This window comes from Macrotis lagotis, chromosome 1 (assembly GCF_037893015.1).
Source record: "Macrotis lagotis isolate mMagLag1 chromosome 1, bilby.v1.9.chrom.fasta, whole genome shotgun sequence".
Taxonomy (NCBI): domain Eukaryota; kingdom Metazoa; phylum Chordata; class Mammalia; order Peramelemorphia; family Peramelidae; genus Macrotis; species Macrotis lagotis.
In genome coordinates, this window is record NC_133658.1 from 843057646 (window position 1) to 843129734 (window position 72089).

The 72089-nt window shown below is 34.5% G+C and overlaps 3 protein-coding genes and 2 pseudogenes across 3 annotated transcripts; 2 read left to right on the forward strand and 3 right to left on the reverse strand.

The window, feature by feature from the left end:
- Nucleotides 1-5584: 5584 nt before the first annotated feature.
- LOC141490552 (olfactory receptor 52E8-like) lies at nucleotides 5585-21992 on the reverse strand. The gene is made up of 3 exons (XM_074190577.1): nucleotides 21815-21992; nucleotides 13903-14019; nucleotides 5585-6829 (listed from the first exon to the last, which is right to left on the reverse strand). Exon 3 carries the CDS (start codon nucleotides 6736-6738, stop codon nucleotides 5797-5799), a length of 942 nt encoding a protein of 313 aa, XP_074046678.1. The 5' UTR covers nucleotides 6739-6829; nucleotides 13903-14019; nucleotides 21815-21992; the 3' UTR covers nucleotides 5585-5796.
- LOC141490559 (E3 ubiquitin-protein ligase RNF170-like) lies at nucleotides 20689-21821 on the reverse strand (annotated as a pseudogene).
- A 7809-nt stretch (nucleotides 21993-29801) lies between the features above and the next one.
- Nucleotides 29802-30743, reverse strand: LOC141507976 (olfactory receptor 52E8-like). The gene has a single exon (XM_074216198.1). The coding sequence runs from the start codon at nucleotides 30741-30743 to the stop codon at nucleotides 29802-29804; it is 942 nt and encodes a 313-aa protein (XP_074072299.1).
- Nucleotides 30744-41343: 10600 nt separating this feature from the next.
- On the forward strand, nucleotides 41344-42264 carry LOC141507980 (olfactory receptor 52E8-like; annotated as a pseudogene).
- Nucleotides 42265-49772: 7508 nt separating this feature from the next.
- Nucleotides 49773-50711, forward strand: LOC141490565 (olfactory receptor 52E4). Its single transcript, XM_074190600.1, has one exon. The coding sequence runs from the start codon at nucleotides 49773-49775 to the stop codon at nucleotides 50709-50711; it is 939 nt and encodes a 312-aa protein (XP_074046701.1).
- The last annotated feature ends 21378 nt before the right edge of the window (nucleotides 50712-72089 follow it).

Below are 72089 nucleotides of genomic sequence, written 5' to 3' on the forward strand. Positions count from 1 at the left end.
AGTTAGACAATTCCAATGTATTCCCAGTAAGTTTGTGGACTGATGTGGTATTCATGGAAAGAAAGCCTAAAAATTAGAAGCACCAATGAAGCAACCAAAATAAAACATTTTATTGCTGCTATCCCTGTAATGATGCCAATATTTTTGTTGGTAAGAATGGTGCTTCATCAGAGAGGGTTACAAATAGTAACATAACATCAAAAGCCATGGTCTCAATATATAGGTCTCCGTTCCTCTGAATGTGTGGATAAAGAATATCTGAGTAACACAGCCCTTAAAGCTTATGTCCCCTAAGTGGAGCCATTTTGGGTAGACGACATAATCAGTAAGTACAACATAGCCTGTTGCTGACTCCGCTCGATCTTCTTAACAAATAGAATACTGAGGCTACCCAGTACTGCAACCAGATACATAGCAAAGAAAAGGAAGCTTATCCGATGTTCATGGCTTCTAGCCCAGGAATGCCCAGCAGAAAGAGGCAGGAAGAATGTGATAGAGTGTCCTTGAGGAAGAACATTCTGCCAGGGTCTTCCAGTGGTTACCCTCTTTGAAATGAAGCTTTAGCTCCCAGGAAGGTGTTCTAAGTGAACACATGTGTCTTCCTAATAATAGAAATGAGCAGAAATGAAGAATACATTATGAACTCCAATCTCTCATAGGAGCCTAGAGCATAAAAGACTTAATTTTTCAACTCCCTGTCCTCTACTGTCCCTTCCAACAAGCTTAAGAGCAAATGAAAGAGAATATCAACTGAGTGACTACAAGGTCAGCTGAGAAGAATATTTTCACCAAATTAATAGAACAATATGTTTGGAATAAGGAGAGTTGAGTTCTAATCATGTTCTACCACTAACTAATTATATAACCTTTAGCAAATTCTGTGTTCTCTATGTGCCTGTTTCATAATTCTCAGACAAATAACTAGATAAATGAATGAAAGGATGGATAATTCAACCAGCTTTACTGGCACATTTCCTTTCTCTTTTCCTGGCTCCTCTTCTAATTCTCTGAACTTCATCACCTGCCCATATCCATGCATCTTCTTTGCTAATACCCTGGGTCATCTTCCTTTCAACTCCCTTCTATATGTTGCCTTCCTTCTTTGCAAACTTGTAAACTCCCTAAAACCTCTTAGTCAATAAGCACTTATTTATGTGCCAGACACTAGCTTTTTAAAAAAATGTATTTGTTTTCCAATTATAAAAATGGTAGTTTCTACCTATCATTAATTTTTTTTTAAATTTAAGGCAATGGGTTTAGGTGAGTTGCCCAAGGTCACATAGCTAGGCAATTATTAAGTGTCTGAGATTGGATTTGAACTCAGATCCTACTGACTCCAGGGCTGGTGCTCTATCCACTGTGCCACCTATCTAACCCTCTACCTATCATTTTTTGTAGGGTTTTGAATTTTATCCTTTTTCCTCCATCCTCTCTTTCCTCCTCCCACCCCCCACAGAAGGAAGTCTGATAATTTTTACATTGTTTCCCTGCTATACATTGATCAAATTTGAATGTGTTGAGAGATAAATCCTATCCCTGAGGAGATAATAAAATATTAGAGATAGCAAAATTATGTACTACATAAAACACTTTTTAAAAAAAATTGAAGGTAATAGACTTTGGTCTTTGTTTAAGCTCCACAATTATTTCTCTGGAGCAGATGGTATTCTCTGATGCAGGTACTCTAAAATTCTCTCTGACTATTGCATTGATTAAATGTTCTAGTCCATTAAGGTTGATCATCAACCTTAATAAATGCTGTTAGGGTATACAATGTTCTTCCAACACTACTCCTCTCACCCAACATCAATTCATTCAAGTCTTTCCAGGCTTCTCTGAAATCCCATCCCTCCTGGTTTCTAATAGAGCAATAGTGTTCCATAACGTACATATACCACAATTTGTTCAGCCATTCCCCAATTGATGGACATTCATTCAATTTCTAATTCTTTGCTACCACAAACGGGGCTGCTATGAATATTTTGTACAAGTAATGGTTTTACCCTTTTTCATGATCTCTTCAGGATATAGACCCAGTAGTGATATTCAGACACTATATTAAGGATGGAGGATATAAAAAAAGACAGTGGGATGGGGGAGACAGCATTAAAAAATACTATGTGCAACAAGCAATAGACAAGACCAATTAGAGGTAATCGACATATGGAAGGTACTAGAATTAAGAGCGATCAGGGCAGTTATTATGGGAAAAGTAATTTATCTGCCACTTAAAGGAAGATTAGTAAGTCAGACAGTAGAGATGAAGAAGAAAGCACCTCAGTCATGAAGAACAATTGGTGAAAATACCTGGTTGTCACAAGAGGAAATATCTTGTTCAAGGAACAACAGAGGCTAGTGCTACTGGATCACAGAATACATGCGGTGATATGAGGTATGGGAAAATTAAAAAGGTATGAAGGAGTGGTTATTATATAAATGCTAACAGAAGATTTTTTTATTTGCTCCTAAAAGTTAGAGGGAACCATTATAGTTTATCAAGTGGTTTCTCACCTGACAGGAGAAGATACCAGACACTAAGGTCTTTTCTCAAGCTAAACTGCCAAGCATTCCAACATTACTAGAGAGAGTTGCAATTATGATGGGCTTACCAAAAAGACTATTTTATGGAGAACTCACACAGGGTATGGAGACTTACACGGGGGTCAGAAGAAATGAAACAGGGACACCCTGAAGGTATCTCTTAAGAACTTTAGTATTGTTTGAACAGCATGGGAGAGAGTGACACAGGACCTCCAAGTATGGCATGCCCTCATCAGAGAGGGTGCTGAGCTCTATGAGGAAGGAAAAATTGTTCAAAGAAAACATGAGATATAAAAGTTTAGAGTAAACACTGCAGGCATTCCCATGGACTATTTGTGCCCAACCTGTAATTAGAGCATCCCGAGCTCATATTGATCTGATCAGCCACAACTGGACACACTGTAGTTTTTCTCAAATATAGTGATGTCAGTTTGATCTTCATTATTGAAGAACCAGTCATTTGTGTTCCCTACCAATTGTCCTCTGTTTTGTTTCTCTGGGGAGAAAATTAACTGGATTTAAGTTGTTCTATTTTGTCAACTATTTATTCTGTGTTTTAACTGTTTTCTACCTGTTGAATTTATTGGTAATTTTATTCTAATTTCACTGTATTTCTATATTACTCACTTTCTAACTCCTATCTGTTTATGTATTCCCTTGTAGGGTGAACTTCAAAGCTCTCTTAACTTTTTCCATACTTCTTACTTGCCTCAGTCCCTATCTCAAGTAATTTCTGCTTAGGAGAGGGGAAATGAGGAGGGGAGAAAGGTAGAAGAGCCAACCATATGGTCAATTATGCTTATAAGTTTCCCAATATTGAAACAGTCCTGCATTCCTGATATGAATTCAACATGTTCATGATATGTAATCTTTGTGACATATTTCTGTAATCTCCATGCTAGTATTTTATTTAATTTTTATATCAATATCTAAAAACAATTTTACATGAAATCGAGCAGAAAATAGTGGTCTTGCAACTTCATTCACTTCACTGTCTTTAAACTAATTCTCTCTTTTCTATTCTTGTCCTATTATAGTCTGAAATCACATTTTAATGGCACAAAATAGCATTTATTTCGCATGTGGATTTTGTCACCAGGAAGTATTTTTCTGCCTCTTTCACAATGAAATGTTTTAGATATGAAAGTCAATACCTACTACTACCATTGTAATGTAATTTAATTTTCTTTTTTTGCACAATAGTTAATTTTCTTTTCTTACATTTCATTTTCTGTTTCTTTCAACAACTGTATTTCAATCTTATTAGAGGTGATACTATATATAAGAAAAGAATTAATAAGAATTAAAAGCAATCAAAGGTGGAAAGTGATCCATCAGGACATAGTGAATTTCCTGTCACTCCAGGAATCCAACAGAGTTGTTATCCTTTTCAATATTATTTTAAAATATGTTCTTGTACAGTAAAAAAAATTGTTCAATTTGAACATTTTTCATATGCTTCAACATTATGGTACCAGGATTTTGATTTTTTCTTTATTATTTACAGTAATGATTATAACTTATTTTAATTTGAAAATTCATTTTTTTGACTAAATGATGCAATCAAATTAAATAAATGTTTATGAATCACCTACTAAGTACAAACTACTGAAATATATATTTTGGATATTAAGATGATAATGAAATGATTCTTCCATAAAAAAGAGACTAAATATTTCACTGTGGGGACTGAATATGAACATGATTCAAAACTGAAGACTCTCGTAGTTGGACTTTCAAAGGAGAGGACATTGACAGATTGAGATAAGATGTAATGAGTTCAGTTGAAGTGTGAACAAAGGCAAATGAGAGGAATCAGTGGATTTAAAATGTGGAACATTTAATAGGCCAACTAAGTTGCACAATGTTAAACAAATATGTAAAAATGCATGTTGAACACCAATTGAATTTTGTCTTTTCTATCCAGAAGTTAATAAAGACCCACTGAAGATTTTTGAATAGAGTAGGAGCATAAGTACAGCAGTATTTTAAAAAGATTACTTGGGAAGTAGAATTATATTTAGGTTGAAGAAAAGTAAGCCAAAAGCAGGAAGTGTATATGACGATTGTAGTAATCTATTAAAGAAGGAATATTTGCAACCTCCTGAAGAAGATAGCTGTTGTAAATGAAATTTACAGTTCTGAAAACTATTTAAGGGATAGATTCATAGAATATAATTAATTAGATGAGAAGAAGATGATGGAGAAAGAACATAGAGAGAATTACAGATGTCCCTATGAGTCTGTTCATGAAACAGAAATAGAAAATTTAGGAGAAAGAATATGGTGATAATTAGTTATTGGATATTAACAGGTAACAATAATAAATACATGTTTACACTGTTGATGAAACTGTGAATTAGTCTACTCATTCTGGAAAAGAAATTGTAAATATGTTTAAAAGTTACTAAGTGGTAGATATCCTTTTTTAAAACAATTCCATTACTAAACCTATGTTCTAAAGATATCAAAACAAACAGGAAAGACCTATACATACAAAAATATTTATATCCACTATTTTATAAAGAAAAAAATTAGAAACTCAGGTGAGGCCTATATATGGAAGATAACTACAAAATTTGAAGTAAATGAAAATAATGAAAATGTATTGTGTTGTAAGAAATTGAAAATTCTAATTTCATATACCCCGGGAAGATTTATGAACTGAGGTAGAGTGAAGTGAAAGGAATTAGAAAATCAATTTATACATCAAAAAAAATTATTGGAAAGAAAAATAACTTTGAAAGACTTAATAATAGTGATTTTAAAATGATCAATCATGATATAAGAAAACAGATGATGAAACATGATTCCAATCCCCGGAGAGAGAGAAAATTGATTCAGTGTAGAGAATAAGGCATTTTTTTTGGATATGAATAATTTAACAATTTGTTTTACGTATATTTTTGTAAAGAATTTATTTCATATTTTTTGTTTTCTTTTGTTTTCCCTCTGATGAGGGCCAAGAGAGAAGTTAAAAATATTTTTGCTAGTTACAAAAAAATTGAAAATCATTTTATTCCCTTTTATTATACAGTCCATAGAGTAGACTTCATTATATGTGTATCTATTGTATTTATCAGTAAGTGGGCTGATATGAAAGGCTGTGAAAGCATGGTGAATGATAGACTTCATGAAATAGAGTGCTACTGAAAATTTTTTTTGTGTCAGGCCTATGAGTTTAGCAGTGATATGTAAGTTAAGTCCCAGATGGAAGGGCTTTAAATAGGAAACCCCTTTCCCCTTGGTCTCTATTCACAGTGAAACTTTCTGGAAAATTCTAAATACACGCTCACGTATCTGTTTGGTTCTGACCCCATAGATTATAGGGTTGAGGCTAGGTGGTATGACAACATACAAATTGGCCAATAGTATATGGATATATTGAGGAACATTCTTGCCAAAGCGATGAGTAAGGAAGGAAAAAAGTGCTGGGGAATAGAAAGCTAAGATGACACAGATATGAGAACCACAGGTATTTAGGGCTTTGAATCGAGCATCCCAGGAAGGGAGTCTAAACACAGCCCGGAGGATCAAGATATAAGATATAGCAATAAAAATCACATCCAGGAATATGATGGAAATATTTCCTAGCCCATATAGGATGTTGACTCTGATACTAGCACAGGCCAGCCGGGCAATGCCCATGTGTTCACAGTAGGTATGAGGAATGATGTGGTGTCCACAGAAAGGCAGCCGCAAGAGGAGAAACACCAGTGGAGCTATCATTAACAAACTCCTCAAAATAGCTAACACTGTTATAATGCTAATAATCTTATTTGTGAGTATCATGCTGTACTGAAGTGGGTGGCAGATGGCCACATAGCGATCAAAGGCCATGGCCACAAGCACAATGGTCTCCATGACTGTGAACATATGGATACAGAACATCTGGGTCAGACAGCTTTCAAAGTGGATCTCTCTTAGACTGAACCAGAATATACCCAACATCTTTGGGATGGTAGCTGTAGATAAACCCAAGTCAATAGTGGCCAACATAGCCAGGAAATAGAACATAGGCTGGTGAAGGCTATGTTCATTCTTGATCACTAACAGAATAGTGATATTGCCCATGATTGCAACCAGATAAGCAAAACAAAAAGGAAATCCAATCCAGATGTGGAAATGTTCCAGTCCTGGGATCCCCAGTAGTAAGAAATAGAGGGGGTGGAATTCAGTTTCATTGAAAAGTGACATTTTAGTGGAGGCCACAAATATTGCTCATCAAAGGTAGACTATTCATGCTTATGAAGAAACCTGGTCCTGGTTCTCCTTTGCAATTAATATCCTATAGAAATAAAAAGAAAATAAAGTTACTTCATAAATGAAAAATCTAATTATCGATGTTCATAGATTATAAGCAAACATGTACAAGTAGAGAGGCAATACTACAGTATAATTGATAAATGTCTTGTCTAAGTTGGGAAGTTCAGAGTTAAAGTTCTTTCTGTGACACATACTTAACACTATGACCATGGTAAAATCTCTTAATCCATCAAAGCTTGCCAAACTAAGAATATAAATGAAAAGCAAGCTGTCAAGTTGCATTAGTGGAAGGAATTTTTACACTAGGAATTCTAAAGATTGATGAATTCACGGGTTCAGACAAATATTACTGTCAAAAAATTTTCTCACAGAAGGGAAGCAAGCAATGAAATTAGATATATTTGCTATGCATCCATAAAGTTCAAGCTGTATCACAACGAATAGCTATGTTAGCTCACCAACTATATACTTTGTATACTCCAATTCTCAATAAGAATTTATCATATGAAATTATTATATATATTTAGTATATACCAGCTACTTTTGCCAATCACTTGGATAAAAAGGAAAAAATAATTCTTTACCCAATTATTGCATTCTTTAAAGGAAGAAAACACTTATACATACAGTGCCTATAACAATTAAAAGATAATTTGTGTGATATGAAAAGACAAATTGGATATTTTGTGCAGATTATATTTCTGCCACTTCAGCTTGAATAGTTTCTCCCACAAAGCCTCCCACAGGGATTAATAGATGTCATTAGTATTTCTTTCAGAGGAAATGAAATCTCAGACTGTAACATTTTATCTCTTGTTCTATATGGAGTCTGTGCATAAATAAGAGTTTAATCATACTTAGGATGTGAAGGTTCACTGGGTCTGCTGAAGACCCAACAGAAAAAAAAAAAAAAAAGACTGGGGCAGCTAGGTGGCGCAGTGAAGAGAGCACTGGCCTTGGAGTCAGGAGTACCTGGGTTCAACTCCGACCTCAGACACTTAATAATTACCTAGACATGTGGCCTTGGGCAAGCCACTTAACCCCAGTGCCTTGAAAAAAAAAAAGCAAGGAAAAAATGACTAAGAGAACTTATATACTAAGTGTATCCAGCCCCATCTTGAAAAATAACATCAAAAGAGTCCTTGAAACCAAATTTTAATTGATATCCTGAGAGAACAAAAAGGTGGGAATGTGTTTCCAGAATTAAGAAGTTATTTGCTGTAGTAATGATTAAAGGGGGCTCTGACTTTAATCTTTCTTATATCTAACTTATAAATTTTTAATTATGTCTTTATTGTTGATTATATTGTGAATAAATCATATCTAACACTGGTTGTGTTTATGATAAGCTTGGAGATGAGTGGGTGGCATAGCGATAGAGTGTTGAGTAAAAACTTATAGCAAACAAGTTTCTCTGGTCTATTACAATAAATGACATTTAATAAGTTGATGAAGGGGTTCAGTGATAATGATTAATTAACATGAGATATATTACAAGCTCAGCAAATAATAATACAATTTATATAGCTTTTTGTTTTGCAAAGTGCTTAATTAACATTAATTCATTTTAGTCTCACAATAACCATGGAAAGATGAGGAAACTAAGACCAACAGAGATATCAGAGTCATAACCACAGACATATGTACAAATAAATATCTGAGTCTTCAAGCACTTTTAAAGTTGTGCCATTTCCCCAAATCCGTCTCCTATGAAATTCTCAACATAGTACCTTTGGTAGGTACGCATACTAGTGGTCTAACTTAATTGACTGTTACATGCCCAAATATTTTCAAAATTAATTGTTCATCTACTTGTTTGTTTTTTTCTTGATATAGTTAGCTATGAGATACATGTTTGTGTTTTTAAACATTTTAAATAAAACTGTACAATAAAAATCAGGGCTTATGGGAAAAATTGGATTAGGGTAAAAAAATTCAGAAATTTTGTCAGAGAAAAATAAAAAAAGTAATGAACTTAATAAACTTAATAAAATTTCATCACACTTTTATATATGTTAAAATAATAAGAAAAACACATGTAGAATGATGATTGGTAGATTTTGACTGGTTAAGAGGAAAGAATTATTATCTCTTCCTCCTTTAAGCTAAGCCAAATAGATTTTGATTCCTGCCAAGAAGGAAAAGGAGTTTTATTCAAATGACCTTTAGAGTCATGAGAAATTCATAAATAGTGGCAACCTCTGTTCAAAACCTCAGGCTGCTGCTTGAACTGTACCCACATTGCCTGGCTAGCAAAATTGACTATTTTGGGTGAAATGGCAACCTTAGCATGCCAAGGACCATGACCATGGAAAAGGATTGTGAGAGAAGCTTGAGTTTGTTGATACAGACCCACCCTCTGTCACCCACAGTTCCTATTGCTTCAAAATTTATATAATAAGTATTTCATTTTGCCTGGAAAAATAATGGAAAGTATTGCAATTTATGAGTTATTATGGCACACTGTGGGGGGGAGGCTATCTGAAATATGGTAGATATTGATATACTACATATAAACAAGTATTCCTCATTGTACTCTTCTTATCTCTATGGAAATGAACTCATATAGGCAAACATAAAATTCACATTTTGCTCAAAATTTTCCCTCATATCAGAAGCAGCTGGCTGTGCAGTGGATAGAATGATGAGCCTTGAACCAGAAAAAGCCAAGTTCAAATCTTTTGATCTCTTTCAAGTTTTGTGGTCCTTGGCAAGTCATTTAGCTTAAGTTTCTTCAGTGGTAAAATGGGGATAATAGCACCTATCTCACATATCAAATGAGGTATTAATAAAAAGTCCTTATCATAGTGCTAAGTGCATATTAGACACTATATAAATTATTATTTTTGAACCAAACATTATAGCATAACTGAATAGATAGATCAGTTCCCTTAGTATAAAAAACAAAATAAAGTACTCCTCAGTCTTTGTTGGATAATCCAGAACATATCTTTACTTTACAGATTCTGATAGGGCATTCTCTCATTGGTATCATACTGGGGTCTATGGCTAAAATAATGTACAGTTTTGAGAGGGCAATGGCTCTAGGCTTTGAACTGGAGCAAGGACAATTGCTTCTCTCCCTCACCTCTTCCTACATCATTGTGCTTTCCATTGCAAAACATGGGGGCCACATGCTGAGTTCATCCTTGCTAGCAGATGGTCTCCTACTGCTTGTGACTAGCAATAAAGGCTTTTCAAGAAATCTTTGTGTGGTCCTTTGATTTTCATTTGAACTACAAATAATAAACATTTGATAACAGTGCTTTCTTCTACAGTTATGGAACATCCTATAAAATACTAACTTCCTTTTGAAGAGAATTTTGTGTGAGGGAAAGGATTATGGTGACTGTATAATTAGGGGAGGTCTGAAATGTTAGGAAGTCATTTGTTTATCCATCAAAACATATGAACAAAAAAAAAAAGCATAATAAATGAATTTGCAAGGCCTTTGGTTTAATAAAAGATAAAACCCAATTCTGACCATCTGATTCCTCATCTGGAGAAAAGTTAACTTCTTATTGTCTTTCTAATACAAATTCCTTTTAAATATTTTAAAAATTATTCTACAATGATAAGTAAAGATAATTTCTAAGATTCATTTTTGTAGTCTTCTCCCACCCTTCTCTCCCCCTGGCCTAAATTAGCAAATATATGGTATATAAGCACAATTGTGATACCCATATTTCTATATTAGTCAGACCAAAAGGGGAGAACATGAGAAAGAAAAAACAAAAAATCAGTTTAAAAAGTGAAAATAATTTGCTTGGTCTGCATTCAGAATATAGTTCTTTTCTCTGGATATGGATGGGATTTTCCATCATAAGTCTTTTAGAAATCTTTGATTAATGTATTGCTGAGAAGAACAAAGTCTATCATAATTGATCATCACAAAATTTTGCAATGTCCTCCTAATTCTGCTCACTTCATCCAACATCAGTACATAGAAATCTTTCTAAGTTTTTCTGAAATCCATCTGCTCATCTTTTCTTATATAACACAATTTGTTTACCCATTCCCCCTATTAATGGATGTCTCTTTTTATTTGAGAAATATGGACAGATACTTCTCAGATATTCTGGAAAGTGAATTCTTATTTGAGTATGATAAACAATATGGCCCATTGGATCTCCTTCTTTTTGGGTTTTTTTTTTTTTTTGGTAAGGCAATGGGGTTAAGTGACTTGCCCAAGGTTACACAGCTAGTTAATTATTATTGTCTGAGCTCGGATTTGAACTCAGGTCCTCCTGACTGCAGGGTGAGTGCTCTATCCACTGTGCCACCTAGCTGCCCCCCCCCATTGGATCTCTTTCAATTCAGAGGTATTGTTCTGTTATCTTGTTTGATCCTAGGCAACTCATATCACTTCTCTAGACTTCTCTAGAGTTCCTTGTTTTTAAGGAACAGTGTTGGATTTTATGATCAAGATCCTTTCTACTTCTAAATCCTATAATCTCTGATCTTATGAGACAACATTAAGTATTGATAACCACAATTTTTTTTTGAGATGGGGGGTTTAAAAAAAGGATGGACATGTTAAGTGTCTATACTTGTTTCAGAAATCCAAGGATAAATGGGTTACAGCTTGACCAGTAAAAATACCAGGCACGTTCATCTTCATTTCAGGTGGGATACTAGTAGATCTTAAGGAGATGAACTACATATTGGATAGGAGTGAGCAGAGTAGATTACCCTCCAAGCATTTCCTTTGCCCAAGAATAGAATGACAACCTTTTAATATTTGTCTAAGTGCTTTGTGTCACTGTGTAAGAGAATATAAATATCTTATTCATAGCTATACCCATTTATTTATACTGGTTTTCTTCCCTAGCCTCTTTACCCTTATCTAGCCAAGTCTAAACTCATCTACTCACTTCTCTCCACCTTGATCCCTCAATATGATTAAGATGTGGGCTTCAGTTGCATCCCAACTCTTACTTACTAACTGCAGTTCTGGGATCCTTTTTTCTCAGGCCAGAAATCTGAGATGCTCAGCAGTTATTTTTCTGAGTTTTATATATAATGAGTATAGAGAAGTGGGGATTTATAAAACAATCTGTGATCCCACAAGGAAAGGGTTATAATTTAGATCTCCCTGGAGCTAAAGTGGGTGAACAGGAATTATAGATTACCCAGGGGAAGGGTTCATTCTTCTCATGTAGCAAATAAATTATGCTCACATACTTTGCCTCAGGGTCTTCTACTGAATATGACACTTTTGTACTCCTGTTTCAGACTATATTCTTAAGGGTCCTGTCATCTGACTTCTTAAGGAGAGGTTACTTCCTTTCCAACTTCCATAGAAGTAATGACTGGATTCTGGAGTGATAGACCTCTCAGTGCTCAAATAGACCAGCTTCCCAGTATATATGTGTCAATTGACACTACCAGTGCACTCACTACCCCCAAACAATGCAAGGAGAAAAGTTTCCTAATTATAGTTCTGTTAAATCAGATGAGATGGCATTTCATAGTTTCATAAAAGCAATTCTAAAAGAGAAAATAGAAGAATGTTTTAAAATGTTCTTGTGAAGAAAACATAGTTTTAATGAATTGTAAATGAGTAAAAAGATGACATGGAAGCAAAAATTCTTATGTAATCCTGTCTAAATTAAAAAGAAAAAGAATGTCTATAATAATGAAGAAAATGTTCCTACTACACTTAGTTCTGTCCAGTTCATATTTGGAAAACAGATTTCAATTCTAGGCTTTTTAGGAAAGGCACTAAGGATAAAGTGTATATAGATTGCTAATTAATAGTATTGAAAAATTACCACAGGAGGTTAAATTGAAGTAACTAAAAAGATAAGGATTCTTACTCTCCTAAGATATCTGAAAACTTTTGAATAGTAGAGAAATTACATGGTTTCTGAGGAAGGAAAAATTAATGAGTAAAAATTGTAATCAGATATTAGTTGGATAGGAATAAAATCTTTCTAAGAAATAAAACTCTTCAAAGAGGACTCATTTCCTTGGGTTGATATAATGTTTCTATTATTAGAAGTTTTGAAGTGGGGGCAGCTAGGCAGCATAGTGGATAGAACATTGGTCCTAGAGTCAGTAGGACCTGAATTCAAATGTGACCTCAGATACTTAATAATTGCCTAGCTGGGTGACCTTGGGCAAGTCACTTAACTTCCTCATTGCCTTAAATAAATAATTTTTTTTTAAAAAAGGAATTCTTGAAGTGGTATCTGTATTATCATTTTCCAGGATTTTTTCCTATAAAAAAGAATAAGTAACTTTGGAGTCTATATATTAATTGTGTGATTCAGGGTATTTAATCTACTTTTTGCATAAGCTATAAAATTGAATTGATAACATTTATACTACATGATTGTTGTGAGAAAAGTATTTTTAAAATATTTTAAAGCAACTTTAACATTCAGAGAGAACAATTTGGTTTTATGTTTTATAGTTTCTCAAGACAGAAAATGAATACTTTAAAAGTGGAAGAAATGATTTCTCACAAACCATTAATTCCTCTTATCTATCTTATCTCTATTGTGTTGAGAAATATTCAACATAATTATAGTAATAACTGACATTTATGTATCATTGCAATCATTTGCAACGATTGCAAAACATTTCAATATTTTATATATGGCTTGGCACCTGGAATCTCACAAACTCTGTAGTGATATTGTTGAAATCTGAGCTTAGGAACTGATAAAAAAATTAAATTCTTATTGAATCATCTGGATTCTTTCCAGAATTTATTCCATAAAATTTCCAAACACAACTTGAATCTGTTTCCAAAGACACAGATAAAAGCTATATTTGAAAGTAAAAAAATACATATAAGATATTTAAAAATACATGATAGATCATAAAAAGGTACAAAATATACAAAAAATTCGCAATAACCAATAAGTTCCCCACAGAAGAAAAACAAACCTTTGGATTGCAGGGAAGAAACTCCCTTATTAATGAACCTACAGTGTGAAGACTAGGGCCTGGCAAGATCCTGATCTCTTGTTCCTCCATTGCAATACATTACTCTCACTGATACCATAGTTGTACAATAAAGACCTATATGTAACCTTCTTATGTCTCTTAAGTAAACATATTATTTAGTAACTCCTTTTCTCTTACACATAAGATGACTCTTCTTCATTTCCTCCTCCTTTTCAATTGCTTTGCCCCAATACAGGTATCTTCCCATCTTCTTATTCTCCTTTATATATTGTCTTTCTTCATTAGAATATGTTTCTTGCAGAAAAAGACAAATTTTTATAATTGTAATTGTATCCCAACTAAGTTAGCAGAGTGCATGTCAAATAATAAATACTTTCTCTCTCTCTCTCTCTCTCTCTCTCTCTCTCTCTCTCTCTCTCTCTCTCTCATCCATGTATCTGATCTATATTTAGAGACTAAAATTCCAAATTCTTTAACTTAAAGACTTAATCATGTGTTAACAACCTCAAGTCTGGTGCTACCCAAGAAATTTCTCATTTTTTTAAACTACAAAAACTATACAATAGGATTGTGCAAGCTAGGAATTCAAAATGCCCTCTTCTTTATACAGGCGGTGGAAATCAAGAATTATGTCCATGAACTCCCCTCTCAGGATATGGAAAAAATAGGAGTTCCTGTTATGTGCTTCAGTAAGAATTATTGCCATTCCACCACTATCCAAATAGTGCTATAATTACTTGGGCTAAGAAAGCATAGTCTTTGCTTTCCAGTTTCTGACCTATATTCAAAAATGGAAAAAGAAAGGAAAAGTTAAGACCATGGAGCTCTCTCACACTTTACCTAGACAAAATCATAAAATTTGCCATGTGGTTCTTTTCTAAAGCAGTACTGTTCCAAAGGTTCTGTTCCAAGACAGAAAGGGTTGAAACTCATCAACCTGATTTCAAGGCATATAAAAAAATGTTATTCTTTAAAAAAAAGACAAAAAAAAAAAAAAAAAAAACAATATGAACAAATAAAAAAAGAAGAAACCAAAGGTATAATTTGGGGAAGAATTGCTTGAAATCTCCCATTTGATACTCAGTAGTTTTATTTGACTGTGATAGTAACACACTGGATGTTTCTATCTTCCACTATATTCAAAGTATATAAGTATTTTGGAGGTGTCAAAGAAGTGGAAATTAAGGAGATAACTATCAATTGTATTACAATAAATTATCTCATTTGATCCTCAATAAATAAACCCTAGGAGATAAGTACTATTATTGTTTTATAGATTAAATAATCTGAAATTCAGAGATGTTTCATTATTTACCTAACAAAATAATGTATTTATAATAGGATTTGGAGCCAGGCCTTGCTAATTCTAGTCAATTTTTCTATCTACTATGGCAGATAGTTTATTGAAATCCCTTCATGAATGAATCCAAAAGCATTTATCTTTCTTTCCCCTCTATCAGCACCATTCTTTTTTTCAGGAAAATATTCATCACTCTATCATGAACCTGTTTAGTCCTAACCCCATAAATGCCAGGGTTGAGAGCAGGTGGGACAACTAATTAGATTTATCAGAAGGATATGAATATAATGAGGGATGTTGGGACCAAAATAGTAGGTGAGGAAGAAAAAAAGGAAGGGGTGAAAAGGACAAGATGTCACAGACCTAAGAACTACAAGTACTGAGGTCTTTCAGATGGGCATCATGGGAAGGGAGGGCAGAAGACAATATGGAGGAGTCTCATATAAGTGACTGATTCAGAGTCATATCCAATAATAAGACAGAAATATTCCCCAGTCCAAATATAATGTTGATCCTTATGTTGGCACAAGCTAGTCAAGCAATAAACATGCTCACAATAGATATGAGGAATGATATATTTTTCACAGAATGGAAACCTCAGTAGGAGAAATACTAATGGAGCCACCATGCGCAGACTTCTCAGTACAGTCACCTCTGAAATGATGCCTGTGATTTCACTGATAAGGGTTGAAGATGGCAACATATCAATTATCACCTGCAATAGCTCTGGTGTGGGTCTGGGCATTTACTTAGAGCCGGGTTGAATAGAGATGCCAACATGTAAGCTCGTGAAACAAGCTCTATTGCTTTATTCTTGGATACTCAGACTTTTATAACAAAACCTATCTCAGACATGACAGGTTAGACAAAAACACACTTCATAGCTTCCTGGGTTAAATTTACAGTATTTATCCTTTGAAGTCTGTAAACTTCCTTATCAGAAAGCTTCCCAAACACCTCTGGTGCCATGGATATCTTAGGTCAGAGTTCATGGTGAGCCAACAAATCCATTTAATGAGCAAGAATACATGCATATCTCTGGTGGCAAAAATCACCAAAAATATGGGTAAATCACTGTAGGAGCTGGCCCTCGACAATCTATTATAGGACATAGCCACTAGCCCAAAGCTCTTCATGATGGTGGAGAAGTGAATGAAGAACATCTGAGTCCTCCAAAAGCAATCTCCTTTAGACTGAACCAGAAGATGTGCATCATCTTGGGAATGGTAATTGTGTACAGACCTAGGTCAATGGTGACCAAAATGGCCAGGAAATGAAACATGGAGGCTTGGATCCTTCTGAATAAAAAAAAAGAGAACCATAATGTATGTCAGGTGTGCAATTATATACATACATATATATATATATATATATATATATATATATATATATATATATATATATATATATATACCAAAAGGGAGAGCCATGCAGAGATATCCAACTTCCAATCCTGGGATCCAAACAAGAAAAAAGCAGGGTGAAATGCTATGTTATTCAGGAACAACCTGCTATGGATTATAGTCAGCTCTCAACAATACAAATAGATACCTCTTCCCAGTAAAAGACTAGTGCACTGCTCTACCCACTGAGATGCAAACCTGAAAAAATATAAATATTTAAACCCAATTCTTTCCAACACAGAGGAATAAAATCCACTATCCTTTGCTGATCTCCTATCAACATTTCCTTGTTTCTGGGATCTGCAAAGTATTAAGTATCTCTTTGTAGCTATGTATTACAATGTTCAGAGAATCTATTGAATGCAACTTCTGGAAAAACTGTAGTGGCTAACAACTCTTATAAGTATTTTAAGGGTATTGGACACCAGTTATAGAAAATGCATTTGAGGAGAATAGGTCAAACATTGTCTCAGGGTCCATACAACTGTATGCATATATACATACATATATGTGTATATATATGCATGTATGTATGCATGTATGGATAGATGAATGCATGTGTGTACATGTATGGATATATGAATGCAGGGTTATAGATAGATATAGATATAGATATAGATATAGATATAGAGATAGAGATAGAGATAGAGATATAGATATAGATATAGATATAGATATAGATATAGATATAGATATAGATATAGATATAGATATAGATGATATATGGGGTATCTTAAAAATCTCTGAGTTTAAGAGTTGGAAGGGACTTTAGAAATCAGTTTATAAAGTTATATTTCTAAACACATATCTGATCAGGTCATGCTTCTGCTCAATGAAACCTACTAGCTCCTTATCACCTTTAGGTTTAAATATAATCTCCTTTGTTTGGTACTGAAAGTACTTCAAGCTCTGACTGCAGGTTACTTTTCCAGCATTGTTGTATCTATGGTTTATCTTCAAGTACTCTACAATCTAGTCAAACCAGCTTTCTGGTATTTCTTGGAAATGAACCTTCCTCCAATTCCATTTTTGCACAGATTATGTCCATATCTACAATGCTTTCTCCTTAACTACTCTTAGAATTCTTTGTTATTTACTGTTTAGTCAAAACACCATTCATTTCCTACTTTTTTTTTTTAGGTTTTTGCAAGACACCCGGGGGTTAAGTGGCTTGCCCAAGGCCACACAGCTAGGTAATTATTAAATGTCTGAGACCGGATTTGAACTCTGGTACTCCTGACTCCAGGTACTGTGCTTTATCACTGCGCCACCTAGCCTCCCCCCATTTCCTACTTTCAAATTTTCTTTATTCCTAGGGGTAAGAGATACAGTACAAATCACCTTCTATGTCTTTTGCACATACTATTATTAAAAATATATTTTCTCTTTCTGGACTCCCAAAAGTCAAGAAGCTCTGTGATATTTGTGCCTTTTATCTCTAATACCTGTTCTGATCTGGTCCACCTAGCTGCACCGGTTTTGAAAGCTACCTACTTATGTCCTTTGATTGCTTATTACCAGGGGAATGGCTCATTGTTTCTTTATAAATTTGACTCAGTTCCTTATATATTTGAAAAATAAAGCCTTTGTTAGAGAAATTTGTTGTAAACTTTTTCCAGTTTATTAATTTTCTTCTAATCTTATTTGCATTAATTTCATTTTTGCAAAAACCGTGTAATTTAGTGTATCAAAATTATCCATTTTGTTTCTTGAGATCCTCTTTTGAGGTTTGTCATTACAAGTAGACTCACAAATATTTTATAATGTCTGCAGTAATTTAAAATTGAGTTTCTTTTTCTCTGCTTGCTGTTAACTGCTGATTTATGTGAATTTATTTCATGCAACTCCTCCAAAGTTGTTGAATTGTTTCAACTAGCTTTTCTAGTTAAATCTCTAGGATTTTTCAAGAACTCCATCTTCTGCAAAAGAGTGATAGTTGGGGGCAGCTTAATCCGGCCTCAGACACTTAATAATTACCTAGCTGTGTGGGCTTGGGCAAGCCACTTAACCCCATTTGCCTTGCAAAAACTAAAAAAAAAGTGATAGTTTTGGTTCCCCATTTTGCATTCTTAATTCCTTTTATTCTTCCATTTCTCTTATAACTCTTTTTTTTTAGTTTATACTTCATTTTTTGAGATAAATTTTGCTTTTATTTAAAAGAGAAAACTACTTGCCCATGTAAATTCAAAGTTTAAATTCAAGCATTATTTCTCCATTACAATGCTGTGAGATAGAAATACTTATAGTAATAAGTGATTTAAATCACTTTTTGTTTTCTTGGTACAGTAATGAAGATTCACCACTGAAAAGCCAGAAATTGTGGTGGTTGTGATATCTGACCAATAAGCATGATTTTAGGCCACTGACTGTATTCAAGAGCCCCCTAGATAATTTATTGATTTATTATGTTCTCCTGGGGACACTTTGTGTCTTCACCTTGATATGAGATTGTTATCTTGAATCATGGGAGTTATGATTGTTTTCAAACACTGATTAAAAAGTGAAGTACTTAACTTGGCTGGAGGTTTAACAATACTAAGTTCAAAATGTTTTTATATTCATCACCAGAATTGAATCAATGAGCGTAAGATGGTTCATACATTTTAAACTGTCCTTTTAAAACTTGATATGGTTTCAAATATTTCAATACTTAAAATGTCTCAAAATTGTAATAAAAATACTTTTTACCCAAAATTTTAAAATAAAATCAATGTTTATCAGAATTGAAATAGAGAGCAATGTAGGCAGAGCACAGTGTTGAAATTTTCCTCTTTTTTGCAGCATAATACAATTTTATGTCCTAAATCAGATTTATTCTTGCCTTGAAGAATTCCAGAATCCCTCAGTTTAGTAAATATAGGTGTAGCTAAAATTTTCATAGCTGCCATTCTTCTCTTTTCTGATGAATTAAAATAGGAATTAAAATTTTATAAACAATAATGAGAAAATATCTAGTCCATTTTTCTCTTGAGACTCTCACCTAAATTATCACATAGAAATGAAAACTGTATTAAAACATTTCAGAGCTAAATTGATATTTTGTTCCAAATGATAAATCCCCAAATACTTCCTACCTAACAAAATATGGTAAAGTATGTCACCTTTCATGTCTGTTTTGTTCTCCCTTAGATTACAACACTCAGTTACATTACAATTCTAACACAGAAAAAACTAAAATAAAGTTATCAATATTGACATTTTGGAGTCAGGATCAAATTGATTTCTGGTTTTGAATTACAATGGAACTTAAAATGAGAAATAAGATTTTCTGATTATTTCCCTCTTGATGCCAAGGATAGCATTACACTCAATAGGGGCTTAATAAATGTTCACCAATAAGGTTAATAGTTTTCATTATCTGTCATCACTGTTACATTAGAGCTAACTTCTACTTCATACTATTATTTTGACAAAACTCAATCATAACTCTCAGGAAAATAAATATTTGTCTCACTCACTTTGTCATCCCACCAATGCATAATATATCCCAGACTTGAACTGAATGAAACAGAAGGTTCTCTTCTGGTAATGTTTAATGAGTGTTGCTTATGATTCAGCTACATATTTTGTAGTCAGTACATGAGTGTGACTTTATTCATATTAGCTACACCCAACTACCATGATTTAGCCATTTCATTCAACTTCATGGATTCAGTTTCCCCCTTTTTAAAAAATTACTGTTATATGATTAGCCTTTAAAATGATCAAGCTATTATTATTACAATTCTTTATATGAAGTGCTTTGGTTGAGAAGCAATGTATGTGTTTTGCTTAATCAAGTAACATTTATTGATTACTATTTGTAAGGCACTGAACTAGACTATGAAATTTGGAATTTGTTAAAAATTGTTTTATGTACATCAAAGTATGAATTAAATGAATCCTGTGCAAGGTTAAAAGTTCTTTTTAACTTTAGCCAAGGAAAGTAGTTATGCTGGAATGGAAAAGCAAATATCATGTTGCAAATGCACAAAACATAGTAAATGCTAAAAGATGCTTATTTTTAAAATTTTATATTATATTTTATTATAACAAGAAATTTATCCATTATGTTTGTGCTTCATATAGAAAGGGAGGGGATAAATTGCATATTTAATAACTTTCTGTTGCAGTTTACTATATAACAAGTGAATTATGCATTATAACATTTACATTTCATGTAGGAAGGCAATGGATAAATCACATATTTAATAATAACTTTTTATATAGCCAATTGGTTTAGTTTTGAGGGATAGGTAAATTTAAGATATATAAATATTCTTTTTTTAACTTAATCTCTCCCATATAGTGACTTTTCCAATTATTTTATCTAGCTAGTTATTGAACATTGTTTAAATCTGACTTCAGTATTATAACTTCCAATAATACACTGATACAGTTCCAGTTAGTAAAATTTCCTAAGATGTTTTTGAACCTGTAAAAATATTCTTTCCTTGAATGGTTTTCCATTTCCATTCATTTATTTCATCAGTTGAGTCTTTGTGTTATCACTTCTAGATACATGATGGAGATGTATATAAGTAATAAAAATATAACCAAAAATAATCTAGAAATCCTAGAATTCTAAACAAGGCTCCAGGAATAAAATCCAAGGGCAATATCAGAAAGGAAAAAAGCTCCCGGTAAATAAAGTAATTTCCTGAGACAGAAAATCCAGAAGAAGCCCCCAAGTGAAAACATTTCCCTAAATGCATGTCTCAGTAAAGTGGGCAAATCCATAATCCTTTCTACAATCCATCTGGGCTGGCTTGAGAATCTTCCAATTATAGTCATTAATATCTTGATGCAATTCTGAGACATCCTGAGTCTGAGTATCTTCACCAAAAACTGGTAAAAGTAAGGTAACCTTTTGTCTGCAGATTGGACAACTAAAGGTGAACCATATTGCTGATATCCAATAATGTAGGTACCACAAAAAAGAAGTCCGCAGTTTGTTTCTTTAGGAAGAAAAGCCTGGTATAAATAGATTGGACAGGACATATCAGTATAAAACTGCTATCGAACCACAGCAGGTGCATCCTGATCTGTCTGAAGTTGTTCCCGAAGCACCCGCCCATGCTCTTGGTTATCTGGGTGAATGCTTTGTTCTGTATGCCTCAAAAGAATAAATATCAGGGTAGCAATGAAAGCAAAACTGATCCCAACCGCCACAAGAACTTGGTCACTTATTCCTTCTATAATTGAACCATCCAGTTTCAAAGTCTGAATTTCAGATTGCTGCTTGTCCATTCCAGTTCCACCGCTGGGAGAAGAAGCCACCTACTCACACTGCCTCCCAGTCCTTGAGGCCCCAGAGAATCAATGAAAAGGTCTAAAGAAGGATTTGGCCAGGGTCCACACCAGGGAGGGCTGGCAGGGACGCGGGGACAGGAGCCCCATCACACACCTTGGGCAGCCAAGCCATTGAGGTCCAGCCCCAGGGATCGCACCTGGTCCAGCCTCCAGTTATACCCGCACTGGTCTGGGAAATCCCGCCGGGACAGCTCAGCCTGCAAGAGGCTCCGGGCGACATCCACGCAGGATGGAGGTCAGGGCCCTGAGGATGTGGCTGATGCCGAAGCCTGTCGATTCGCTCACGGTCACCTCCGGGCTGCCCAGCAACCAGTCACTCCCTCGCGCCAGCACTTGCTCTCGCTCTCCTGCTGCGTCTAAAGAAGGAGGAGCAGGGAGGAGAGAGCAAGAGAGAAGGGTCGGGGGTGGGGATGGGGGCCGAGGTCTCATCCTTTTTTTCAAAGAAGACCAATGATATCTCCAGTTGTCCTGATCTGGCCCCTGGATCCAGATGGCTCCCCTGGTGAAAAATGAATCTGGTGATTTAACACAGCATCCCCTCCCTCCAATCCAATTCACCTGCTTGTTATGGCATCACCTCTATGCCTTGGTCTTTGATAATGAAGGACAAACATCATCATCATCATCATCATCATCATCATCATCTGTCATCATCATCAGCGACTACTCAGGGTGTTTTCTTTTTTTGTGTTTTGTTTTCTTTTTCTTCCTCTGGAAGGGGATAACATTGTTCATAGCCTGTCTATAATGCAATTGTCCTAGCTCTCTGAACTTCACGTTGTTTTCTTGACTTGCATGTGTTTTGAATTTAAATGAAATAGAATTGCACGAAGTCTCCCTCTGTCTTTCAGTCTTCTCAGCGAAGTCCAATAGCAAGACAAAAGTTAGAATCACTGGTAATGATCCAGAATGCAAAAAAATGACCTTGGTTTCTGAGCAAACTCTAGACACTGCATGGTGTCTGTTTCAGCCACTTTGGAACAAACTGTTCCCATTTATCTATTCTTACACTTATATCTAGTATTTCTTGTACAATATTAAATAATAGAGGGAAAAATAGACATTCCTGTTTTACCTGTTTCACTTTCATATAACTTGGTGAGAGAGCTGTTAGCTGGGTTTTGAATAAAGTGAATATCTACAAATATCCTTTCATCAATTCATTTGTGAATTGTATTTATAAATATTATTTCTCTTGCTCCTGAAGGACAGGGAATTTTTTTTGTCTCCCCAGGATTCAACTTTAATAGAATGGTTTTAAAATTTTTATTGATATTTTTGTTTTATTAATCACCAAAAACTATCAAAGTATCACACTTTTTCTAACTTCCAGAATGCCATCCCATATAATTTTTAATTTTTAGTTTCAAATGTGAAAAATTGCCCTTTTTCTCCTTCCCTAACTCTCCCACTCCTTCCCATTGAGAAGTCAAGCAAATGGAATCACTCTTAAGGACATTTGTATAATCAAGCAAAACAAGACACACATCCAAGAAAACATATCTCAATTTGTACTCTTAGTCCATCATTTCCCTTTAAGTAGATAGCAGATGGGCAGCATTTCATTGAGTCCTTTGAAATTGTGGTTATTGTATCATTCAGAGTTTCCAAATCTTTAAAAGTTGTTTGTCTCTACAAAATTGTCTTCTTGATTCTTCTTACCTCACTACATCTTCTCAAACAAATTTTCCAAGATTTATGTCAAAACATTTCATCATTTCTTACATACCACTAGTATTCCATCTTATTCATATTTATTCATCATTAATTGATGGGCACTTCCTCAGCTTCAAATCTTTGCCTCCTCCACACAAAAAAGAGTTTCTAGAGATTTTTACAAATGTGTCCTTTTCCTTTCTTGGATCACTTAGTGATATAAATCAATTAATGGCATAAGTAAGTTAAAAGATACACATAGCTTTTTGGAAACAGTTATAAATTGCTTTCAAAATGACTGAACCAATTCACAGTTCTACCAAAGGGGCATTAATGTACTCATTTCCTTTCAAACTCTGCAGAATTTTCCTTTTTTTGACACATTTTGCTAAATTTATGAATATAAGGTAGAAACTCTTAAGTTCTTTGTTTTCACTTTTTCTAATTATTAATGGCAGGATATATATTTTATAAAGTTATTGATAGCTTGGATTTCTTTCCTCTAGAAACCATCTTTCATATCATTTGACAACAATTTTTTTAAAGAAGAAAAGAAAAATCAGTAAAACTAATCACTACATAGAAACTATGAAAATAGTTGCAATGTTTCACATCTGTCTACAAAAGATGCTGATATCTTCTCAATACAGTTTCCTTGAGCTAATACTTGTTCTTTCAATTTTGTAAATTGAACTCCCTGTTGAAGTTTGGTATTTTATTTTTTAGGGAATCCCTCTCTTTTTAGTTCTTATTTTTGATAACATAAATCTGTGAATAGTAGATTCTGTATTACTTCTGATTTTGTTATGATTCCAACTTATTTGCTAATGTGCTTATTTCATTTTCTGTGATCTTTTTAATTTTTTTAATATATCAAAATAAGCAGCCTTTAGTTTTATCATTTTATAGACTTTTTGTGTTCTGGTTCATCCATGTCACCTCTAATTTTCAGTATCTCCTCTTGTGTTTATTTTGAATAGCTCATTTGTTGATTTCCAGTTTTAAAATTAAAATCATTAATACTCTATTTTTTCTCTTCTGTTATAAGTTTTTAGGGATACAATTTTTATACTTAGATCTTTTGTTGTTATTGTTCAGTCATTTTCACTTGTGTCCAACTCTTTGTAACCCTATTTGTGGTTTTCCTGACAAAGAACTGGATTGTTTTGCCATTACATTCTCCAGCTCATTTCACAGATGAAGAAACTGAGGGAAGCAGGGATAAGTGACTTTCCAGGTTCATGTAGCTAGAATGACTGAGGCCAGATTTGAACTCATAAAGACTTTAGGCCTAGAACTTGATTCACTGTGTCACCAAACTGGCCCTCCACTGAAGACTACTTTAAGCTATATCTCTGAAATTTTGATTGCTTTGTCATTGTCCTTTTTCCCCACATAATTATTCATTGTTTACATAGTAGTTTTTATTCACATATGCAATGAAGTTGCATGATGATGATGATGATGATGATGATGATGTTTGTCCTTCATCCTTGAAGAAGACCATGACATCAGGGAGGTGATGCCATAACAAGCAGATAAATTGGATTTGAGTTAGGGGGTGCTATGTTGTCACCAGCCTCACTTTCTTCTCCAGAGCCCTCTAGACCCAGTGATCAGATATAAATGAGATGGCCCTGGATATGAGGCAATCAGGGTTAAGTGATTTGCCCAAGATCACACAGCTAATAAGTGTCAAGGGTCTGAGGCTGGATTCAACCTCATATCCAATATCAGTGCTCTATTCAATGCATCACCAACTTGCACAGTTGATAGAGCAATTGATATGGAGAAAAGAGGACTTGAGTAACAATCTGCCCTCACACTACTGTGTGCCCTTGAGCAAATCATTTTACCTCTGCCTTCATAGTTCCATCTGTAAAATGAAGATAATAATAACATTTAACTACTCCAGGTTGGTATTAGCATCAAATGAGAAACTATTTCAGAGCATTTTAATAAACCTTAAACCTCTACATAACTGATAACTGCTATTACTATAGGAGCAGCTAGGTACTCTTTGAATGGACTACAATTTTTATAATAAAGTATCTAATACCTGTTTACTCTTTCTACATTTTATATTTTCTTGTAATCCTTCTGTATTCTAATATGCACTCAATTTTTATTTCATACAATCTATGTTGAGCCAAGGAATATATTTATACTTTAAAAATCTCATTTATGACATGCAATAAGATTTTTATCTTGTTTCTCCATTGATTTGTTCAGTTGTAGATTTTTCACCTCTGTTTATCTTTCTTCCAGGTATGTCCCAAACTGAAAAAAAAATCAATTTCTCCTGCCAATATCTTATTATAATTCAATTAACTTTTCCTTTGGAGAATAAGTTAAAAATTTAATTTTTTGTCTTTGTTTCCTTTTAGCATTGTGGAATTTCATTTTTGTATGCCTTTGTATGTTATGAACATTTTTGTTTTATTATATTTTTGTAACATTTACTTTTTGGAGGAATCTATTTGATGTGTAAAGAGTCAGACAGGACTGATATATCTGAACAACAACAACAATCTGATGTTTAGCAAATTTTGTGCCAACTCATCATTTTTATTTTATTTGTCTTAGCTTTTGTAAGCTTGTAAGGAAATTATTGTTGGATTTTGCTTTCACATTTTATCTGTCATTATCTTTCATTTTCTTGAATTGTTGAATGTATTGATATTTAAAGTTAAGTTTGTGCTTTATTCTATTTTTTGTAATATAGATTTTTACCTTGAATTTTTATTTTGATTCCTCCTGACTCCTCCTTTCTCTTGCTCCTGAAGGACAGGGAATTTTTATTTATTTAAATTTTTTTAAAATTCATTTATTCATTCATTTATTTATTTTACTTATTTTTTATTTATTTTATTTTATTTTATTTATTTATTTTATTTTTATTTTTTTATTTTATTTATTTATTTATTTGTTTGTTTATTTTTAATTTTTTAATTTTTAATTTTTAATTTAATTTTATTTTATTATTTTTATTTTATTTTTATTTTTATTTCATTATATTTATTATATTTATTTTATTTATTTTTTTTTATTTATTTGGAGTTTTACAATTTTCCCCTTCTTGCTTCCCTCCCCCCACCCCCCATGGCTCCTCCACTTTTGATGGTATTGATCATTTTCTTGATTATTCTCTTTAGGTGTCTGTGTGTGTGTGTGTGTGTGTGTGTGTGTGTGTGTGTGTGTGTGTGTGTGTTTGTGTGTGTGTGTGTGTGTGTCTGTGTGTGTGTGTGTGTGTGTGTGTGTGAGAGAGAGAGAGAGAGAGAGACTGTTCTCTCCTTCTCCTATCTCTCAGACTGCTCCTTTATAGCTTTCTTTGCTAAATCTTATGCCTAGATGCTCCCCAAGTCTCAGCCCATACCCTACTTTTCTTCTTTCATCCCATCCTACTTGGTAATATAATTAAGTACTGTGGATTGCAGTTATATTTCTATACAAATAATTCCCAGATCTATTTGTCTATCCTCCAGTATGTATCTTCAAATTCATACTGGATCTCTTGCTATGTTCCATAGACATCTTAAACTCAACATGTTTGAAACCAAACATTATCTTCCCTGTCTCCCCTTCTCCTTCTTTTCCAAGTACTATTGAGGATAACAATGTTCAGTCAGCCAGTTCTGAAACTTAGAGTCATCCTCAATTCCTCTCATGCTCTCATCCTTCATCCCTTCCAATTTCTCTCCATGTTCTTTCATTTCGACCTTTGTAACATCTCTCATTTATACCTTCAACCTCCTGACAGTGTCATTAAACTCATTCAGGTCTTTTTCACCTCATGCCAGGATTATTGCAATAACCATCTGATTAGTCTTCTTATTTTAAGTCTTTTTTCATTCCAGATTACCAACAAACCATTATTAAGAATTACACATGTTCCAGGCACTGTGTGTATACATCTTCCCCTCAACCATCATACTGAATTTCTTAAAGTCAAAGCTTGACCATGTTACCTCCACATTCAGTGAAATCCATTGGTTCTTGAGAACCTCTAGGATAAAAATATAAAAGTTTTGCTTTTAAAGCTTTCATTATCTGCTCCCTTTCTTGATCTTGCTTGATGCTAGTGAATTTCCTCTGTCATTAAATCTAATTTAACTTTTTTATATCAATTCATCATCACCTATATTGATATTTACATCTATATTTTTGTCTATATTGATATTTCTTGTTTGTAAATAACTGTTTTCCAGTTTTCTCCTCAAATAAACTGTGAAATCCTATAGACCAGGGGTAAGTTTGTGTTTTGAGTGATACTTAGCACTTAGCACAATGTCTGTCACATCCTAGGCATTTGACTCTTCTCCATAACAATGCTTTATTTATGATTACTTTTATTCATTCTAACTAAAGAGAAATTTAGACCTTTAGATGTTTTTCCCTTTCCCTCATCACCACCCAAACTAGTTCATTATCCATTTCTCTATTTTTGGAGTTTTGCTTATTAATTCTTTTTCTCTATCTAATTCTTCTGCTGTTTTTCTGTTAAATTAAACATAATCTTTTTTGTCTCATCTCTCTAAATATTTTGCTTGTTAGGTTTTCTTTTTCATTTATTAGCTCATTCCTTCCCTCCCTTTTTAGCTCTTTGATTTATTTCCAGTCTTCATTTAAAAATGTCTCAAATTATCCTCTTCTTCCTATACCTACTACATCAATTGAGAAGGCAATCTATGTGATATCACTTTTTCAGCTGAAGTCATGTAGGGCATATTTCCATATTTGTCATCTTGAAAAAAATGAGAAGCAAGAAACATAAAATGCAAAGAAATTATAGCTTAATCCACACTCAGAGTTCAATGGATCTCTCTCTGGAGGTAGACAGCATTTTTAATTATGAATCCTTTAGAATTGCCAAGGATCATTGTATTGATTAAGATACCTCTAATGTTTGATCATTGTAACAATATTGCTGCTGCTGTGTACTAGATTCTCCTGGTTCTGCTCACTTCACCTTGTATCAGTTCATATGAATGCTCCCAGGTTTTTCTGAAACTCTCCTGCTCACCATTTCTTATAACAATAGAATTTCCTCACAATCATATATCATAACTTGCTGAATCATTGCCCAATTGTTGGATATCCCCTTAATTTATCATTCTTTAACATGACAAAAAGAGCTGCTATAAACATTTTTGTACAAAAAGATCCTTTCAGTTCAATCCATATATTCCCAATGTATCTAGGAATTGGTCTAGTCATGAAAGTATTTGGAATTATATTCAAAGGTTACTAAATTGTATATACCTTTTGACTCAGCATTTCCACTACACATACAAAAAATTTATGCATAAAAAGAAGGGCCCATCAATGGGGAATATGGCATGATTCATAGTAATTGAATATAATAGAAAATTATTATGCTTTCAGAAACAAGGAAAATGATAGTTTCAAAGAAACTGGGATGATTTATGAATGGATAAGGATGAAGTGAGGAGAACTCAAAAATTATACAGTAAAACATTATTGGAAAGATAACTCTGAAAGATTTAAAAATAATGATTTTTAAAATGGCTAATCATTATACTGGAAGAAATTTGATTATATATGATTCTGTGAACCCTAAAATTATAAGAACCTTAAAAATACATGGTTAAAAACCATAACAGAAAAATATAAATATACATGAAGTTTTATTTTCTGGGATTTACCAATAAACCTAAAGGAGAACACCATCTCCAAGATGGTCATACTGAAATGAGAGAGATTGGACTGTTACACAGTAATATAGAATAGAGAAAGTGATTAATCTCCTTAGTGGTTTATCAGAGGAATGTGTACAATATTTCTACTCCAAACTAATCTACGAAGATTATCCTGCTAGGTTTGTGATTAACATAAGGAGCAATATTTTTGTGGTCTTAATTTTTAACCAGGGAGCAAAGTGACCCATGTAAAACTCGAGTATCACCACTGTATAGTTTTGATAAATTATTATTCTTTCATAATTCCTATGCCTTGAGAGATAGAAAATGAATTCAAAGTGCAAAATAAGATATATTTTTGTATATGAACAATGCAACAATATATTATATGTATATTTGTTGTAAAGATTTTGCTGTTTTTCATTTTTTCATTTTCATATTTTTGCTAACTGAAAAATATATGGCAAAAATATCTTCTCTTTTATTGCACAGTCAATAGAGCAGACTTCCCTAAAGTATGCTTTATGTTTAGTAGGAATATAACATAAATTCAGTAGGTAGGATAATATGAGAGACTTTGAAAACCCAGAGGAGAAGAATAGATTTAATAAAATAGAAAACTACTGAAAAAATTTTGGATTATATTGGATTTTGTGTTGACTATTAGATTAGCAGTGGTATATATAAGGTAAATCACAGAGAGGAGAGCTTCAAATCAGTGAAATCAGGAAAAAAAAGAAACCCTTTTTTCTCCTTTCTCTTGACTCACTGTAAATCTTTCCTGAAAATTCTAAATACTCGCTCACGAATCTGTTTGGTCCTGACCCCATAGATTATAGGGTTCAGGCTAGGTGGTATGACTACATAAAGATTGGCCAAGAGTATATGGATATATTGAGGAACATTCTTACCAAAGCGATGGGTAAGGAAGGAAAAAAATGCTGGGGAATAGAAAGCTAAGATGACACAGATATGAGAACCACAGGTATTGAGAGCTTTGAATCGTGCATCCCAAGAAGGGAGTCTGAAGACTGCCCAGAGGATCAAAGCATAAGATATTGCAATCAAAATTACATCCAAAAATATGATAGCAACATCTACCAATCCATATATTATGTTGACTCTGATACTAGCACAGGCCAACCGGGCAATACCCATGTGCTCGCAGTAGGTATGTGGAACAACTTGGTGCCCACAATAAGGCAGTCGTAAGAGGAGATACACCAATGGAGCCACCATTAGCAAACTTCTCAAAATACCCAACATTGCTATAATACCAATAATCTTATTCGTAAGTATCATACTATACTGAAGTGGGTAGTAGATGGCTATATAACGATCAAAGGCCATGGCCACAAGCACAATGGTCTCCATGGCTGTGAACATATGGATACAGAACACCTGTGCTAGACAGCCTTCAAAGAGGATCTCTCTTAGACTGAACCAGAATATGCCTAACATCTTAGGAATGGTAGCTGTTGATAAACCCAAGTCAATAGTGGCCAACATAGCCAGGAAATAGAACATAGGCTGGTGAAGGCTTTGTTCACTCTTAATCACTAACAGAATAGTGATATTGCCCATGATTGCAACCAAATAAGCAAAACAAAAAGGAAATCCAATCCAGATGTGGAAATGTTCCAGTCCTGGGATCCCCAGTAGTAAAAAATAGAGGGGGTGGAATTCAGTGCCATTGAAAGAAGGCATTTCAGTGGAGGCTGCAAATATTGCTCATCAAAGATAGACTACCCATCCCTATGAAGAAACCTGGACTTGGTTCTCCTTTGCAATTAATGACCTGTAGAAATACAAAGAAAATCATTTCATAAATAAACAATCTGTTTGTGTTCATAAATTATAAGCAAACATGTAGAGAGAGAGAGAGAGAGGCCATAGTACAATATAGTGCATAAATGTCTTGCCTTGGAGCCAGGAAATTCAGGTTTAAAGTATGATACATACTAGCAAAGTGATTATGATCAAATATCTTAATTTATCAGTTTCCTAAACTAATAATAAAAATGAAAGGCAAGTTAAAATTTTGCAATAGTGGAGGGAATTTTTACAATGAGAATTTTAAAGATTAATGACATCACCAAATAATACTATCTTGATGAATTTTCTCATACAAGGGGAGCATGTAAGGAAACAGATATATTTGCTATGCATCCATAAAATTCAAGAAATGTATCACAATGAATAGCTGTGACAGGTTACAAACTAACCTTATATAACTCATTCTTAATAGAATACAGAGAATACAAGAGAATTCTCAAGAAAATTTATTAAATTCCTACAATGTGCCAGGTACTTGGAATATAAAAAGAAAAATTAAATAATTCTTTACCTAAAGAAGATTACATTCTGCTTGGGAAGAGGACAAATATACATATATATTTATTTATATTGCCTATAACATAATTAATAGATGATTTGTGTGGCACAGAAAGACAAATAGGATATTCCTAAGAAGCTGTATTTCTGCCACATAAGCTTAAATAGTCTCTCATAGAAGCTACTAACCTCCCACAGGGGATAATTGATGAAGTTTTTCTTTTTTCGAAGGAAATGAAATCTCAGACAAAGATAGATTATATTTAGTTCTATTTAGTTTCAGTCTGTGCAATAGACTGAAAATTTAAGCATCATTATGGTATGTGCCTACTGACACACACACACACACACACACACACACACAAAGAAAAAAAAGGACAAAGAGGACTTATGTACTGAGAGAACTATGTCTAACCCCATCTTTAAAAGCAACATCAAAAGGGTCATTGAAAACAAATTTTAATTGATATCCTGAGAGAACTGAAAGATAGGAATGTGTTTTCAGAATTAAGGTGTTTAGCTGAAGTAATTATTAAAGATGTTCTTGGTTTTAATCTCTTACAGTTGAGACATTGTAAATATCCATTTATGTTTTTGTTTTATTGTTTTTTATATTTTTAATAAATCATATTAGTAATTGATTGTGTTCATTTATGCCTTGGAGAAGAGGTGAGATAGAGAGGTGAGCAAAATCTTATAGCAAAAACATTTCTCTGTCTTAAAACATAAGTACTACTTAATAAAATAGAGTAGGGTTTCAATGATAAATGATTAACAAAATGCTTATAACAATTTTATTAATACAATTTATATGGCTCTGTTTTGCAAAGTGCTTTAGCAATATTAATTCACTATATTCTTATAATAACCCTGAAGAGATGGGAAAACTAAGGTATACAGAGATTTTCATGATTTAACTATACTCATACAGTTAAATAATTGTCTGAGTTTTGGGGTCCTATAAAAGGTTATGTCATTTCTCAAATGAAATGTTATCCATTCTGACTTCTCTAGGTATTATGGCAGTTTGTGTGTTGTTTTACCCAGGTAGTTAAGAGATAAGATTTGGAGAACAGAGAGGAATCTCTTCCCCTTCACCTTCTTCACAAAGATTACTGCTGTGAAGGAGCATAAGTTTGAAGCCATTCTGGAAAGAGAAAGTGTTTAGTTAGATATCCATACCTTTAAATCTGCCCCTTTAAATATTGTTATTCTAGGGAAATATATTTTAGGTTCTAGCTATGTACTTGATTGCTATCCCCTAAGGGAGAAGGAATGACTTAAGCTATATACAAGACTATGTTCTCTTCTTAGCAGATGTTAGTACCACATTGAATATACATAAAATATATCAAATAGAAACATTTATCTAAAATCAATAACAAATTGGAAACCACAAAAAATATATGTATAGGGGTGGTAGTGGATAGAGCACTGGCCCTGGAGTCAGGAGTACCTGAGTTCAAATCCGGTCTCAGACACTATAATTATCTAGCTGTGTGGCCTTGGGCAAGCTACTTAAACTCCATTGCCTAGCAAAAACAAAAAAACAAAAAACAAAAAAAAAAAAGTATAGGTATAGGAGAATATAAAATAGACAAGAAAGAACAAATGATTTTTCATTGGAAGTGAGATAACTCATCTTAACTAGAAGTCTTAGACATCACCCTTGGAGAAATTCAAAATCTTTTATATAGCAAGGTGGTGATAGGGATATGACAGAAATTCCTGGTTCCTTTGTCAGTTGACTTTCTCACCAGGTTTCAGGGTCCTATTAGAAAAATGGTCTTATCTTTAGAAGATCAAAGTTAGAAGATTAGGATGTCTCTTATCTCTATAGTTCTCAGCAACTGATACTCACAAAAGTGCCATGCATTAAATTATCCATCTCCTACCAAGGAAGAGAGTATTTATAGAAATGATCATTTGAGTCATGGGTCATACATAAATGCTACAACAAATAATGTCAGCCTTTGTCCACAGCCTCAAACTGCTGCTTGACCTGTGCCCAAATTGTCTGACTGGCAAAATTGACTGTTTTGGGTAATAGGGCAGCGTTTGCAGTCCAAGGGTCATGGTCATGGCAGAGGATGGGGGGAAAGAACTTAAATTTGTTCATGCAGACCAATGCTCTGTTACCCACATATCCTCTTGCATCAAAATTTATACAATAAATATCTCACTTTACCTTGAAGAAGACTGGAGGTTGTCTTGTGGGAGTGGGGGAAAGAGTTCAGTTTGTGGGTTATTATGAAGTGTTGGGGGAAGAAAGGTTATCTGAAGTATGATGGAAATTATAACATTAGATTTGGAAAGTAAGCATCGCTGTCCTCTTGTTATCAATTTGGGAATGAAATCACATAAGCAAATATATGATTCACAATATTCTAAAATTGTTCCCTTATATTAAAGTCAACTGGTTGTGCAGTGGATAGAGTGCTGAGCCTTGAACTAGGAAAACCGAAGTTTAAATCTGCAGGCCTCAGACTCTTTCTTTGTGCCTCTAGGCAAAGTCATTTAACTCCATTTTCTTCAAGTGTAAAATAGGGAATTGATAGAGAATTGTTGTGAAGGTCAAATGAAGTATTTATAAAAAATGTTAGTTACAGTGCAAGTACAATAATTGCTTATTTCCTTCCCCTAGCATCAATTATGTTGAAACAAATCGGTGTTTAGCAAAATTGAATATATACATAGTTAAATTTAGCAAAACTAAATGTATACATTGTGAAATTTATCTTTTTTAGGGACCTTTTTAGTCAAAGGATATTCTCTGAAGTCTTTCAAGGCTTAATCCTAACTTTACAATGTCATTCAAAAATGTTCTTCATTCCTTTTTAGATAATCCAGAAAATGTCCTTACTTTACAAGTTCTAACAGAGTAATCATCCATTAGTATCATACTGGGTCTATGTCTCATACAATGTATAATTTGGATATGGAAAGGGCCCAAGGCCTTGGACTGGAATATTTGGATTGGATCATTTCTCCCCTTCTCTCACCCCTTTGTGCTTATTCCTCAAAAGCATGGAGGTCATATGCCGAGTTTGTCCTTGCTGGCTGGTTTCTTGTGAACAGAAATAAAGGAGTTCAAGCAATCTTTGTGTGGTCCTGTGCTTTTCCTCTGAACTCCTTTGCGCTACAAATGATAGAAATTATTAACAGAGCTTTCTCCAACAAATAAGGAAAAGTGCAACTAAGTAGTGCAATGGATAGAACTCCACTGTTGGAGTCAGAAGAATGGGAATTACTAGTGATCTTGGGCTAGTCACTTAATGCTGATTGCCTCTCATCCAGGACCATCTTCAGTCAACTTGGTTCATATCTGGTCACTGGACCCATATGGCTCTGGAGGAGAAAGTGAAGATGGTGACTTAGCACAGCAACCACTTTACTGAAATTAAATTCAAGTGCTTGTCATGGCATCACCTCTCTGATGTCATGGTCTTTGAGAAAGAAGGACAAACATCACTATCATTATCAAAGCAAAGTCCATAAAATATTTGCTTTCTTGGAAGAAAATTATATGTAATAAAAAGGTATGTTGGTTGCTTGATTAGGGGAGGTCAGAAATGTTACAAATAATTTATTTATTAATCAAAACAAATGAAGAAAACCACTGAGCATATCAAATGAAATTCTGTCAAATGATACCTGTGATGCCTCTGGTTAATTTGTTTTCATTTTTTTTTTTTACAGGGTCATGGAGTTAAGTGACTTGCTAGGTAATCATTAAGTGTCTGAGACCAGACTTGAACTTAGGTCCTCCTGACTCAATGGCCAGTGCTCTATCCACTGTGCTACCTATCTGCTCCAATGACTGTGGTTTAAACAAAGATATAGGTGTATTCTGACCATCTGCTTTCCCTCCTGGAGAAATGTTAAAATATTCCTTAGTCTTTCTAATTCAGTTTCTTAAAGTGCTTTTCAATCTGACTCTAACCTGCCAAATTTCTTCCATACCATTTCCCTTCATGTAATCTCCATATACCTGCTAAACTGTTCCATTTGCTTTTCTCAGGGAAGGAAGGAAATGATCATTTATTAGGCACCTATTATATGTTACTTATTATGAACACCAGACATTGGGCTAAACATTTCATAATTACTTTATTTGATCCATCAACAAGTCTAAAGGATAGATTCTGTTCTTGTCTCCATTTTATACTGAGGTAAGGTTAAGGGATTTATCCCAAGTCAACAAGATATTAAGCATCTTGGAGCTGCTTTTGAATTCTTCATGAATCTGGAATCTTTGCTCCCTTCACTTCATCACCTTGCTTCTTCATGTCTATGTGGCTCCACTCTTGAACTCTCTAGCTTCCTTTAAGATTCAGCTTAGATGCCATCTCCCAAGGGAAGCATTTTCTGATTCTATTATATAACTTTTTACTTCTGAAATTATTTTTTTGCATCTGTTTGCAGCAATCTGTCATAGTAAATAGAAGAACTATTAGTACAGTAGGTAGAGAGAGACACAAGGGTCCTTAGATCCAGGAAGGCATTAGATCAAGTCCCTCCTGACATATATTAGCTCTGTGATCCCAAACAAGTCATTTCAAATCCCAGCACTCTTAGCACCATTCTAAGATAATGAAATAAAATGAAGATGCTATGACAATGAAATCACATATCTAATCCCATTTCCCTGAGAGCGTTCTGCAAGTAGAATGAATGTTACTGGAAAACTGCTTTGTAGTTTCTCTTTGCATCTCCAATGCTTAGTAAGTATTTAAGGAATACTTGTGGGATACAATCAACATTTATTAATTAATTCCAGACCAAGTGTCAGGAAAACTCAGTAGGTTTAACGTGTTAGTAAAAAAAATGGTAAATATCAATTAGTCTGAGTTAAGGGAAATTGATGAACTTTGTTGTTAGAAAAAAATTCCTAATAATTAGGTATATCCAATAGCAGAATGATCTGTGTTCAGATATCATGAGTGGTCTCTTTTACTGGAGGTATATGAGCAAACATCTGAGAGACATTTTGGATAGTGGATTCTTATTTGGGCATGACTTGAACACTGTGACCCATGGGATTCTTTACAACTCAGTGGTTCTGCTTTGGCTTCATGTGTGACCATGGACAATGCATATCATTCTCTGGACTTCAGAATTTTTAAGGGACAGTGTTGGACTTTATGATCATTAAAATCCTTTCTAGTTCTAAATTCTATTACCTAGTGATTTTATAAGGTTATGTGAGGAAAGCAAGTGTGGATAATCACAAATTTTTTGAGAGAGGGACTTAAAAATGAAAAGGATGAACATTTAAGCATTGTTTTGCCAACACAAGGTTAAATAGGTGATTGATAAGTGAAAATATCTAATATGGTCTTCTTCATAGGAGGTAGGATACTAGAAGAGCTTAAGGACATGAATTACATACTGGATTATAATGGGCAGAACAGCTGACAGGCAAGCACTTCCCTGTCCAAGAACTACATACCCTATCTTTTACATTATTGTTTAAAAGAATTGAAATAGCCTTACACTTTTATCCACTTATCTATCTTTGTTTTCTTCCTCATTCTCATTGTTCCTGATTATCCACACCTAAAATTATCTACTTCACTCTGCCTCTGCATGACTAGGGCACATCCCAAGCACATTCCAACTCGTCTTTTGGAGTAGACTCACCAGCCTTGACTGCAGTTCTGGGATCTTTTTTCTCAGGCAGGACTTTGAGATTCACAGCAGTTATGTATTGAGGTTTATACATAGAAGAGAGTTGTGAGGATTTATAAAATGATCTGTGATCCCACAAAGGGTTTTGATTTGGAGCCCTAAGGGGCTGAAGATGTGGAAATTGCAGATTACCCAGGGGAGGAGCCCATTCTCTTTTAGCAAACAAATTGTGCCCACACACTTTGCCTCAGGTGCTTCTACTTGATGTGACATTGCTGGTCCCTTACTTCAGATTAGCACCTGAAAGCTCATATCATTTGATATGCTATCCAAGAGATTACCTTCCTCCTAACTCCCATAGAAGTAATTGTTGGATTCTGGAGAGAGCTACCTCCTCTCCTAGAGCAGTTATCTCAATGCTAGAATTGGCCATTTCCCAATACCTCTGTTCCCATTGACAACACCAGTGCTCTACCCCCAAACAATAGAAAGAGCAAGGTTTCTTAACTATGTTGTGATGTGAAACCAAAAGAAAACTACAGGTTGAATCAGCGGGTTGAATAGGGTTCCCTATACATAGTTTGATAAAAACAACTCTAAAGCACAAAAAAGAGGAATGTTCATATGAAGAAGATACAGGTGTTTTTTTTTTAATTTTATTTATTTAAGGCAATAGGGTTAAGTGACTTGCCCAAGGTCATGTAGCTAGGTTATTATTAAGTCTTGAAACTGAATTTGAACTCAGGTCCTCCTGATTCCAGGGCTGGTGTTCTATCCACTGCACCATCTAAGCTACCCCTGACATAGGTATCTTAAAGGAACACAAATGAGTCAAAAGTGTAATATGGAAGCAAAAATGTAAACCAACCTTAAAATAAAGGGAAAAGAATGTCTATAATAAAGGAGGAAATGTTACTAATTACACTTAACCCTGATCAGATTATATTTGGAATACATATTTCAGTTTTAGGCATTTTATGAAAGGCACTGGCCAAATGGCATGTATGTGGATTTGCTGTTGAGGTTATTGAAAATTTGCCAAGGGAGGATAAACTGAAGAGAAAAAAGTATTGATTAGCAGAGAAATTGCATGGGGTTTTTTCCTATCTTATTTAATATTTTATTTTCCTTCAGTTGCATGTAAAAACAATTTTTATCATTCATTTTTAAAACTGAGTTCCAAATTCTCTCCATTCCTGTTTCCACCCTTCTACCCATCAATTTGATCTGGTTTCTGCAAGTTTAGTGAAACAAAACATTTCTGTAAGTCAGATTGTTGAAAGAAAACATAAATTAAAAAAAAAAAGAAAACTTGGTTAGGTGAAGCAGTGGATAGAACATCAGCCCTGGATTCAAGAGTACCTGAGTTCAAATCTGGCTTCAGACACTGAATAATTACCTAGCTGTGTGGCCTTGGGGAAGCCACTTAACCCCATTTGCCTTACTAAAAACAAAAAAACTTTAGGAGAAATAAGTAAATTAAAAAAGTATACTTTCATCTCTTCATGAGTACTTTCTTTGGGGAGAGGGAGCATTTTTCATCATAAATCCTTCAGAATTATCTTGGATCATTGTATTGCTGACAATAGTTAAGTTATTCACAGCTGATTATCTTGCAATGTTGCTATTATTTTGTAGACAGTACAATTTTAGTTTGAATTAGCTCATGTAACCTTTCCAGGTTGGCTGAGAACATCCCTAATCACTTCTACAGCAGAATAGCATTCCATCAAAATCACATATGACAATTTGTTCAACCATTTTCTATTTGATGGGCATTTCCTCAATTTCCAAATCCTCACCACTGGAAAAGAAGTGCTATAAATATATATATTTTTGTACATATAGGTACTTTTCATTTTAGTTTTTATCTTTTTTTGAAACAGACTTCTTAGTAGCATAGCTAAGTCAGAGACTGGTTTCTCAAATCCTTGGGGATAGTTTCAAACCACTCTACAAAATGGTTGAATCAGTTCACAACTCTTCTAATAATACATTAATACTTCATTTTTCTTATATCCCTTCCAACTTTTGCCATTTCCTTTTCTATCCTATTATTCAATTAATAGGTATGAGGTATTGTTTTAATTTGAATTGTTTTAATTTGCATTTTGCCAATCAATAGTGAGGTAGCACATTTTTTCTTATGGCTAAAGATAACTTCAATTACTTGATTGGAAAAAATGAAAAATTGAGCATTTATAAGTTGAAGAATGGCTTTTTTAAAAATAGATTTGACTCAGTTCTCTCTATATATGAGAAATTAAGCCTTTTTCAGAGAACCTGTTTCAAATTTTTTTCAGTTATTATTGCTAAACTGTACTGCTCTCCATCCTATTCTCCTACCCCATTTATTTATATTTTAAAAATTAGACCTTTATCAGAACCCCTAGCTGTGAAAATTCGTTCACTGTATCCAGGGCTATCACCAGTCATCCTGCTTATTAATAGGCTAGTGAGTTCATAGGGTTCTTGAGGATATAGTGAGAATGGTGTCTCTGCAGATCACTCCCTCATTCCAATGAGACTCATGTGCATGTCATGACATTACTTCCCTGATGTAACAGTCTCTGAGTGGAAAGGGCAACTATCTGCCAATGAAATTAGAAAGAAGGTATTTGTCATCATTGATTTAGGGCTAGAAGAGTCCTTAGTGGCAATGGAGTCTGACTCTCCTATTTTAAATATGAAGAAAATTAAACTGAAACATTTTCCAGGGTTGAACAACTAGTAATGTATAAGGCACAATTTGAACTCAGGTTTTCCTGATCATAAATCAGGAAGCCATCTTTCTGAGTTCAAATCTGCTCCTAGACACTTGGTGGATGTATGACCCTGGACAAGTCACTTGATTTTGTTTGCCTCAATTTCATCTTAGAGAAGGAAATGGCAAATCCTGCTAATGGTTTAACTAGTGGTTTGCTGCAGTTCTTTTCCTAGAAAACCTCAAAATGGGGGTCACAAAGAGTTAGATATGACTAATGTGCCATATGTTGTTCCACTTAGCTTCTTCTAGATATGGGCGAGATAATATGTACTTTTGTCAGACTTGCTGATTGATTGGATATTAGAGGTGAGGCAGAATTAAAAGCCCAAGATTACAATAAGGTTGCCAGATGAAAAAAACAAATGAATGTTAGTGTCACAAGACTTGAAAGAAAGACACATCAGAATGAGATGCCTTACCTCCCCTGTGACAAGCATAATGCTAAACACTAAGGGTGTAAAAAGACAGAAGCACAGTATCTGCCCTGGAGGATCTCACAATCTGATGCAGGAGACTTTTCTTCAATATATAGTTTCCATATCACTTAAATCAGCTGGAAGAGAGTGACTGAGAATTGTGAAGAGACTATGAAAGTGCCTTCCTCAAGGATTCCAGAAGGAGATGGTAAATTATCACTCTTGGCTACAAGATAATTCAGAAATGACCATGATCTTTGGAAACCCCATAAAAATACCTTCTTTGAATGACATAGTTAATTTGTGACTTTTTTTTACCAAAAAACCCCAAACTATTAAAGTTGAACATATTTAGAGGTCAATGAATTTGACCAAATCATTTTATAACAGGGGAAGCTGTAATGTATAATATTTAAATAACTTTCCCTAGGTCACAAAGCTAATCAGTGATAGAATCAGGTCTAGAAACCAGATGTATTGAGCTCATTGTTTTTACCCTTTATCAGGTCTAGAAACCAGATGTATTGAGCTCATTATTTTTACCCCTTATTAGTGTGTGTAAATGCATGTATATAAGAAAGAGCCAGCTGCAGAGAGAGTATTTTCCTTTCAATGTGTTACCTGCAAAAGTATAGATGAGATCTTCTATTTCTTTTTTCCTTTTCCCAAGGTATAGAACAAGACTCCCCAAATATTCATTGTACTTGCAAATATTTTAACTCACTGGTAAAGCATTTAACTTCCCAAGGCCATGCCTCTATTTGCTTAGACTGGATATAGATTGTGGCACAATAGGAAAAAAAAAAAACCTGAGAGTTTTAAGGTTAGGTAATATTCCCTCAGTTGCCCCATTGATCTTATTCCTTTCTCTGGTCCTGAAGATTAAACCCATGGGGAAGGAGAAAAAATAATAGCTGCTGACCCATAGCTGTCAAATGACTATTTGAGGAATTATTCCTGAAATATACAGGGAAAAGAGGAGGTAGGGAAAGAATACCGAAGGTGATACTTCTTTTGTCAGATTCTGCTGAATAATTTAAATACATAGAAGATTTTGACATTTCTTGTTATTCTCCAGGACTCTAAAAGGAGATAGTGAATTGTTACTGGATAGAAGATATTTCAGAAATGATCAGGGTTTTTGGTAGCCCCCAGAACGATGTCTTCTTTGAATGATGCAGAGTTCCATCCTTCCTTCTTCCTGTTTCTAGAAATTCCAGTACTGGAGGGTGCACATTTCTGTCTTGGCTTCCCCTTCTGTGCCTTATACCTATTGCCTTCATGAGAAATATCATCATCTTGTATGTAATTTGGACTGAACAAAGCCTCCACTAACCCATGTTCTACTTCCTGCCCATGTTGTCAGGATTTGATTTTATCCATAGCTACCATCCCCAAGATTCTTGGAATCTTCTGGCCAAATGCCCTTTATTCATTTTTTCACAGGCATGGAAAGCTTTTTATTCATTCTTGGCCATGAAGCTTGACCCCTGTGTTGCTATTTGTAATCCCCTACACTACAGCATGATCCTTACTCACAAAGCTCATTGCTATAATGGTTTTCCTAAGGTAGTTCATAGTTTTCTCCTATTTTAACTACCTTCCTGGGGGCACAGAATCATCCCCCATACCTACTGTGAGTCTATTTGGGTGGGACTCGACTAGCCTTTGCCAGCATCAGAGTTGGCAGTTTCCATGACCTGAGAAATATTTCCGTATTATTTCTGGATGCAATCCTGCTCATCATCTCCATTACCAAAATACTCAAGGCCATCTTCTGTCTCCCCTCTAAGGATGCTCCTCTCAAAGCACTCAATATCTGCAGTTCCCACCTCTGTGGGATCTAGCCTTCTCTATGCCAAAACCCTTCTCCTTCTTTTGCTCTCGTTTTGGCCATAGCATCCCCTATCACATCCATATCCTTTTGGTCAACATCTATGTGGTTATACCAACCTATTATCTATGGATGATTGATCCATCCCTTACCATCTTTTCCAGAAAATTGTGCCTATTATCACCTAATTTCTCTCTTATCTTTAATCTCTTCCTATTTACTAGCTCATCCTCTCCTGGCCTATAAACAAATCCATTTATCTTATCTTTAAAAACCTCTCATTTTACCTTTCCAAAATGATCTTTTTCTCAATCCTCTTCCGTGACTGCTCTGAAATATTCAATTCTGTTGATAAACATATTCATTTATTAATCTCTCTTTGAGTTTTCAAGAATTTCCTTTTTCAAGAATTTTCTTCTCAATCCTCTGCTATATTTTTATCACTATCATGTCATGCATGGGCCTTCCCCAAGGTTCAGTTTTGAGTTCTTTTCAATCGCTTTGTACTTTGGCATATTTTGAATTCACTATCTATAGTAGGATGAATTCTCATCTCTATGTAGATGACTATCACATTTTCATATTCATTCCTAGTTTCTCTTATGAATTGCCGTCTTGCATCACTATTATTTTAACATCTTGAATTGAATATGCCTTGGTTCTCACATTCATCATATCTAAAACAGAAATCATCATATCCACCTAAATATTCCCTATTCCAAACTTTCCCTTTAATATGAAGAGTATTAGGAACTTTCTAGCTGCCCAGGCTCACAATTCTTGTTATTCTATGATCTTCACAACATCCTCCCTACGTGTCTCTTCTCCATTTACCCTACTTCAGGCCCTGTGCAGCTCAAGCCTCAAAAACCAACAATAACCTTCTAATTGACCCCCCTAATTCATGTGTCTCCCCACTACAATCTATTCTTCACTCAACTCCCTGCTCAATTTTTCTGAAGTATAGATGAGTAGTGTTATAGATTCAGAATCAACTGACCTGCATTGGAATTCTGGTTATAGTTTTTTATTTGTTATCTATGTGATCTGGGCTTTTGAGGAGGTTGAAAAGTACCATTTTTGTGAGCATGTCTACCTCAATATTAAGGATTCTATAACTCTAGGATAAAAGTACCTTTAATTTATCACAATCCCTTTAAATCTCTACCAATAAAAAATAAGGAAGACAGTGAGAAAAGGCCACATGGATGTGTGTCCACATCCATTTGTCAGTGGTCAATTGGAAGGATGAACCTGTCCTCAAGGTTCAAATGAGCAATACTAATGAGAATATCCAACATTTCTCTATTAAAAATAGGACAATTATAATAAATAATATCAATATTATAGTTATAGGAAATCAGTTATCAAAATTTTTATCTATATATATTTTACCTTATACTATTCTATGTCCAAGACTCATGGCTAGGGTAATTTATCTAGCTAGGAGCTTTGTAGGACTATGTTGAGAGAGTGTAAAATTTAACTAAGTGGGCACGGATAATCTTGAATGATTGTGATTGTTGAGGATTTTTAAAAACTGTCATTAGATTAAGATTCCAGGATCTAGAAGGAGCAAAGACATAATTGAGTGAAGAGAATGGTATAAAAAAGATCCCTAAAAGAGAAAAGTGGAAAGCAATGATGACTCTCCATAGATTCAAGATAATACCATTTGCTATAAGGTGATCTATACATGGATTGGAAATTTTCAAACAGAAGCTAAATAAATGACTTTCAATTGAAAGGTTACATATATATATATATATATATATATATATATATATATATATGTAAAGTCATCTATATAGATGACTTTCATCTTTCATCATTGAATTTAATGTCTACTGAGATCCTTTACAACTCTTAGGATGTAGAAATATCTGGTACATAAGAGTTTTGCTCAAGGGCAGGATGGAAGAGAATGAATGCATCTTCATTGAATAAAAGGAAAGAAAATATCAAAGTATTGTCAGTGTTTTCTTAAGTCAAATCTAGAGATGAAATCCCATAAAGTATCTGTTCTTCCTCCTGCTTCACACTGACTCCATTACTTCCCCTCCAACTGCCATAAGTGTTAATCACAGAATTCATAGGATCCAAGAAATATACTCAGGCTGGTAGGGCTTGAGTGTGGGGAAGAGGAATCCCAAGTGTGAATATTAGTAGTAATAACATTCCTGTGCCTGGAGACAAGTATTCTCCCATTCCCATGTTACAAATTTTAGAAAGATATAATGAAGCTCCCCAGGGAGTTGCAGTATTAGGGGAAAAAAGAACTCTCTTCAAAACAAAGGAAGTTTGGACCTCATTATGCTGGATGAAAGCAGTCAAGTTCTGTTCCTGAGGCAGGCATTGAGGTATGTAAATGTTCTCTAAGAGAATGGATGGTAGGGTGGGGGGAATAAAGAGGTAGGGAATAGTAAAGGCAGAGTCTGTATCTAGGTCTAGGATAGGAAAAGTGGGGTTACAGATATCTGAGTAAGAGTGACTGAGGGAACCTCTTATACTGAAGAGGTAATTAATATCAAACATTTTGTTTGCATTAACCTAATTTGTCTCTGCTGTGTGCCCCCTTTTGTGGTAAAATATAAACTCATTCAAGGATCTCCAGTGCCTGTCACAGTGGCTTAAATATATTAGGCACTTAAAAATGTTTGTTACTGAAAATTTAGCAAAGATAGCATGCATATACAATCATAGCAAAGATAAAAGGATAAAGGGAACTAGGGATGAAGGACGAAAAAGTATATCTACTTGAGAGCTACAACTGCTCCCTCACTGTTCTTTTTTCCGCACATTCCTAACAACATATTCGAATAGTCTTCATTGACTGCCATTTCATCTCTTTCCTTTCTTCCACCTCTTATTGAAAAAAAATTATACCCAGTCATTCTACTTCCTCCTTATCCAGTACTATGCTCATTTTTTTTTTGCCCTCTGGCTTGTACCTCACAGAATCTATCTCTTGCCACTATTTTATTAAAATTGCCCTCTTAAAATCTCCAGTGACTACTAATTAACAAATAGTAAACTTTTTAGTCCACATCCTTTTTGTATTCTGAAACACTTAACGTCACCAGTAACAATCTATAATTTTTATGGCTCTCCTATTTCATAACCATCATTTTACTTTCCAGTCTTTTAATTCAGACTCCCTAATGATATGCCTTCTGAACATTTAAATTTTTTACTCTCCTCTCTTCCTTAGAAATCTCATTCATCCCTACAACTTCAATTTTTGAATTTTTTCAATATGTATCAAATCTATTATTTCAAACCTTGATCTCTTTTGAGAGTTCTAGGTTTTCATTACAAATTGCTTGTAGGACATCTTCACTTTAACTTCACACTGCTATCTCAAATTCAACATGGGAGGCACTAACTCTGGAGTCAAATCATCTTTTGCTTACTATCTGTGTAACCTTGAGTAAACCACACTTCACTGGGTCTCACTTTTCTCATCCATAAGAACAGAAGGTTGGACTAAATGAACTTTGAAGTCCCTTACAATTCTAGGCTTAGGAGCCCTTCTTGCTCTAAAATAAAGGACCTTATATACCAGACCAAGGGATATTTAGTTCCATGTTTTAAGTTTCTCCTTACTCTGATCATCATTCATTCAGATGTTAAATTATTCTTCCTACAGCACAAATCTAATTAGGTCACCCCCCATTCAACAAATTCCAGTGTCTCCCTATTCCCTCTATTTTACATTCAATGCCATTTATAACTTGGATCCCTACTGCTTTGCTTTTTAAGTCTTCTGATAACTTTTCTGTCTGTATCTATGTTACACACACACACACACACACACACACACACACACACACACACAAATTCTATAGTCTAGTAACACTGGTCTCTTTATTGTTCCTCACACAAGATATTGCACTGACTCTCAGCACTTGTGCTAATTGCTGACAAACCTGGAATGCTCTAATCCTCACTCCAACTTTGGGTTTCCTTCGAGGCTCAACTAAAATCCTATACTCTATGGAAAGTCTTTCCTGATAACCCTTAATATTACTTCATTTCCTTTGTTGATTATATCCAATATATCATGTATATAGCTTATTAGCAAATAGTTTTCGTGTTGTCTTCCTTATTAGGCTATGAATTTTTGAAATCAGAAATTATATGTTGCCTTTCTTGATAAGTTAGTGGTTTAGCATAGTTCCTTATATATAGTAGACACTTAATAAATACTTATTAACTTATTGATCAATTATTTTTTCAATTATGCTTTATTTTCTTCTACTGGATTCTTAGGCAAGATGATGCGGCTGAAAATAAGATTTGGATCTAGATTGGGAGCATTTGTATTCCAATCCTGACTCCAGAATGATTGTTAGTCCTTTAAGGTCAAATAATGTTTTATTTTTGTATATAGCATACTTAGAAAATGGTGAGGACCTAATGAATGCTTGATGAATTCAATGATACTAAAATGAGTTTGCTCTGTTCCTTCCTTTGTATGTTACATTAAGAAAATGTTATAATGTCTCTGGTCCTCAGCATCTTCTTTTATTTAAAAAAATATGATCTCTCTAAAAGCTTTTCATTTTATAAAACCTCTAAATCACATTTCCTAAACAGGAGACCTTCCTGGAGTGGGACATCTTTCAATCCTATGAGAAATATTCAACTAAGGCACTTTTCTTTCTCTTCCCACCCCAAGTCCTTGTCTCAAAAAGAGATTAGGTTTGCAACTTTTCCTTGTCCAAGATGCTGTTTCCAGGACTGTATATATATATACACACACATGCTATTTATATATTATAGTGTGTATATATGCTATGCATGTGTATATATAGTTTATATATCATATAATATATAGCAAAATTCTATGATATGTAGCATATAACATGTATATTTAATATATGTAGATAGATACAGGCTGCACAGTGAATAGAGAGCTGGGTCTGGAGTTAAAAAATGAGTTCAAACTTAGCTTCACATATGAACTTTCTCACCTTAGACATGTAATTAACTTCATTCTGTCTCAGTTGCCTCATCTATAAAATAGGAATAATAATAATAATAATAATAATACCTTCCTGGATTTTTGTAAGAATCAAGTGACATACTATTTGTAAAGTGCTTGCCACAGTGCTAGCAAATATTGTCTATTATAGAAATAGGGGCAGCTAGGTGGCACAGTGTATAAAGCACCAGCCCTGGAGTCAGGAGTACCTGGGTTCAAATCCAGTCTCAGACACTTAATAATTACCTAGCTGTGTGACCTTGGGCAAACCACTTAATCCTGTTTGCATAGCAAAAAAAATTCTTAAAAAAAGAAATAGTAGCATATTTGTATATAAATATGTATGTCTATGTATTTATCTATACACATGTGTAAGCCCAAATTTCTCAGAAGATGATATCAAACTGTCAATATACAAAAAGGGTCTGTGGTAAATAGAAAGGAGTCCAACTAGATATCTCCTGATTCTGAGGGAGTTTCAGGACATAGAATTCTTCCTTTAAAAGATACTATGCTTCTCCTTCACCAAAGATTATCTCTTTCTTGGATGAAATTAAATTTGGGATCACTGGGAAATGAACAGAATAAGAAGAAAATAATCATGCATGAAGTTAAGAGAAAGGAAAGTGCTTGATCTAGATGGAGAAATAACTCAAAGCAAGAGACAACAATAAAGAGCAATTGTGAGAAATAGAAATTGCCACTCATTTATCTTGTACTTGCTATTTACCATCTTAATTTTTATATCCATCATCAAATATAAGCAAATATTGTAGAAAATGTAGTCATTATCTTGTAGAAACTCCAGATACCTTAAGGTATTAATATCTGATTTCTCCTCATCTACCCTCTTCAAAAAAAATCAAACCAGTTTTATTGACATCGACTTTTCTGAACACATACCATTTAGAGAATAGCAGGATATTGACTGTTATTTCTAGAAGTCTAGCAGTTCATTCAATGCTGAGGCTGTTCTACTCACTGCTTCATCTTTTCCTCCATATTCCTTGAGCTAGGGTAACAGAAATGAACCACTGGGTTCACCCTTTCAGCCTTTCACTCACCCCATATTATTATCTAATGGCTTCTGCATGTGGAAATGAAGACTAGAAAACTCAGCCTATGTGCTGAAAGAGTTGCTCATCTAATAAGAATACCTATATCAAGAATCTCTCATTTTTGTCAGGTAAACATTGAAGTCCTTCACTGCAATTCATTACAGGGCATAAAACAGTTGCTATGGCAATAAATAAGTGAATGAATAAAATAAATAAATAAGTCATCATTGTCATTATCATCAGTGGGTGACCAATTTTGTATGAGCCTCTCCAAATATGGATTAGAGGCATAGTTGATGCAGGGTTATATTTGAAGGCAGCAAGATCAAAGCTCAAATCATACCCCCAGATACTTACTAGTTGTACAACCCTAGACAAGTCTCAAAACCTCTGTTAGTATTGCTGTTTCCAGAGGTGTTTGTGAGGATCAATTGAGATAGTCAGAGTAAAGTAATCTACAATCCTTAAAATATTTTGTAAATGCTAGTGATTAGGCTATACCTCAAAAATAAAGATTGATCTTCTTACTGGATCTGAATCCAAAGACTTTCCAGTTTAGCCAAAACTCCTAGAATTTGTGCTCTAAGAGCATCTATCACCTTTGAAAACTTATGGTCACCTCTATACTACGATGTGACATTGATGTCAGAATTATTGCAAGTAGTAAGAATAATGGTTGAATAATACTGACACTAATAATGGGCAAAATGTAAAGAAAGGCTGAAAATACCATGTGAGGGGAGTAAATGTCCCATGGATGGAGAAAGAAATACCTTTAAAATATTTATTTCCTCTTGATCATTTATTATTTTTACTATTATTATTATTTATTATTAAAATATTGCATATTTTAATATACAATTAAATTGTATATTTACAATTTGTGATATAATGAAAAATATGCAGTATTTTAATAATAACTGGATGATGAGAGTAATATATAGTAAGTATATTATATTAATACATTATATAATAAAAGTGTATAGTGTTGTATATCACAATAAATCTTATTTTCATAGCAATTTTAAGAAAACACTTTCCACACAATAGCCCTAGGAGGTAAGTAGTTTTTTTAAATTTTTATTTTGTGTGGGGCAATGGGGTTAAAGTGACTTGCCCAAAGTCACATAGTAAGTATCAAGTGTTTGAGGCTAGATTTGAACTCAGTGCACCCTTTCTCTATCCATTGCACAAACTAGCTGTCCCACTAGTTAAGTAGTTTAAATAATTTTATGCAGGGTGAGGAAACTGAATCAGCAAAGTTAAATGAATTGTCTACAGTCAAGAAGTTGTTATGAACTAAAGATAAAATTTGATTCCAAATTGAAGTCAAATTACAAAACCTGGAGAAAGAATATTAGGTTTGAAATCAAAATAATCGTATTCAAACTCTGGTTTGAATTCCAAGTATTTGGTATTCGGTTAATTCTTGAAAATTAATTTAACTTTTCTAAACTTTATGTTCTCCATTTCTAAAATTCATACTAATTTTTTTTATTCAATATCACATTGGGCTGTTGTAAAGGAAAGCATTTTGTAAACAATATATTGTGTAAATGTGAAAATGTGAGATGTTTGTTGTTGCTGTTGTTATTATTATTATTAGTTGATTGAAGCTGATGTACTTTGTGTCTCTCTCCAGGTCTGACTGCCCGAAGACCTTGACAGGTCTACTGCTTTCCTGTGGACTATTATTATCGCCTAGGAGTATGTCTTCTATGAATGTCACTGAATTTCATCCCTCCTCATTTCTCCTGCTAGGGATCCCAGGGTTGGAAGCTATTCACATCTGGATTGCCTTTCCCTTCTGTCTCGTGTATTTGATTGCACTTTTGGGTAATGCCATCATCTTGTTAGTAATCAAAACTGAACGAAGTCTCCACGAACCCATGTATTATTTTTTAGCTATGTTGTCAATGATTGACTTGGGTTTGTCAACATCCACTATTCCCAAGATGCTGGGCATCTTTTGGTTCAGCTTAAGGGAAATAAGTTTCGCTGGTTGTCTCCTCCAGATGTTCTTCATTCATATGTTTACAGGCATGGAGACAGTTCTTTTGGTAGCCATGGCCTATGACCGTTTTGTGGCCATTTGCAATCCTCTCCAATATACTATGATTCTTACTAACAAAACCATCATCATATTAGCTTCAGTTGTTGTTGGGAGGAACCTAATTCTGGTTACCCCATTTGTGTTTCTCATTCTGCGACTGCCATTTTGTGGGCATCATATCATTCCTCATACTTATTGTGAACACATGGGCCTTGCTCGATTGGCCTGTGCAAGCATCAAGGTCAATATCATCTATGGGTTGATGGTGATTTCTAACATAATAGTGGATGTGGTCCTGATAGCTACATCCTATATGCTCATCCTCCGAGCTGTCTTTCGGCTCCCTTCTCGTGATGCCCGGCTCAAGGCTCTCAACACGTGTGGCTCCCATGTATGTGTCATGCTATGCTTCTACACACCTGCATTTTTCTCCTTTATGACACATCGATTTGGCCAGAACATTCCCCGGTACATTCACATCCTCTTGGCTAATCTGTATGTAGTTGTACCACCTGCACTCAACCCCATCATTTATGGAGTTAGGACGAAGCAAATCCGGGAACATGTTGTGAAGATCTTTGTTAAGAAAGAATGACAATTATATGGAAGATACCTTCCCTTCTTTATTTCAGTGCTTTCTTTGTCACCTCAAAAGACCCAGTACATTATAGGGTAGTTAGTGATTCAGTGTGATGAGAATAGACCTGAAGTACAATTAAGTCCATACCCTACTCCCTCAATCCAAGAATTTCAGAAAGAGATGAGTTCTCTGGAAAATAACTCTGGTTCAAAGGTTATATGGCAAGGGGTTAAACCATGTTCTGTTTCTCAATTTCTCATCTCCCCTCTTCTTCTGTATAAAATATTACAACTAGAAGTTTCCTTCTAACTCTAACTCCTTCTCATTTCAGGTCCAATCTCCTAAAATGAGACGTCCAGAATGATAACCAGCTATTTTGTGTTGGAGCAGCAACTAAAATCCAGGTCTTCTGGATCCTAGTTCAGTTTTTTCCCCCTAATATAGCTCATTGTATTATCATCTTCCTTTCTCTTCATACATTCTTATTTACAGTGGTCCCTCTGTTTTTGTTATTGTCTCTAAGTCACAGATTTCTTCATATTAGCACATGAATTAAGTTTATAACTATGTACCTAAAATTCAAGTTCAAATTCAGACAGATATTAAAATGGAGTTTTTATGAAATAGTTTAGAAAATTAAAGGGTTCTGTAGTTCAAAACCTGGAAACTACATTTCTGTAGCTATCACTTTGGCCAGACAGAATATCTGGCTTGAAGGAGGAAAGATTAGTTTGTATCCTGCCTTAGACATTTATTGCATTTGTAATCCTAGTCTATCTATTTTCTGACCCTTTCACATGTTTTCTTATGTGTGAAATGAAGAGATTGGAACTGATGACCTCTTAGGTACCTTGTAGCTCTAAATCTATAATCTTTGACATATTATTGATAAAATTCCAACACTTGTCTTCAAATTCAGTTCCTTGAATTAGTTAAGGCTGAATTACACAATAGAGTCCTACTTTCCCCCATCCTCTCCACGTTATGATCTGGGAGAGCTAATTGGGAAAAACAACAAAGAATTGGAAACACCACTGTCTCTAGACCGTTCCCATTAATACCTGGATGTCAATAGCCAAAAGGTAGGTGTCAAAGGTCAAAACTTAGGCAAAGTATGATAACTATTTTAAAAGTCTTTGAATGTTGTCATTTGAAAGACTGTTTAGACTTTTTTTTGCTTATCCCCGAGACTCAAATTAGGAGTAAAAGCTACAATCTGTAGGAAAAAAGAAGATTATGCCTGTATAAAATATAAAACTTTGAACCATTAGAGCTATCAGTGGACTGGGATACTGCAAAAGATTCCAGAGACATTTGAGTGGAGGAGAATAATCAAGAATATTTTTGGAAGTGATTTTTGCTTGTATTTTGGACTAAATGACCACTCAGATTCATTTGTCTAAAGATAACTAAGTGGTATAGAAGATAGAATACTGGTTCTAGAGTCTGGGAGTTCAAGTCACTTAGCCTTTCTATGCCTCAGTTTCCACAATTGGGGACAATATTAGACTATCTCACAAAGTTTTTGTGAGAATCAAATAAGGTATTTGTAAAGCAATTTGTAAAGCAATGACTCACTTAATAATTACATCTTCCTTTCTCCCTTTTGTATGGAACCTTGAAAGTTTTTTAGTCTGTAGTTCTTTGAATAGATGAATAAGAGCATATTAAAAGGGACTCCATCAGAAATTGTTATAATCCAGTTCTTGCAATAGAGGTATCAAAAAGCTTAGCAGCACTGATACCAAATAAGAGATCAGGGAGATATAAAGGAAAAAAATAGCTGAAAATGAAATCACTGACCAAGTTAAGACATTATGGGAGGACATAGTAGGATAGGGAGGACAAATGTACTCTTTAGGCCTCTTTAGCCACAGACAAAGCTTATTTCAATTGTTTTCAGTTTTTTTAGCACAAGATAAATGTTACTATGTTGTCTATGGTCTTGGTTCCTTGAATTAATAGGGGGATATGGAGACTAGAGTAGGAAGTATCTCAGATTACAGATCTTCTATTGTTGAGATGCAGAGCACAAAGAGACACAGGGAGGCAGCAATGTGGAAAGGAAAGTGACATCCATATTGACAAAACAAGAAAACAAGAAGATAAGTCCTCTAGTGTGCACACAAAATGCTAAGTTCTAAATGGATAGGGGAGGGCAAAGATATAGGTAGACTTACATAATGAAAGATTACAGAATATCAACCATTAAGAAAGTATTCTAGTCAAAAAAGTTTCTAAATTTGCATAACCTTTATAGTTATTTGATTAATTCTAGAGGTCGCCAAGATGTGAGAAGGAGAAGAAACCTTCTAAAACCTCCAGGGAAGCACATTTCATTTTAATATAAAAAATAACTTCCTAAATATCATAAATGATCAGTATTGGTACAGGCTCACTTTTAGACAGTGTGTTTCCCATTGCTGAAATTTGTTAAGCAGAATATGGATAATTACTTATCTGGAATATTATTAGAGAAAATATTTGTTCAGATATGAGTTGGGCTAGATGATCTCTGAGGTCCCTTCCAACTCGGAGATTCTATGATTCTATCATTTTATTTATAGTTTTAATATGTCATGCAGTAATTAAATTATATATTATTGAGAATAAAATTAAATTTATTACTCAAAAATTACTTTTCAGATTTTCTCAAATATTCTTCAAGAGAAAGAAAGGGAGGCTAAATCAGATATTACCTTTGAGGGCAGCAGGCTTCCTATAAATTCTCAGACTGTTGAAAAAAAGGAAGTAATATAATTACCTATCAATGCTTAACCACTATTGTACCTTCTGGATAGTTCACCTGAATTTTGTACCATATTCTCATGTCTCAAACATGTTTATCTTCTTCCCCAAACCTGTTCCTACTTTGATCTTCTTTAATTCTGTGGCTAACACTATCATCTTGTGGATGACTAGGGCTTGAAGTTGTGGAGTCATATTGGACTTTTCCTCTGCTTCACACATCTCCACATTCATGTATTTTTCAAGTTGTATCAAATCTAAGTATATGACATATTTCTCATGCATTCTCTTCTCCCCTCACCCATTGATACCAATATAACTCAAACCTCATTATCATACCTGAACTATTACAATTGCCTTAGACAAAATATCTTTCTCCTCCCTCTTCATGCCTTCAAAGTAAACATGCTCTGAGAATGTTATTCTCCTACTCAAAAGCCTTGAAAAGTTCCTGATTGCCCATAATCATTCACCTTACTGAAAAAGTCAAGAACATCTAAGTTTTGTTTCAACCCACCTTTCTAGCCTTCCTTCATACTATTTTCTTACAATCAATTTATATTCCAGTCAGTTTGATCGCTCAATTATATTTATTCCTGGAAGAGACTAATGGAATTCCTACTTTAGCAGACAAATGTCAATATGACATTTCCTAATATTCTCAAGGATATCTTTGATTTCTCTTGTAAATTTTCTCCATTCAGATATATTATGTGTATTTGAATCATGTTTTAGTCCCCTATTAAATCTTAACCTCCTTTAAGTCATACACTATGTTTTTGTAATACCACAGGTGACTAAAAGGACTACCTGGGACAAGGTTATCCCAAATTGAAGGTACTCTGCTTATACACCTCTGCCAAAATCATAGTTCATGAACCCTCATCAATATGTTTACCTTCACAAATCAACCAGAGGACAAATAATTAAAAATAAAAGGTATATAAGGAAAAAACAACAAGTGAAGTTGAAAAACAGCATTTTCCTTGTACTTAGTACATTCTTTCCCATAAATATGTGAGATATCCCTCTGTTTGACTTTAGGAATTCCCTTGATTTGAGAGTAGAGGGAAGTACCTTCCATTCAATGGTGAACATTCTTATCATGCCCATCACATCCCAAGGACTCTGAACTCCTATAGATTATTATCCAAATGCCATTTCACACTTAAATTCTTCATTTCCATTCCCTCTTTCCTCCAACACTAACTTTATTCACCTCTTCCACTGTTCCTTCTCTACTGTCTGTTCCATACACAACAAACTTCCCTTCATTTTAAATCTATGCCTTTCCTACTCCTTCCATATGCTAACCCTTTCTAAAACCTGGCTCTACCCTGATGACACAGCCTCCATAGCCACTCTTTCCAGTTACTCCTTGCACCTTTACTCATTCTCCTCAGTTCCCTGGTCCAGACAAGGGAATGGCATACTCCAGCTACTTCCAGGTTCTCTCCATTACTCAGTAGCTACTCTTTCTTTGAGATCCATGCTACTACCCATTCACATCAGTTGCTCAATCAAAATTCTAGTAGCTATTGTCTACAGGCCTCCAGTTTATTTTACTTCTTCCACAATGAGTTCAATATTTGGCTTATAATTTTTTTCCTCCCCAACTATTAACTTCCTACTAGAGTACTTCACCATACATATTGAAGCTCACTCAAATAACCTAAATACTCAATTTCTCAAACTGCTCTAGTATTTTGAGTAGGGGGCAACTAGGTAGTACAGTGGTAAGGGCACCAGGCCTAGAGTCCAGGAGGACCTGAGTTCAAATCTGGTCTCAAACACTTGATACTTTAAAAAAATATTTTGTTTTCCAAATATAAAACAATATTTTACTACCTATAATTTTTGTAAAGTTTTCAATTTAAAACTTTTCCCCCATCTTCCTGTCCTTTCCCCCATCCCCCCACAGAAGGCAGTCTGATAATCTTTACATTGTTTCCATGCTATATATAGGTCAAAATTGAATGTGTTGAGAGAAAAAAAAAATATCCTTGAGGAAAAAAATAAAGTATTAGAGATAGCAAAATTATATAGTACATAAGACAACTTTTAAAAAAAATTGAAGGTAGTAGTCTTTGTTTTAACTGCATAGTTCATTCTCTGGATACAGATGGTATTCTCCATCGCAAATACCCTAAAATTGTCCCTGATTATTGCACTGATGGAATGAGCAAGTCCATTAAGGTTGATCATTACTTCCATGTTGCTATTAGGGTGTACAGTGTTATTCTGGTTCTACTCATCTTGCTCAGCATCAGTTCATGCAAATCCTTCCAGGCTTCTCTGAATTCCCGTCCCTCCTGGTTTCTAATAGAACAATAGTGTTCTATAATGTATATATACCATAATTTGTTTAGCCATTCTCCAATTGATGGATATTTATTTGATTTCCAATCCTTTGCTACCACAAAAAGAGCTGCTATGAATGTGTTTGTACAAGTGATGTTTTTACCCTTTTTTATGCTCTCTCAGGGTATAGATCCAGTAGTGATATTGCTGGATGGAAGGGTATGCTCATTTTTATTGCCCTTTGGGTGTAATTCCAAATTCTTTTCCAGAAAGGTTAAATCAGTTCACAGCTCCACCAACAATACATTAGTGTCCCAGATTCCTCACATCCTTCCAACATTGATAATTGTCCTTTCTGGTCATATTGGCCAATCAGAGTTGTGAGGCGGTACCTCAGGGATGTTTTAATTTGCATTTCTCTAATCAGCAATGATTTCGAGCAATCTTTTCATATGACTATGGATAGCTTTGATTTCTTCATCTGTAAATTGCCTTTGAATACCCTTTGACATTGAACAATTGGGAAATGGCTTTTTAAATATAAATTTGAGTCAGTTCTCTAATATATTTTAGAAATGAATCTTTTAGTAGAAATACTAGTTGTAAAAATTGTTTCCCAGTTTACTACTATCTTGGTTACAGTGATTTTGCTTGTGTAAAAGTTTTTTAATTTAATGTAATCAAAATCATCTACTTTGTGTTTAATGATGTTCTCCATCTCTTTCTTGGTCATAAACTGCTTCCTTTTCCATAGATCTCACAAGTATACTATTCCTTGATCCTCTAGTTTGTTTATAATATTGCCTTTTGTGTCCAAATCCTGTACCCATTTTGATCTTATCTTGTATAGGGTATAAGATGTTGGTCTAATCCAAGTTTCTTCCATATTAACTTCCAAATCCCAATAGCTTTTATCAAAGAGAGAATTCTTATCCCAGAAACTGGGCTGTTTGGGCTTATCAAATAGCAGATGACTATAGTCTTTTCCTTCACTTCTTTTGCCCCTAGTCTATTCCACTGGTCAACTCTATTTCTCAGTCAATACCAGACAGTCTTGATGACTGATGCTTTATAATATAATTTTAGATCTGGTAAAATTAAGTCACCTTCTTTTGTACTTTTTTTCATTAAATCCCTGGATATTCTTGAAATTTTGTTTCTTCATACGAATTTAGTTACAATTTTTTTTCTTGCTCATTAAAGTAATTTTTTGGAAGTTTGATTGGTGAGGCACTAAATAAGTAGTTTAATTTAGGTAGAATTGTCATTTTTATTATATTAGCTTGACCTATCCATGAATAGTTGATGTTTGCCCAGGTATTTAAATTTGATTTTATTTGTGTGAAAAGTGTTTTATACTTGTTTTAATAGAGTCTCCAAGTCTGCCTTAGCAATTAGACTCTCATGTATTTTATAATGTCTGAAATTACTTTAAATGGAATTTCTCTTTCTAGCTCTTGCTGTTGTATCTTTTTAGTAATATATAGAAATGCTGAGGATTTATTTGGGTTTATTTTATATCATGTGACTTTGCTAAAGTTACTAATTATTTCTAGTAGTTTTAGATGATTTTTTAGTATTCTCTAGGTATACCATCATGTCATCCCAAAGAGTGAGAGTTTTGTTTCTTCTTCCCAATTCTAATTCCTTCGATTTCTTTTTCTTCTGTTCTGCTGAAGCTAATATTTCTTTTTTTTAGAAAGATTTTATTTATTTTGAGTTTTTCTTTTCCCCCCCCACATGCCAGAGAAGACATTCTGTTAGTCTTTACATTGTTTCCATGGTATACATTGATCTCAGTTAAATGTGATGAGAGAAAAAACTCATATCCTTAAGAAAGAAAAATAAAGTATGAGACAGCAAAATTGCATAATAAGATAAGTTTTGTTTTCCTAAATTTGTTCAAACTCCACAATTCCTTCTCTGGATAGATATGGTATTCTCCATTACAGATAGCCCAAAATTTTTGCACTGATGGAATGAGCAAGTCCATCAAGGTTGATCATCACCCCCATGTTGCTCTTAGGGTGTACCATTCCCCAATTGAAGGACATTCACTTAATTTCCAATTCTTTGCCACCACAAACATGGCTACTATGAATATTTTTGTACAAGTGATGTTTTTACCCTTTTTCATCATATCTTCAGGGTATAGACCCATTAGTGGTATTCCTGGATCAAAGGAAAGGGTATGCATATTTTTGTTGCTTTTTGGGTATAATTCCAAATTACTCTCCAGAAAGACTGGATGAGTTCACAGTGAAGTTAACATTTCTAATACTATATTGAATAGTGGTGGTAATAGTGGGCATCCTTGTTTTACCTCTCATCTTCTTGGGAATGCCTCTAACTTATCCCCATTGCATATAATGCTTGTTGATGGTTTCATATGGATACAGCTTATCATTGTAAGGAAAAATTCATTTACTCCTATGCTCTCTAGTGTTTTTACTAAGAATGGGTGCTATATTTTATCAAAGACTTTTTCAGTATCTACTGAGATCAGCATATGATTTCTTATAAGTGTTATTGATATAGTCAATTATACTAACAGTTTTCCTAATATTGAACCAACTCTTGCATTCCTGGGATAAATCCTACTTCATCATAATGTATTATCCTAGTGATAACTTTCTGTAATAGGTTTGCTAATAATTTATTTAAGATTTTTGCATCCATTTTCATTAGGGGAATTGGTCTATAATTTTCATTCTCTCTTTTGACTCTTCTTGGTTTAGGTATCAGTACCATATTGGTTTCATAGAAAGAGTTAGGCAGAGTTCCATCTTTCCATATTTTTCTGAAGAGTTTATATAGAATTGGAACCAATTGTTCCTTAAATGTTTGATAGAATTCACATGTGAATTCATCTGGTCCTGGAGATTTTTTTTTAGGAAGTTCAATGTTGGCTTGTTGAATTTCTTTTTTCTGAAATAGGGTTATTTAGGTATTTGATTTCCTCTTCATTTAACTTGGACATCATATTCTTGTAAATATTCATGCATTTCACTTAGATTATCAAATTTATTGGCATACAATTGGGCAAAATAATTCAAAATTATTACTTTAATTTCCTCCTCATTTGTGGTTAACTTACCTTTTTTTCATTTGATACCAGTAATTAGGTTTTCTTCTTTCTTTTTTTATTAAATTAACCAAAGATGTATCAGTTTTATTTTTGTTTTCTTAAAATAGCTCTTGATTTTATTTATTAGTTCAATAATTTTCTTGCTTTTGATTTTATTAATTTCTTCTTTAATTTTTATAATTTCTAATTTAGTATTTAATTAGGAGTTTTTAATTTGTATTTTCTCAATTTTTGTTTGTTAGTTGTATGCTTAGTTCATTGATTTCTTCTTTTTCTATTTTATTCAAGTAAGTATTTAAAGATATAATATATTCCCCTAATAATTGTCTGGATTGCATCCCATAAGTTTTGTTATGTTACCTCATCATTGTCATTATCTAGGATGAAATCATTAATTCATTCTATGAGTTGTTGTTTGATTCAGTCATTCTTTAAAATGAGGTTATTTAGTTTCCAATTAGTTTAAGATCAATCTCTCTATCGCCCTTCATTGCATGTGATTTTTATTGCATTATAGTCTGAGAAGGATGTATTCATTATTTCTGACTTTCTGCATTTGATTACTAAATTTTTTTGCCCTAGTGCATGATCAGTTTTTGTGTGAATGCCATCTACTGCAGGAAAAAAGTAGATTCCTTTCTATCCCCATTCAATTTTCTCCAAGTGTCTATCACATCTAGGTTTTCTAACATTCTATTTTCCTCTTTATCATCCTTCTTGTTTATTTCATGGTTAGATTTATCTATATTTGAGAGAAGGAGGTTGAAGTATCCCACCAGTAGAGTTTTGCTGTCTATATTTTCCTGTAACTCATTCAGCTTCTCCTCTAAGAATTTGGATGCTAAACCATTTGGTGCATATCATATTTAATATTGAAATTGCTTCATTGTCTATGGTACCTTTTAGGAGGCTATAGTTTCCTTCCTTATCTCTTTTAATGAGTTCTATTTTTGCCACTGCTTTGTCTCAGATAAGGATTGTATTTTTCATTTCAGCTGAAGCAAAATATATTCTTCTCCAACTTTTTCCTTTTATTCTATATGTATCACTTCAAATGAGTTTCTTGTAAGCAGCATATTGTAGGATTCTGGTTTTTAATCCACTCTGCTATTTTCTTATGTTTTGTGGAAAAGTTCATTCCATTCACATTCAAAGTTATAATTACTAATTCTTTATTGCCCTCCATCCATGCTATCTTCCCTCTGTTTTTCCCCTTTTTCCACCTTATCCATATTCCCCAACCTTTTGTTTCTGAATACCACCTCCTTCAGTGTGTTTGCCTTCTTAAATCCAACGCCCCTCCCCTTTCTTTCCCCTTTCCCTTTGTCACTTCTTCCTTCCTTCCCTTCTTTCTGTTAGTTCCTCTTTTCCTCCTCCAACTCCTTTCCCTTTTTAATACTTGAGAGGTAAGACAAGTTTCTTAACTGAATGTCAATCCTTCTTTGAGTCAATCTGATGAGAGTAGAATTCAGGCCATTTTCACCTCCTCCCTTCTTTCCCTGTATTGAAACAGGGCCTTTGTACCTCTTCATTTAGTGTTATTTATCCCATTCAGTCTCCTCCATCCTCAACAAGAATTGGGCACAACTTAAACATGACTGAACCACAACAAATTCACATTCTAGTTCTCTGACTCCAATTCTAATAAACTTTGCACTGCATCTAAATTGACAAACTGACTCTAAAGAGGGTGCCTAAGATTCTTCAAGTCAAGTCAACAAACACTCAATCTATGATGTGTCAAGTACTGTGTTAAGCACTAGGGGTATAGAGCACTGAGATTATAGAGAGGCTGCCTGAACGTTCCTTCCTTAACCGATCATAGTCTTTGACCCCAGAAGGTGGATGAATTTTCAGTCCAAGAACATTTATTTTCAGGGAAAATGAAATAATATATACTAGACTGGACAGATGGTTTGTCAAAATAGAAGCTGAGTGGAGGGAGTCTTAGAAGTCCAACTCCATGTAGGGTTTTCTTGACAGAAATATCGGGGTGGTTTGCCATTTCCTTCTCCACCTCATTTTACAGATAATGAAAGTCCTTCTAGCAGCCACCACCTTAAAGGACTTAGAAAGAGATAGCAGAATGAGCAAAGGGATATGAATAGAGTAGGAATCAAACATTAAATAAATAAAATAAATGAAGGAATGAGAAAAATGAAGGGAGAAGAAAGAATGCCACATCTTAGAAAGTTTCAAGCAAAAGGGAAGGGAAAAGAAAACAAAATCTGTATAGAAAATATCAGAAAATTATAACAAAATTCATGAATGGGGAAGGTTGAAGAAAACTTGCCCAGGGTTCATTTGTATGTTAATCAGGGAACATCTTGGGAATTTAGGGGTTAAGTGACTTGTCCAAGGTCACATGGTTAAGTAATTGTTAGATGTCTGAGGCCAGATTTGAACTCAGGTCCTCCTGATTCCAGGACCAATGCTCTTGCCACTGAGCCACCTAGTTGCCCCCTTAGGGGAACTTTGTTTCTCCACTCACTCACCCTTGTGTGTTTATGTGTGGGGGGAATCTCTGAATTGGATTTGGGACATATAGATGGTCATCAAAAGGAATTATTTAAGTTCAAGGTAAATAGCTGTTTGGGGCAAGGGATAGTCAATCAGAATCAGAAAAAACTGCAAGAAATGGATTTATATTAACCCAATAGTTTTACCTGATTGCCTGGCTGGGCTTGATAGTATATCAGAGCTCTTAGCTGTGTATTCAAAGAAGATTCATCATGAAGACATTAGTCACTGAACCCTAGCATATGAGAGAAGAAAGTAGCAGATGGCCAGAAAGAGGTTGAAGAACTGAAACACAAAATGGGAGTTGACACTCACCATGAGATCCCAGCATGGGTCCTTAGAATCCCACCAAAGAGAATTCAAACCTAGAACAATGTGTTCCCATCCCACCTTTTCTTGCAAACCTTCGCCTCTTCAGAATATTCCTATTACTGACTGGAAGGACAACATATTACCAGGTTGGCAACTGCAGGGTTATTTTTTGCTTTTTACTCTCTTCTACTAAACAATTTAATCTGTTATTCAATCTTATCATTGTAGAAATGACATCTCCCTCTCTCCTCTTCTCCTAATTGGTTGACTGATTCTTGTCCTTCATTATCGAAGAAGACCAAAATGATATCACTATGGAAGAGAGAAGATAGAATGCGTCTGACTGTGACTGATCAGGCCAATATGAGCTTGGAATGCTCTGCTACAGGCTGGCATAAATAATTCATGTGAACACCTGGGATACTTACTCTAAACTTACACATTTCACATTTTCTCTGAGCTTTTTCTATCCTGCCTTGCTCATGGATCATAGTAATATTTGAATGTTTGACAACTTAGCTCAAGAAAGGACCTCAGGGTCTCATATCTTATACTGCCAGATGATGTTCAGAATCTTCCTAAGACAATTTAAATGGAAACATTCAGTGTCCTGGCATGGCACTGATAGACTGTTCAGGATTCACAGGCATATATATCAAGGAGGTAGGCACAGTGGTTCCAGCAGACCTTCAATGTGTTAGTCAGTCTAATCTCTTCCACACTTTCTTTCAGAGCTTCCCAAATATAACTTCATTATCAATGTGTATCTCCCTCAAAAATACACTGCCAAAGTAAGTGACCTTATCCACATTATTCAAAGCTTCTCCATTTGCTGCAATTGATGGTTCCACATATGGAAGGTGTGATACTGGCTCATGGAGTGCCTGTGTTTGCTTAGAGTTAATTATTAGGCCAAAATCAGCACAAGCAGTAGAGAATTGATCCATACGTTGTTATATTTGAGTTTCAGAGTCTGCATTGAGCGCACGATTATCTGCAAACAGAAGATCATTCACCAACACTCACCACTATGGTCTTAGCTTGTAGGTTTTCAAGTTGAAAGGTGCAGTGAGTAACCTTGTTACTGAATTCATCCCAGAGACTACATTTGATAAAATGACTAAAAATATCATGTTAAAAAGTGTGAGAGAAGGAATATTCCATTGGGGCAACTAGGTGATGTAGTATTTAAAGGACAAACCTTTAAGATAGGAGGATCTAAGTTCAAATCTGCCCTCAGATCCTTTGTACTTAATAGCTGTGAGACCTTGGGCAAGTCACTAAATCCTGATTGCTTCCTTAACTCCTGGGCCAACTCCAGTCATCTTGATTTGTATATGGCCACTGGACCCAGAAGGCTCCAGAGGAGAAAGTGAGATTTGGTGACTAAAACATTTCTCCCTCCCTCAAATCCAATTCATTTGTTTGTCATGGCATACCTCCCTGATGACATGGTCTTCTTTGAGAACAAAGGACAAACATCATCATTGTCATCCGCAATATGGTAGGACTTACCCCTCATTAGCAACTCAGTGAGAGGGATGACTTCAGAGAACCCCCCCCCAAAATAGGATAGATAACCCTTTTAAGGAGAAAATAGATGGATTGAGATTCATTGTGCTTTGGTGGTCAATTTTATTGTCAAACACCTAGGAAATCTTGCTCCTTCCAGGAAATATAGATTTAGAGACCATATCTTACTTTTCAATATTTCATTCCCTTCCTTACCAATTCAGTGTTAACAGGAGGAAAGAAAGGAAACAACCATTTTTGAAGGCCCTCCTATATTCTAGGCTTTGGGGGAAATAAAAATTTTGAAGGCCCTCCTATGTTCTAGCTAAGTGCTTTATGAATATTTACTCATTTGATCTTCATAACTATCATGGGAGGAAGATACTATCATTATTCCCATTTTACAGTTGAGAAAACTAAGGCAGGTAAAGGTAAAGTTACTTGTTTAAGGTCACAGAATTAGCAGATGTCTCAGGCTATATTTGAACTTTAGTCATTCTGATTCCAAGTCCAACACTCTGTCTATTGGGCCATTAACTACCTCAAGAACTCTCTCAATTCAGGTGCCTGGAAGGAGACTGTTCTACTCCATGCCTGAGAAACAATTAAGTCACTAAACTTTTGTAGACTGATGATGACAACAATAATAATAATGGTAGTGGTGATGATGATGAGAATGAAAATAACTAAAATTTATACAATATTTCATCTGATCTTCACCATAATACTGTAAGGTAGATGCCCTATCATCATATTACAGATGAAGAAGCTGAGAGTGAAGGAAGAGAAGTGTCTTACTTAGAGTGACATAGCTAATAAGTGGATCTGAATACAAGACTTCATGAAATGTCAGAGGGAAGATTATAACTCAGGTCATAATATCACAGATTTAGATGATGTAGAATGATGCTTGGATAACATCTGGTCCAAATACCAGAGAAGACTGAGGTCTTTATGAGGAAGTTATATGACTTGCTAAAGTCATAAAAATAGGAGCAGGACTTCCACCTTCTGCAACTCTGTATTGTACAAAACTTATCTTCCTCTACTTCATGTTTTCCCTCAACATCCAGGTAATGTTCTAGATGATTAAAATAATTGTAACAAGAGATAAACTAAACCCAACATACAAACTAGGCAGAGAATCAAAGAATAATAAATTTAAAGTTAATATATCCTTGAGAGATCTTTGAGTTTAACTCCATCATTTTATAGATAAGGAACTGAAGTTAAGAACTGTTGAATGACTTGTCCATGTCTACATAGATGGGTAGAACTCAAATCTTTTTGACTCAACCTGGGACTCTAGCTATTAGGTCATGATCAAAACCAAGAGAAGATAAATCAAAAGAAAGCAACTTTTGTGTATGTTCAAATACTTGAATTTTATTCAGGTTGCATGGGAATTAAATTTGCCTCCCAGATCTATGAGCTCTTGGCCATTGATTCTCTTAATCTTTTGAACATCTTTCCAGGAAAAAAAGTACTGGAAGGCCTAAATCTTCCCATTATCCCTCACCAAGAATTCTTTGGAAAGAAAACAATCTAAATAAGTTCCTACTCTTACTTAGGAGATAATAAAAATTTAAAATAAGCAAATAGATGGTATGTTGGATAAAGCACTGTTCTTGTAGTCATCAATATTCGAGTTTGAAATCTACCTGAGAAACTCCCCAGTTATGTGACCCAATAAGCAAGTCACTTGAATTATCTAGCCTATCATTTCCTTATTTATAAACAAATTGGTTGATTTCAATGGCCTCTAAATAGCATATTGGCTCTCAGTCTATGACCTTTTAAGATCAACTAGCAATCACATAGAACTTTAGGGTTTGTAAAGTACTTTGCAGTTGTTATTCAATTTGAGTTCCCTTTTTTAAAAAAGTACCAATTTTATTCTGATGGCCAAAGGCTTTTGAGGTTATTTGTGTTCAAACTATTGTGGTTAAAATATAAATTGTTTTCCCAGTTCTGCTACTTCATTTTGCATCAGTTCATGTTCATTTGATTTTGACAACAATCCTCTGAGGATACTATTATCCCCATTATTTTCGTGAGGAAACTGAAACTGAAGGAGTTTCAGTGTTTTTTCCAAACTAGTAAATCTGTCAGATAGGATTTCAGATATATCCATTGCACCACCTCTCTCCATCCAATGTATTCGTGATTCATATTTATCCAGCAATATATCCAAATTACAAAGAACATGTCATATATATCTCTATACATAGATATGTATACATATCTATGTATAGATATATAAATATAAAGTCACAAATTTATTTGGTAAAATGGAACTCTGTAACTCCTATCTTACTTATTCCCTGTATCTAGATAAAATTATTTCAAAAATTATAAACATTTTGAAACATTTCAATTTTCACTTTAAAGATAAATAAGACAACATAATTATATGCCAAAAGCAATATGAATAAAAGATGACACTGATATGATTACCATTTTGTTAGGTCCTCAATGCTCTTTGAGAGTTCTGTTCTGATATTGCCTATATTTTTAATCCTAGTTCAATAAAGACTGACTTTATGACACAAGCTATGAATCATTTTTTATGAAGATTTGGAGGACATGAGCCCTAATTGGCTTGGTCTTGACTCCATAGATAATTGGGTTCAGATCAGGTGGCATCACAACAAAAAGATTGGCCAAGAGGATATGAATGTGATGGGGTATATTCTTGCCAGAACTGTTGGGGTGGAAGGAGAAAAAAAAGATGGGATATAGAAGGATATTTGTGGGAGTCACAAATGTTTATGGACTTCAGACTAACATCTTGGGATAGCAGGCAAAAGATAGCCTGAAAGATCCTATTTTAAGAAATCCCAATCATTATTGCATCCACACATACTACACAAATGACAACTGTGACATGGATAAAATTGACTCTGATGCTGGAACAGGATAACTTGGAAATTCTTATGTGCTCACAATAAGTGTAAAGAATGAAAGAGGAATCACGAAATGGTAGACTCAAGACAAGGTAAATCAATGAAAGCATGAAAGTCAGGAATTTCAGTATAATGACCCCTGAAATTGCCCCAAGGATGATGATTTATTTAAAAGAGTGGCAGATGACTAAACAAACAAAGACTGTAGCCAAAAGTAGCATGTCTTCATCTTGTCTCATGCCTATTATCTTCACCAATAAATTGAGAGTTTTCAAAAAATTGCATCAGAATTTCCCCCATTAGGCAGGGGCATTTTGAAATCTGGAACCAGGAGCCTCTCCTTTAGACAGTACAAAGCTGACTCCATAGTGGTGAAGTTGTTATCTGGTCAACCCAACTCACCAAGCTGATTTCTCTCAAATGAAAACAGTCACCATGTTGGGTATGGTGCATCACAAACAGTGTGTATCACAAAAAATGGTGTAGTTTCAGACAAACAGAATCTAAAGGAAAACTAATTCAGATATGGGCAGTTTCCAGCCTTGGGATATCAACAGTAGGAAAGAGGAGTGGTGGATATTCCTATTATTTTGGTGGAGTTTCCTGCCAACCTATGCTGATTTTCTTATTAATGGATTGATTTAGAATGGGGGAATGAGGTACATCCAAAACTTAGATTTCAATCATTCTATAGAATCAAGTGATACGATCCCATTCAAATTCCCTTTTTTCTTTCAAAGAGATACTCTGGAGACCTGGTATCTCCAACTCCAATCCAGGCACTGTAATTGTACCTCCCTTTCTCTCCTTTATCTAGAAGAATCCTAAGTCAGTCCATTTGAAGTTAAGTTGCAGTGAACAGATATGGCACAATTACAGAAAAGTGAGGATAATAATCCCTTATTTTTATATGGAATTGATGGTTGAAATAAAGGAAAATGAAAGAAGAGAGTAAATGACAAAAAGGAATAAGAGTAAAAGGGGCCAGGAGCAGCTGTTTTCCACTATCCAGAACCTTGGCATGCATGTCATCATGAAATTGATGGCGAATTGAAGAACTCCAGGCAACCAAATTTCAACCTAATTTTCCATAAGCCCTAATGACTGATGATATGAAAGGCCTTGGTCAGATATATAAATGTTGTTTTCAGTCCTCTATTCTGTTCTTGGCAGTTTTCCTGGAGTTGTCAGGCAGCAAACACCATTATCGACTGCTCTCTACCCTCTCTGAAGTCACACTGGCTCTCAGGGCAGTGACCATCTGGCAAGAATCTTATCAGCAATGACTAAAAGAGAAATACCCTTGTGATTGTCACAGGACAATCTATTCCCTTTACCTTTAAAGATATGAAAAATGGAGGCATCTTTGAATTCTTTATGTCATATAACATGTAAAATTTCAATCAGTTTTTGGTTGAGCAAGGACAGCCCCCCCCCCCTTATAGATCTCAACTGGAATAGAATCAGCACCAGGTGCTTTGCCACTTTGAAAGGAGCCTAATGGCAAGGTCAGGGTTGAGTAAGCAGACAATTTTTAGGGCACCTTTTCTAGCCCCTCCCTCACATCAGATGGTGAGCAGTGTGATCCTTAAAGATGCTGCTCAGTCACCCAGGGGACTACTGAATTTCACTGATTCTTTCAGTGGAGAAATGACTCTTTGGCGTGGACCACCCGTATTCAGGGTTGTGACTATAGCTCCCAGTATATCTGCACCTGCTGCTTCATCACTTGCCTAATGCCACAGGGATTTGAGAAATGGTTATGAGTGATATCTTTTGTTGTTTTTGTAAATTTAAGTGAGGAGGAGCTACACAAAATCATCATGATCCATCCTGGCAAGACAGAATCAAGACACTGCCAAAGGCTCTAGAAGAAGCAGTGGATGACCTTAATGTCTTCTATGTCTAGCCAAGCATTCTACAACACCTGCTTCAGCTGTCTTCATACCTTTGGAATGAATTCTTCTCTTTCTTCCATTCCACCAGTGGAAGATTTCACATTCACACACACACACACCCTACTCACCAATGAGCTTGAGACTCCCTCAGCTTACTCTCAATCTGGTTTAGCCCCCTTGCAGAAATGGTTTACCAAGTTGTGGCCACCGTGCATGTTACAACTTCTTCAAGTCACAGGTGAGAGTCAGGTGGCTCAGGCGGATGTCAAAGGTGGAAAGCAGCCCTAAAGTGAGAATGGCAGCCCTCATACTAAGGTACTAGTCTTCTTTGAACACAACTTATTAAGTTGGAAATTTTCATATGGTGGGAAATCTGCATCATTATTGAACATGGGTTATACAAATTAATTGATTGTTCCTCTACTAAAGTGGGATCATACTGAAAGTGGGGAAATACTTCTCCCTCAGACTGAGAGTCCTATGAGAATGAATGAAGAATCTCTGACCATTTATGAGGTTTATTGATGTTTATGAAGTCATGTTACAATTTGTTACCAGATGAACCATCATTAATTAAAATGCTAGGCTGTCTTTGTACCCATGTACTTTTGGAGAATTCAAGAATGAAGTTATGAAGAATACTGCAAAAAATGACTTCCCTATCAGAGTTAGTAGAACATAGGATCCTTGGGGACAAGAACTCTTTGTATCCCTAAGTTCTAGTTGAATCCCTGGTGCATAATGTCACAAATTAATTGTTTTGGTTGAATTAAATAGAGAAAATGAGATACAATGTTGAATTTGAAATCAAGAAGTCTGTGTTACATTAACATCTTTTCTCTCCAAATCTTGTCTTTTTATCAAAGTTTCTTGTGCTCACTTCACCAACTGAAGTCTTTGTTACTGTGGAAGTCTTGCAGGTTTTTTCCTGATTCTGTCTTATACCCATGATCTTCTCCAATAGATTGAGATTTTTCAAAAAATGGCATCAGAATTTCCCCCATTAGGCAGGGGTATTTTGAAATCTGGAACCAGGGGCCTCTTCTTTAGACAGGTAGCTAACACTTTTTTTGTAACAGCAAAGAACTGGAAATATAGTTGATGTCCATAAATTGGAGAAAGTCTAAATAAATTGTGATACATGAACATGTTTGAATATTATTTCATCATAAAAATGTAAATGTGAATTCAAAGTGTGGGGAAGACATAAACTGATACAATATAAGTAAACAGAACCAGGAAATCAATGTTCAAAGTTATTTACTCTAGGGGCGGCTAGGTGGCGTAGTGGATAAAGCACCAGCCCTGGAGTCAGGAGTACCTGGGTTCAAATCCGGTCTCAGACACTTAATAATTACCTGGCTGTGTGGCCTTGGGAAACCACTTAACCCCATTGCCTAGCAAAAAAAAAAAAAAAGTTATTCACTCTAGCAAGTTAAACAGAAAAACAAGACTGAATTATGCAAAATTGTAATTGGCATGTTTTATCTCAAAGAAAAGTTATAAAAAAAGGAAATCAGAGAGCACAATGGCAGCAACTAATCACTGCATAGACAGAGGAAGATAAAGAGAAGCCTCCTTTTGCTTTTTTGTCTTGTTAAAAACACAACCTGTCTTTTCCAAAGAGCTCTTGTTATTTTCCAATGGATTATAGTGACAGTGATTGGAATAATGGAAGACTTGTAACTGCTGGTACTAGACCCATAGATTTAGATCTGATGTAACTCTTTTTTTGACATCATTGTCTTCTTCTGGGTTGTCTTGCTCTAACCCCTTCCTTTTATAGAAAAATAATCTGAGTCTCAGAAAGGTCAAATTACGTGGAGGGGACAAAGTTATGAAATTTGCTTTTCAAAGATCAGCAGAGGCTATCAAATCTAACTCCACCTTTATAAAGCAGAGAAAATTGCATCTCAGAGAAGATAACTGACATACCATAATTCCACAGTATGAAGTTGAATTCAAAATCAGGTTTTTCATGACTTCAAGGTATATTGTTCTTTCTAGCCTTCTATTCTTGGCCCTGAAAGTCACTGAGATAAAATAAGGAAAGATTGATCAAAATATTAATCAATAGTAGGATAGTACTTCTTAAACTCTGGTTTTAGGTCCCTTTCATACTCAGCAATTATTAAATATCACAATGATGTTTTGTTTACATGGATTATATCTATCAATTTTTCCCATATTAAAATTGAAAATACATAAATTTCAAAATATTTATGTCTTTATTCATCTAAAAATAAAAATTCATTATACATATAACATGAAAATGCATGGTATAAGTATATACTTTATGAAAAAATGCCTGTATTCTAAGAGGAAAAAAATAAGTGAGAAGTATCACCATATAATCTATCTAATCTATCTATCTACACACACACACACATATATATATATATAAATATAAATGTATATATATATATATATATATATATATATATATAAATATATAGTTAGTTAGTCTTGGAATAATGATTCTTTGAAAAATGCAAATTTGTTCCAATGATATTGATATATTTGGGAAAAACATCAAAGCATAAGTAAGAAAGAAAAGAAAAAGAAAAAAAGAGAAGTGTATTGCCCAACTGACTAAACTCACATAGATTGTTGTTTATCCTTCATTGTGGAAAAAGACCATGACATATTATCTGGCATGTAGTCAGGGATTTTTTAAAGTTTCTGGATTGAATCACTGAGTTAATATACAAGAGACTTGGGGGGATATTCATAGAGTGTAAGGTTGGTATGAGACAATAATATGATAATGTGACAAAAAAAATGAAATAGTTTATCTGTTTTAAGTGATCTGTGAGACAACACAGTACAGAGAAAAAACTGACATAAAACACCACTATCAAGACAGAAAAGAGCAAGAAAAAAACCCAGAAGAAAACAATGATGTCAAATAAAAAAGCTACAAGGACAAATTTGAAGAAAAATGTAAACTGAAGACAAGACTAATAAAAATTCCTGAAAGAGTTCAAAAAGGATTTTTACCTATCAAATAAGACAGATGGAGCAAAATTTAGGAAAGGAAATTTTCAATGCTGCAAGAAAGTCATGAAAAGGGTATATGAAGTATAAAAGTACCAAGGAAAATGACACCTTCAAAAACAGGATAGACCAAATGGTAAAAAGAGGCACAAAAATTCTCTGATGAGAAAAACTCCTTAAAAAGAAGAATTGATTAAGTTGATCATAAAAAATAATTCCTTAAAAATTGGAATTGGAAAACTGCAAGATAATTATTTCAAGATACATCAATAAGCAATAAAGAAAAATAGAAGAAAATGTGAAATATTACAATAGGAAAAAACTGACCTGAAAAACAGATCAAAAAGAATATTTTTAAAAATTAGAGTATCATGATTTTAAAAAGTTTATATATAATTTTTTAGGAAATTATCAAGGAAAATTGCTGAAATCCTAGAACCAGAGGGAAAATAAAAGTTGAAAGAATCATTTGATCACTTCCTGAAAGATAGGAAAATGAAAACTTTCAGAAATCTTTTAGTCAAATTCCAAATTTCTAAAGACAAAAGAAAATATTGCAAGCAGCAGGAAGGAAACAATTTAAGTATCATTATCATACAGTATTAAAGAATTGGAAGACTTGAAATAAGATTTTTCCAGAAGGTAAAGGAGCTGACATTAAAATGCTTGGTTAGACATAGAAGACATTAAGGTCATCCACTGCATCTTCTAGAGCCATTGGCAGTTGTCTTGATTCTGTCTTGCCATGATGGATCATGATGACTTTGTGTAGCTCCTCCTCACTTAAATTTACAAAAACAACAAAAGATATCACTCATAACCATTTCTCAAATCCCTGTGGCATTAGGCAAGTGATGAAGCAGCAGGTGCAGATATACTGGGAGCTATAGTCACAACCATGAATACAGGTGGCCCAAGCCAAACAGCAATGTATTGTTGATGGAGATTAGAATTTATTCAGACATTGTGGAGGGCATTCTGGAATAATGCTCAAAAAGGCTATAAAGCATGCATACCCTTGACCTAGTTCTACAGGGCAGCTAGGTGGTACAGTGGATATTGCACTGGCCCTGGAATCAAGAGAAACTGAGTTCAAATCCAACTTCATATA

What these genes read in the sequence shown, in the direction of transcription:
- LOC141507976 (XM_074216198.1), bottom strand. Translation starts at nt 30,743, where the DNA reads ATGCCTTCTTTCAATGGCACTGAATTCCACCCCCTCTATTTTTTACTA.
- LOC141490565 (XM_074190600.1), top strand. Translation starts at nt 49,773, where the DNA reads ATGTCTTCTATGAATGTCACTGAATTTCATCCCTCCTCATTTCTCCTG.
- LOC141490552 (XM_074190577.1), bottom strand. Translation starts at nt 6,738, where the DNA reads ATGTCACTTTTCAATGAAACTGAATTCCACCCCCTCTATTTCTTACTA.